A 70,382-nucleotide genomic window follows, 5' to 3' on the forward strand; every position below is an offset into this window, starting at 1 on the left:
TTTATTTGTCAATTGCCCAACTGTAATTTGTTCACCCAACATGCTGTTTATCTTATGGGAGAGACACCTCTAGTGAACTGTGGACCCCGGTCCAATTCTCTTTACTGAAATACAATCTACTGCAATACTTGTTCTACTGTTTTCTGCAAACAATCATCTTCCACACAATACGGTTAATCCTTTGTTACAGCAAGCCGGTGAGATTGACAACCTCACTGTTTCGTTGGGGCAAAGTACTTTGGTTGTGTTGTGCAGGTTCCACGTTGGCGCCGGAATCCCTGGTGTTGCGCCGCACTACATCCCGCCGCCATCAACCTTCAACGTGCTTCTTGGCTCCTACTGGTTCGATAACCTTGGTTTCATACTGAGGGAAACTTGCCGCTGTACGCATCACACCTTCCTCTTGGGGTTCCCAACGGACGCGTGTTGAACGCGTATCAAGCAGCTTTTTCTGGCGCCGTTGTCGGGGAGATCAAGACACGCTGCAAGGGGAGTCTCCACTTCTCAATCTCTTTACTTTGTTTTTGTCTTGCTTAGTTTTATTTACTACTTTGTTTGCTACACTAAATCAAAATACAAAAAAATTAGTTGCTAGTTTTACTTTATTTGCTATCTTGTTTGCTATATCAAAAACATAAAAAAATTAGTTACTTGCATTTACTTTACTTGATTCATCATGTTTCCTTTTAATTTTACCACAAAAGACATACCGGTAGGACGTGGGTCTATAGTTGGGAGAAATAATATAGAAGAATTCTTCAATCATGTTAGTACCATTGAAAATTTTGAAGATAGACACTTGGTAGACCTTGCGCCTACTTATGAAATTGCTGCTGCGCATTTAGTTCGCCTGTTGGAAACTAAATTTGTTAATCTTAATCCTATAATCCAACACATGTTTCTCACACTTGGTGATATGGAAGAAGGGGAAAAGAAAGATTTTGTTTTAGAAACCCTTCTTAGAGAATTTGGTGGTCTAGCAAGAGAAGCTAGAAAGGTCTTTGCTAAATTTAATATGCTTGGTTCGCATACTAATTTTGTTAGTCTCCATGAAAAGATGGACATGGATAGAATAAGATACACTAATAATATTGATGATGGTGGGGAGATCAAAGCACCAATACCATGTAAGCTCCTAGCTATGAATGATGCACTAGAAAATAACTATGCTTGGCTTGTTCCTGAAAATCTATTTGATGAGAGTAGCACGCCTAAGACTAATGAAAAGGGAGATGCTAAAACTTATGTATCTAATATACTATGCCTGGTTGAGAAAGCTCCGCACCCCGCTGAGAATGCACCACCCTTCGATAATACTTGATATACACTTTCTGCGCCTAGCTGAAAGGCGTTAAAGAAAAGCGCTTATGGGAGACAACCCATGTTTTTACCTACAGTACTTTGTTTTTATTTTGTGTCTTGGAAGTTGTTTACTACTGTAGCAACCTCTCCTTATCTTAGTTTAGTGTTTTGTTGTGCCAAGTAAAGTCTTTGATAGTAAAGTAAGTACTAGATTTGGATTACTGCACAGTTCCAGATTTCTTTGCTGTCACGAATCTGGGTCAACCTCCCTGTAGGTAGCTCAGAAAATTAAGCCAATTTGCGTGCATGATCCTCAGATATGTACGCAACTTTAATTCCATTTGGGCATTTTTATTTGAGCAAGTCTGGTGCCATTTTAAAATTCGTCAATACAAACTGTTCTGTTTTGACAGATTCTGCCTTTTATTTCGCATTGCCTCTTTTGCTATGTTGGATGAATTTCTTTGATCCATTAATGTCCAGTAGCTTTATGCAATGTCCAGAAGTGTTAAGAATGATTGTGTCACCTCTGAATATGTTAATTTTTATTGTGCACTAACCCTCTAATGAGTTGTTTCGAGTTTGGTGTGGAGGAAGTTTTCAAGGATCAAGAGAGGAGTATGATGCAACATGATCAAGGAGAGTGAAAGCTCTAAGCTTGGGGATGCCCCGGTGGTTCACCCCTGCATATATCAAGAAGACTCAAGCGTCTAAGCTTGGGGATGCCCAAGGCATCCCCTTCTTCATCGACAAATTATCAGGTTCCTCCCCTGAAACTATATTTTTATTCCATCACATCTTATGTGCTTTGCTTGGAGCGTCGGTTTGTTTTTGTTTTTTGTTTTGTTTGAATAAAATGGATCCTAGCATTCACTTTATGGGAGAGAGACACGCTCCGCTGTAGCATATGGACAAGTATGTCCTTGGTTTCTACTCATAGTATTCATGGCGAAGTTTCTCCTTCGTTAAATTGTTATATGGTTGGAATTGGAAAATGATACATGTAGTAATTGCTATTAATGTCTTGGGTAATGTGATACTTGGCAATTGTTGTGCTCATGACTAAGCTCTTGCATCATATGCTTTGCACCCATTAATGAAGAAATACATAGAGCATGCTAAAATTTGGTTTGCATATTTGGTTTCTCTAAGGTCTAGATAATTTCTAGTATTGAGTTTGAACAACAAGGAAGACGGTGTAGAGTCTTATAATGTTTTCAATATGTCTTTTATGTGAGTTTTGCTGCACCGGTTCATCCTTGTGTTTGTTTCAAATAAGCCTTACTAGCCTAAACCTTGTATCGAGAGGGAATACTTCTCATGCATCCAAAATACTTGAGCCAACCACTATGCCATTTGTGTCCACCATACCTACCTACTACATGGTATTTTTCCGCCATTCCAAAGTAAATTGCTTGAGTGCTACCTTTAAAATTCCATCATCACCTTTGCAATATATAGCTCATGGGACAAATAGCTTAAAAACTATTGTGGTATTGAATATGTAATTATGCACTTTATCTCTTATTAAGTTGCTTGTTGTGCGATAACCATGTTCACTGGGGACGCCATCAACTACTCTTTGTTGAATTTCATGTGAGTTGCTATGCATGTTCGTCTTGTCTGAAGTAAGAGAGATCTACCACCTTATGGTTAAGCATGCATATTGTTAGAGAAGAACATTGGGCCGCTAACTAAAGCCATGATCCATGGTGGAAGTTTCAGTTTTGGACATATATCCTCAATCTCAAATGAGAAAATTATTAATTGTTGTTACATGCTTATGCATAAAAGAGGAGTCCATTATCTGTTGTCTATGTTGTCCCGGTATGGATGTCTAAGTTGAGAATAATCAATAGCGAGAAATCCAATGCGAGCTTTCTCCTTAGACCTTTGTACAGGCGGCATAGAGGTACCCCTTTGTGACACTTGGTTAAAACATGTGCATTGTGATGATCCGGTAGTCCAAGCTAATTAGGACAAGGTGCGAGCACTATTAGTACACTATGCATGAGGCTTGCAACTTATAAGATATAATTTACATGGTACATATGCTTTATTACTACCGTTGACAAAATTGTTTCATGTTTTCAAAATCAAAGCTCTAGCACAAATATAGCAATCGATGCTTTTCCTCTATGGAGGACCATTCTTTTACTTTCAATGTTGAGTCAGTTCACCTATTTCTCTCCACCTCAAGAAGCAAACACTTGTGTGAACTGTGCATTGATTCCTACATACTTGCTTATTGCACTTATTATATTACTCTATGTTGACAATATCCATGAGATATACATGTTATGAGTTGAAAGCAACCGCTGAAACTTAATCTTCTTTTGTGTTGCTTCAATGCCTTTACTTTGAATTATTGCTTTATGAGTTAACTCTTATGCAAGACTTATTGATGCTTGTCTTGAAGTGCTATTCATGAAAAGTCTTTGCTTTATGATTCACTTGTTTACTCATGTCGTATACATTGTTTTGATCGCTGCATTCACTACATATGCTTTACAAATAGTATGATCAAGATTATGATGGCATGTCACTCCAGAAATTATCTGTGTTATCGTTTTACCTGCTCGGGACGAGCAGAACTAAGCTTGGGGATGCTGATACGTCTCCGACGTATCGATAATTTCTTATGTTCCATGCCACATTATTGATGTTATCTACATGTTTTATGCACACTTTATGTCATATTCGTGCATTTTCTGGAACTAACCTATTAACAAGATGCCGAAGTGCCAGTTGCTGTTTTCTGCTGTTTTTGGTTTCAGAAATCCTAGTAACGAAATATTCTCGGAATTGGACGAAATCAACGCCGAAGGGTCCTATTTTGCCACGAAGCTTCCAGAAGTCCGAAGAGGAGACGAAGAGGGGCCACGAGGGGGCCACACCCTAGGGCGGCGCCCCCCCCCCTTGGCCGCGCGGCCCTGTGGTGTGGGGCCCCTGTGCCGCCTCTTGACCTGCCCTTCCGCCTACAAATAGCCTCCGTCGCGAAACCCCCAGTACCGAGAGCCACGATACGGAAAACCTTCCAGAGACGCCGCCGCCGATCCCATCTCGGGGGATCCAGGAGATCGCCTCCGGCACCCTGCCGGAGAGGGGATTCATCTCCCGGAGGACTCTACGCCGCCATGGTCGCCTCCGGTGTGATGTGTGAGTAGTCTACCCCTGGACTATGGGTCCATAGCAGTAGCTAGATGGTTGTCTTCTCCCCATTGTGCTATCATTGTCGGATCTTGTGAGCTGCCTAACATGATCAAGATCATCTATCTGTAATTCTATATGTTGCGTTTGTTGGGATCCGATGAATAGAGAATACTTGTTATGTTGATTATCAAAGTTATATCTATGTGTTGTTTATGATCTTGCATGCTCTCCGTTACTAGTAGATGCTCTGGCCAAGTAGATGCTTGTAACTCCAAGAGGGAGTATTTATGCTCGATAGTGGGTTCATGCTCGCATTGACACAGGCGATGTGAGAAAGTTCTAATGTTGTGTTGTGTTGTTGCCACTATGGATAAAACATTGATGCTATGTCTAAGGATGTAGTTGTTGATTACATTACGCACCATACTTAATGCAATTGTCTGTTGCTTTGCAACTTAATACTGGAGGGGGTTCGGATGATAACCTGAAGGTGGACTTTTTAGGCATAGATGCAGTTGGATGGCGGTCTATGTACTTTGTCGTAATGCCCAATTAAATCTCACTATACTCATCATGATATGTATGTGCATGGTCATGCCCTCTTTATTTGTCAATTGCCCAACTGTAATTTGTTCACCCAACATGCTTTTTATCTTATGGGAGAGACACCTCTAGTGAACTGTGGACCCCGGTCCAATTCTCTTTACTGAAATACAATCTACTGCAATACTTGTTCTACTGTTTTCTGCAAACAATCATCTTCCACACAATACGGTTAATCCTTTGTTACAGCAAGCCGGTGAGATTGACAACCTCACTGTTTCGTTGGGGCAAAGTACTTTGGTTGTGTTGTGCAGGTTCCACGTTGGCGCCGGAATCCCTGGTGTTGCGCCGCACTACATCCCGCCGCCATCAACCTTCAACGTGCTTCTTGGCTCCTACTGGTTCGATAACCTTGGTTTCATACTGAGGGAAACTTGCCGCTGTACGCATCACACCTTCCTCTTGGGGTTCCCAACGGACGCGTGTTGAACGCGTATCAATGCCCTTGGCCCTTCTTCCGCTTGTGCGAGGTGGACTTGTTTTTGTTGTTGGAGTTGAATCCAAGTCCACTCTTGTCATTGGGGAGTTGCTTCCCCTCATGACCCTTTACCAAGTCCTTCTTTAAAGAAATGACTTGGGCCTCGAGCTCTTCGATTTCCCCTACATGGTTAGTAACAACACAAGTACTAGAGGAAGTGGAAGCTTTATTGTTAGAGCAACAAGGCAAGGTATGTAATTCACCACAAGATATAGCAATAGCATGGGTGGGTGAATTACTAGCACTAGCACATGGAATTGTAGAACAAGGCATAGAAGGTAGTTCACCACAAGATAAGTCAAAAGCATGAGTGGGTGAACTAAAAGCACTAGCACATGGCAAAATAGCATTTTGAGAGGTAGTGCTAGTACTCACATGAGGCTCACAAGATTTTACCTTTGACATGATAGCCTCATGGGCTAACTTTAGCAAATTATGAGAGACTAGAAGATCATCATGGGAGCTAGAAAGCTTTCCATAGTTTTCTTCCAATTTCTCATAATTGCTTGTTAGCAAAGCAAGTTGAGCCCTTAGCTCAACATTCTCCTTCAAGATGGAGGCTTCACAAGAGATAGAGTTAGTAGCACAAGCATTATCAATAATGGCACAAGGAGAAGGCAACTTAGCAAGCTCAATTAGGTCGAGAGCTTTAAATTGCTCATGTGACTCGGTGAGTTTGATGAGCTCACTCTCAATAGCCCTAGAGCTACCTTTGAGAAGCTCAAAATCCTCAAGGAGTTTATCACGAGCACTTTCTAGCTCACCATTTTTAGTTCGAAGTTCTTGTGCCACCTCTAAAGCACTATCACAAGATTCCCTTTCCATAAGTATCCTTATAGCAAAGTTCTCTTCAAGAGTTTCTTCGGTGGCTTTTTGTTTTTTAAGAGCTTTACTAAGAGTTGCAATCTCATTTTCATACTTGCGCTCATGCTCTTCCATTTTCTCAATACGTTTTGTGCTCGCAATGGCAAAATCAAAGATTTTCATGAATTTAGAGCATACAAAATTCTTCTTAGGAAGAGCATGAAAAACCAACTCTCCCAATTTGTTTAAGGAAGCAACATTAAGTCCTTCCATATCATCATCCTCATCATCACTAGATAGATAGGGTTCCAAGGAAGGAGATACCTTAGAAGCCTTAGCCATAAGGCAAATGTAGGGACCGTGCGATGATGAAGAAGATGAACTACTTGAAGCTCCATCCAAGATCTTGTCTTGGCCCATAGTATCTTTGGTTTCCTCTACATTGTTAGTCACACAAATACTAGAGGAAATCAAAGTATCTTCATTATGGCAACAAGACAAGAGAAGCAAATCATCATGGGATGAAGATATGCAAGGACTATCAACACTAGCATGTAAAACATTTATAGTGCTACAAGTGTTAAAGTCCAAAGATGAGTCATTGCAATGGGATAGAGATGAAGAATCATCAAGAGAGTTCTCACTATCAACAATGCAATGTTCATCACCACTCACCATACCATTACCTTGTGTCTTACCACACGTTGGTGAAGTGGAAGGTGCGTGATCATCCTCAATGGTCGTGGATCCACCATATGTATCTCGAAGCTTTGTCCAACCCTCATGAGCACTCCGGAAAGGCGCAATGGAGGAAATCACTACATGACTCACAACACGGCAAAGGACTTTAGTAGCTTGAGCATCTAGATAAGAGTTTTTCTTCTCCTCGAAAGTTGGATTTTGTGGATCCTTAGGAGGAGAAAAACCCATATCAAGAATTCGCTCCACATGTGGGTGCATGTCCCTAAACTAATCAAGCATGTAGAATTTCCAAGCATCATAATTAGTGCCATCAAATGTATAGGAAGATATGTGCACTAATCCTCTAGCCGACGTCATACTCTCTAGGCGGTGAAGCCCAACAAGATAAGAGAGCCCTAGCTCTGATACCAATTGAATGTTCGAGGACTTCGCCTAGAGGGGGGGTGAATAGGCGGTGTGGCAAGTTTTAGGCTTTTCCAATTTTAGCGCAACGGAAGGTAAAGGTGATAGCTTTAGCAATAGTGATGTTCCTACAATGATACTAGGACAAGTGCGACAAGTAAAGGAATCAACACGATAGTAAGAGTAAGGTGCGAGATAACCGGAGGACGCGGAGGCGAGGCGAGGTTTGTTTACCGCAGTTCCTTCCACAACAGGAAGTACGTCTGCATTGAGGAGGTGCTAGTCTCACACAAGAGACTAGACGGCCACACCACGAAGGAAGGCCTCACCTTCTTCCTCGAGAGAGCTCCACGGAGGTGCTCTCCCTCTTCCACTAAGGCACCGGTCAAGGCAGTGATTCCTTCACAAGGTTGGGGCGAGCTCCACACACAAGGATGCTCCCAACACCCTATGGAGCTAGTACATCACCAAGCTAGCTTCCATAGGAGCACATCTCCAATGTCCCACTATAGGAACTCATCCAATGCTCCACCAAAGGAACCATTCCAATGCTCCACCAAAGGAACCCTTCCAATGCCCCACCAAGGAACCCTTCCAATGCCCCACCAAGGAACCCTTCCAATGCCCCACTAAGGAACTCTTCCAATGCTCCACAAAAGGAACTCTACCACCAAGATCCACTAAGGAAGAACACACACACCCTACGAGATCGAAACCCCGGAGAGAGCACAAACTGATGCACCTAATGCAATGGCTAAGAACACCACTAGGATGCCCAAGTTCTTCTCTCCCAAATTCCAACAAAGCTAGAAGAAGCTATTGGGGGAATAAGGGAGGAAGAACAAAGTGAGGAGAAACACCAAGAAACTCCAAGATCTAGATCTAGCAAGATCCCCTCACTTAGAGAGGGATTCAATTGGTGAAGCACTAGATCTAGATCTCCTCTCTCCTTTCCCCCAAAAATATGCAACAAATGGTGGGGGGATCAAGAGGAGGAAGAAAGAACCCAAGGTCAACAATGGAGGTGAGAGAGTGGAGGTGCAGGGTTAGTTTGGTCGGAGGTGGAAGAGAGGTATATATAGGGGCCCAGAAATATAGCTGCTGGGGGCTGGAAAAATGGTCAGATTCGCACTAAGCGGTACTACCGCTGTGCAGAGCGGTACTACCGCTTTCCCCAAAAAAGTCAGATATGAAAATCGGGCCAAAACCGGTAGTACCGCTCCAAGCGGTACTACCGCTTGTGTTCAAAAACTGTGCAAATCTGAGACTGAGAGAGAGAGAAAACAGCAGTGTGGGGCCGGAGCAGCAGCATGCAGCGCATGCAGACGCAGCAGGGAGCAGAAGCAGCGCGGGGCCAGGCGGCAGCGCAGCGGCAGGCGGCAGGGTGAGCGAGCAGAGCAGCGCGCGCGGGCGGGAGCGGCACGGGCCACGAGGCGGTTGGATGCGTGGGTCAACGCGGAGTCCGTCTCCCGCGTCGAGTGAGCGAGGAGCGGCGCGGGATCGCGTGCGTGGCGTGGGCGAGGCGATCGAGGCAAGCGACAGCGGCGCGGCCTGGGCGAGCGAGGCGGCAGCGGTGCGGTGGAGCTGGGTCAAGAGAGCGGCGCGGCCCAGAAGAAGGAAAAAGAAAAAGAACATGGGCCGGTACTACCGGCTTTGGTACCGGGCCTGGTACCGTAAAATGTACGGTAGTACCGGCCTGGTACCGCTCTGGGTCCAGTAAGCCTGGACGGGCTGTGCGGTACTGGGCCGGAAGCCCAAGCGGTACTACCGCCCCCCTTTTTCTTTTTCTTTTTCTGTCAAACGGAAAATGCGATAACTCGGGCTAGAAAACTCGGAATGACATGAAACCAGTTTTGTTGGAAAGAGGGCGACAAGAGCTACATCTCTACAAGGTGAAATCATGCAAATGAGTGAGTGATGATTTGCTCATGGTCATAGAGGTGTAACCTCTCAATATGGTATATCGGGAAAATCATCACTCTCGCATATGCAACATGCGATGCAACCGAAATCCGTTTCATGCATAAGAACCAAGAAGAACCAAGAACGCGATGCAATGCATGCAAGGTTTGAGCTCTCTCCGATGATACGACCCACTATCCTATTGAGCACAAACCTTGTCCTTGCGCGTTCTTCTCGAGTCGGCAAGCTCCGCCTCCATACTCTTCATGATTGTACATGCCACCGTCTTCCTTCAACATACATGCCGCCATCTTCTTCCATCTTGTACGCACACCACCGTCTTCATTCATCTTCAACGCCGTCTTCTCTCTTCATCTTCTACGTCGTCTTCTCTCTTCATCTTCAACACCGTCTTCATCATTGTACTCCGTCTTCTCCATCTTACAACCTTGAGTCCAACATGACTATGGACTTGACCTAAGATTGATTCTCAATGCAACCGTTAGTCCATAGGGATTGTCATCAATTACCAAAACCACACATGGGGTAAAGGACATGTTCTTACAGTAGGTATTGTCATAAAAGAAGCATGGAACATAAGAAATTATCGATACGTTGGAGACGTATCAGCATCCCCAAGCTTAGTTCCTACTCGTCCTCGAGTTGGTAAACGATAACAAAGATAATTTCTGAAGTGACATGTTATCATAATCTTGATCAATACTATTGTAAAGCACATGTAATGAATGCAGCGATTCGAAGCAATGGTTAAACAACTGAATCATATAGCAAAGACTTTTCATGAATAGTACTTTCAAGACAAGCATCAATAAGTCTTGCATAAGAGTTAGCTCATAAAGCCGTAATTCATAGTAAAGGCATTGAAGCAACACAAAGGAAGATATAAGTTTCAGCGGTTGCTTTCAACTTTCAACATGCATATCTCATGGATAATTGTCAATGCAAAGTAATATGATGAATGCAAATATGCAAGTATGTAAGAATCAATGCATAGTTAACACAAGTGTTTGCTTCTAAGATAGAAAGAAGTAGGTAAACTGACTCAACATAAAAATAGAAGAAAGGCCCTTCGCAGAGGGAAGCATGGATTGCTATATTTGTGCTAGAGCTTTCATTTTGAAAACATAAAGAGAGCATAAAAGTAAAGTTTTGAGAGGTGTTTGTTGTTGTCAACGAATGGTAGTGGGCACTCTAACCCCCTTGCCAGACAGACTTTCAAAGAGCGGCTCCCATGAAAGATTTTTATTTTTGGGTGGCACTCCTTCCAACCTTTGCTTTCACAAACCATGGCTAACCGAATCCTCGGGTGCCTGCCAACAATCTCATACCATGAAGGAGTGCCTTTTTATTTAGTTTTATTTAGATGACACTCCTTGATACGTCCCCGACGTATCCATAATTTCTGTTGTTCCATGCTTGTTTTATGACAATACTTACATGTTTTGCTTGCACTTTATGATGATTTCATGCATTTTCCGGAACTAACCTATTAACGAGATGCCACAGTGCCAGTTCCTGTTTTCTGCTGTTTTTGGTTCCAGAAAGGCTGTTCGGGCAATATTCTCGAAATTGGACGAAATCAACGCCAAACCTCCTATTTTTCCCGGAAGGCTCCAGAATACCGAAGAAGAGTCGGAGAGGGGCCAGGGGGCCACCACACCACAAGGCGGCGCGGGCCAGACCCTGGCCGCGCCGGCCTAGGGTGAGGCGCCCCCAGGTGCCCCCCTGCGCTGCCTCTTCGCCTATAAAATCCCTTTCGACCTAAAAACACCGTACCGATTGACGAAACTCCAGAAAGACTCCAGGGGCGCCGCCACCGTCGTGAAACTCCAATTCGGGGGACAGAACTCTCTGTTCCGGCACCTTGCCGGGACGGGGAAGTGCCCCCGGAAGCCATCTCCATCAACGCCACCGCCTCCGCCATGCTCCGTGAGTAGTTCCCCCATGGACTACGGGTTCTAGCAGTAGCTATGTCGGTATACTCTCCCCCATGTACTTCAATACAATGGTCTCATGAGCTGCCTTACATGATTGAGATTCATCTGATGTAATCGGTGTTGTGTTTGTTGGGATCCGATGGATGATACATTATGATTAGTCTATCTATAAAGTTTGTGAAGTTATTGTTGCTGCAATCTTGTTATGCTTAATGCTTGTCACTAGGGCCCGAGTGGCATGATCTTAGATTTAAGCTCTATATGAATTGCTTAGATTGTATCTACAAGTTGTATGCACATGTCACTGTCCGGAACCAAAGGCCCCGAAGTGACAGAAATCGGGACAACCGGAGGGGATGGCGGTGATGTGAGGGACACATGTTTTCACGGAGTGTTAATGCTTTGCTCCGGTACTCTATTAAAAGGAGTACCTTAATATCCAGTAGTTTCCCTTGAGGCCCGGCTGCCACCGGCTGGTAGGACAAAAGATGTTGTGCAAGTTTCTCATTGCGAGCACGTACGACTATATACGGAAAACATGCCTACATAATTAATAATCTTGATGTTCTGTCTTAATGCTTTGATTCCTATCAATTGCCCAACTGTAATTTGTTCACCCAACACTTGTCACTTATTGGAGAGTTACCACTAGTGTAGATCGCTGGGAACCCCGGTCCATCTCTCATCATCATATACTCGTTCTACATGTCATTGGAAGTAGTATCAACTATTTTCTGGTGCCATTGCTCCTGTGTTACTATTACTGCTGCTGAGTTACTGTTACTACTGCTCTCATATTACTGCTACTTTCACATCACCCCTGTTGCTAGTGCTTTTCCAGGTGCAGGTGAATTGACAACTCAGTTGTTAAGGCTTATAAGTATTCTTTACCTCCCCTTGTGTCGAATCAATAAATTTGGGTTATACTACCCTCGAAGACTATCGCGATCCCCTATACTTGTGGGTCATCAAGACTGTTTTCTGGCGCCGTTGCCGGGGAGGCATAGCTCTACTCATAAGTTCACCTGGGGAGTACACTCTACCTCTCTCTCTCTGTTTTTATTTTGTTTTATTTTGTTTTGCTTAGTTTACTTTTATCTATTTTATTTGTGCTTAGTTTATTTCTGTCTAGTTTTATTTTGCCTAGTTTACTTTTGCTTAGTTTCTTTTTGTCTTGTTTTACTTTTCTCATATACCCAAAAATCCATAAAAATTTGAAAAATCTAAAAATTAAAAACTGCTGTTATGGGAGAACCTACAACCTACTTGGAGCTCATAGAATGTTATAATAATTATAGGAAATCAAGAGCGGGTGAAGTAATGAGTGCTATGATAGAAAAAGTGAATACAATTGCTAAAATCTTGCTTAAACGCCATGATATAAACTGTTGCTCTCAACAGGATACTAAACATCTTAAATTTCAATGTGGCTTTAGTGAGGAATTTTTTATTAAGAACTATAACCGGAATTGCTATATTCATTATGGGTTCGAAGAGGTAGAACAATTTGTCTTATTTATGGGAGCCTCCAAGATAGAATCCTTCATGGTTGAGAATTATGAAACTTGTGCTATTTGTAAGGACCTTAAAGATTATGTCTCTACTATCCTTATTTCTTGCATAGAATGCTACAGTAGGAATCCTTATATCCTTGATTATAAAGAGAGACACATTAATGCACAAGAATGCACTCACAATTTGCAGGAACCAGTGGAAGAATAAATTGATGAACCTGAAAGCTCATTGGATGAAAAAGAGGAGGAAATTGATGAACCTGAAAGCTCATTGGATGAAAAAGAAGAGGAGAGCGGCGAACAAAAGGGGGAAGAATGGATTAGCTACCCATGCCAACCTTCTAATGAGAGTAACTCTTTATCTCTTACACTATTTGATTGTCCTCCATGCTTACCGAAAGAGGTTGAATGTTATGTTCCTGTGGATTCTCTTGAAATATTCCCTATGAGTAAAACTTGTGAGAATAATTATGCTACTGTTATTTATGATAATCCATGCTACTTTGATAAATCCTATGATAATGCTTTGTTTGTGCCTGATGTCGAAATGCATGGTACTAAAGAATTTTGCTTAGCAAATGTTTATGATAAAGCTCTAGATGATGGTCCTATGTTACTTGATAATATTAATTGTACTACTAATGAAAATGGGATTGGAGAGTTCTTGACTTATTCTATGAGTCCCATATCTCTTGAGATTGAGCAACTACCTTGTTATATTATTAATAAAAGCAAGTTTGAAAGTTTTAATTCCACTATTCTTGAACTTGATAAAAATTATGTGTTTGGAAATCATGAAAAGTATGCTGCATGTGATAGTTATATTGTTGAGTTTATTCATGAAGCTACTGAAAATTATTATGAGAGAGGAAAATATGGTTGTAGAAATTTGCATGGTACTAATACATCTCTCTATATGCTGAAATTGTTGAAGTTACACTTGTTCTATCTTCTTATGCTTGTCACTTTGTTCTTCATGAATTTATTTGTGTACAAGATTCCTTTGCATAGGAAGCATGTTAGACTTAAATGTGTTTTGGATTTGCCTCTTGATGCTCTCTTTTGCTTCAAATACTATTTCTTGCGAGCGCATCATTAAAACTGCTGAGCCCATCTTAATGGCTATAAAGAAAGCAACTTCTTGGGAGATAACCCATGTGTTATTTTGCTACAGTACTTTATTTTATATTTGTGTCTTGGAAGTTGTTTACTACTGTAGCAACCTCTCCTTATCTTAGTTTTGTGTTTTGTTGTGCCAAGTGAAGCCTCTAATCGAAGGTTGATACTAGATTTGGATTTCTGCGCAGAAACAGATTTCTATCTGTCACGAATCTGGGCTGTTTTCTCTGTAGGAAAATCAGAAAAATATGCCAATTTACGTGCGTGTTCCTCAGATATGTACGCAACTTTCATTAGTTTTGATTTTTCTGATTTGAGCAACGGAAGTATTTTATTAAAATTCGTCTTTACTGGCTGTTCTGTTTTGGCAGATTCTGTCTCTGTTTTTTGCATTGTCTCTTGTGGACTTTAAGCGAGCTTTTCTAGACATAGAGAGCTGTAGCTAATGTTTTATTGAGTTCTTGCAATGTGCCACTACAGGACCAAGGTGGATTCAAATTTTTTGAGTACTAACCCCTCTAATGAAGTTTATGAGAAGTTTGGTGTGAAGGAAGTTTTCAAGGGTCAAGAGAGGAGGATGATATATGATCAAGAAGAGTGAAAAGTCTAAGCTTGGGGATGCCCCCGTGGTTCATCCCTGCATATTTCAAGAAGACTCAAGCGTCTAAGCTTGGGGATGCCCAAGGCATCCCCTTCTTCATCAACTTATCAGGTTTCTTCTATTGAAACTATATTTTTATTCGGTCACATCTTATGTGCTTTACTTGGAGCGTCTGTGTGTTTTTATTTTTGTTTGTGTTTGAATAAATTCGGATCCTAGCAATCCTTGTTTGGGAGAGAGACACGCTCCGCTTTTTCATATGAACACTTGTTCTTCGTTTTACTTTTAATGTTCAATGATAAAAGTTGGAAGCTACAATACTTATGGTTATTTGGTCGGGAAAAGAAAATGCCTCATATGTCTTGGATAATTTGACACTTGGCAATTGTTTTGAGCTCTCAAGTAGATCATGATTAAGTTTTTGCATGTAGTTTAAACCTATTAGTGGAGAACTACTGTAGAGCTTGTTAAAATTGGTTTGCATAATTGATCTCTCTTAAGGTCTAGATATTTTCTGGTAAAGTGTTTGAGCAACAAGGAAGACAGTGTAGAGTATTATAATGCTTGCAATATGTTCTTATGTAAGTTTTGCTGTACCGGTTCATACTTGTGTTTGCTTCAAACAACCTTGCTAGCCAAAGCCTTGTACTGAGAGGGAATACTTCTCGTGCATCCAAAAACCTTGAGCCAAAACCTATGCCATTTGTGTCCACCATACCTACCTACTATGTGGTATTTCCTGCCATTCCAAAGTAAATTGCTTGAGTGCTACCTTTAAACAATTCAAAATTTATCACCTCTGATTTGTGTCAATGTTTTATAGCTCATGAGGAAGTACGTGGTGTTTTATCTTTCAATCTTGTTGGGCAACTTTCACCAATGGACTAGTGGCTTCATCCGCTTATCCAATAATTTTGCAAAAAGAGCTGGCAATGGGATTCCCAGTCCCAAATTAATTAACAAAAATAGACACTCCTCCATGGTATGTGATTGTTGGACGGCACCCGAAGGATTCGGTTAGCCATGGCTTGTGTAAGCAAAGGATGGGAGGAGTGTCATCATAATAAAACTAAAATAAAAAGGTACTCCTTCATGGTATGAGATTGTTGGCAGGCACCCGAGGATTCGGTTAGCCATGGTTTGTGAAAGAAAGGTTGGAAGGAGTGCCACCCAAAAATAAAATAAAATGGGAGCCGCTCTTTGAAGGTTTGTCTGGCAAGGGGGTTAGAGTGCCCACTACCATTCGTTGACAACAACAAACACCTCTCAAAATTTTACTTTTTTATGCTCTCTATATGTTTTCAAAACCAAAGCTCTAGCACAAATATAGCAATCAATGCTTCCCTCTGCGAAGGGCCATTCTTTTACTTTTATGTTGAGTCAGTTACCTAATTCCTCCCACCTTAGAAGCAAACACTTGTGTCAACTGTGCATTGATTCTTACATACTTGCATATTTGCATTCATCATATTACTCTATGTTGACAATATCTGTGAGATATACATGTTGAAAGTTGAAAGCAACCGCTGAAACTTAAATCTTCCTTTGTGTTGCTTCGATGCCTTTACTTTGAATTTATTGCTTTATGAGTTAACTCTTGTGCAAGACTTTTGATGCTTGTCTTGAAAGTATTATTCATGAAAAGTTTTGCTATATGTTATCTATTTGTTAGCAACTATAGATCATTGCCTTGAGTCACTTCATTCATTTCATATGCTTTGTAATAGTATGATCAAGGTTATGTAAGTGGCATGTCACTACAGAAATTATTCTTTTTATCGTTTACCTGCTCGGGACGAGCAGGAACTAAGCTTGGGGATGCTGATACGTCCCCGACGTATCCATAATTTCTGTTGTTCCATGCTTGTTTTATGATAATACTTACATATTTTGCTTGCACTTTATGATGATTTCATGCATTTTCCGGAACTAACCTATTAACGAGAAGCCACAGTGCCAGTTCCTGTTTTCTGCTGTTTTTGGTTCCAGAAAGGCTGTTCGGGCAATATTATTGGAATTGGACGAAATCAACGCCAAACCTCCTATTTTTCCCGGAAGGCTCCAGAACACCGAAGAAGAGTCGGAGAGGGGCCAGGGGGCCACCACACCACAAGGCGGCGCGGGCCAGACCCTGGCCGCGCCGGCCTAGGGTGAGGCGCCCCCAGGTGCCCCCCTGCGCCGCCTCTTCGCCTATAAAATCCCTTTCGACCTAAAAACACCGTACCGATTGACGAAACTCCAGAAAGACTCCAGGGGCGCCGCCACCGTCGCGAAACTCCAATTCGGGGGACAGAACTCTCTGTTCCGGCACCCTGCCGGGACGGGGAAGTGCCCCCGGAAGCCATCTCCATCAACGCCACCGCCTCCGCCATGCTCCGTGAGTAGTTCCCCCATGGACTACGGGTTCTAGCAGTAGCTATGTCGGTATACTCTCCCCCATGTACTTCAATACAATGGTCTCATGAGCTGCCTTACATGATTGAGATTCATCTGATGTAATCGGTGTTGTGTTTGTTGGGATCCGATGGATGATACATTATGATTAGTCTATCTATAAAGTTTGTGAAGTTATTGTTGCTGCAATCTTGTTATGCTTAATGCTTGTCACTAGGGTCCGAGTGGCATGATCTTAGATTTAAGCTCTATATGAATTGCTTAGATTGTATCTACAAGTTGTATGCACATGTCACTGTCCGGAACCAAAGGCCCCGAAGTGATAGAAATCGGGACAACCGGAGGGGATGGCGGTGATGTGAGGGACACATGTTTTCACGGAGTGTTAATGCTTTGCTCCGGTACTCTATTAAAAGGAGTACCTTAATATCCAGTAGTTTTCCTTGAGGCCCGGCTGCCACCGGCTGGTAGGACAAAAGATGTTGTGCAAGTTTCTCATTGCGAGCACGTACGACTATATACGGAAAACATGCCTACATAATTAATAATCTTGATGTTCTGTCTTAATGCTTTGATTCCTATCAATTGCCCAACTGTAATTTGTTCACCCAACACTTGTCACTTATTGGAGAGTTACCACTAGTGTAGATCGCTGGGAACCCCGGTCCATCTCTCATCATCATATACTCATTTTACATGTCATTGGAAGTAGTATCAACTATTTTCTGGTGCCATTGCTCCTGTGTTACTATTACTGCTGCTGAGTTACTGTTACTACTGCTCTCATATTACTGCTACTTTCACATCACCCCTGTTGCTAGTGCTTTTCCAGGTGCAGCTGAATTGACAACTCAGTTGTTAAGGCTTATAAGTATTCTTTACCTCCCCTTGTGTCGAATCAATAAATTTGGGTTATACTACCCTCGAAGACTATCGCGATCCCCTATACTTGTGGGTCATCACTCCTCCCCACCTTTGCTTTCTCAAGCCATGGCTAACTGAATCCTCGGGTGCCGTCCAACAATCACATACCATGGAGGAGTGTCTTTTTTTGTAAAATTATGAAGGTTAATTAATTGGGGCTGGGAACCCCATTGCCAGCTCTTTTTGCAAAATTATTGGATAAGCGGATGAAGCCACTAGTCCATTGGTGAAAGTTTCCCAACAAGATTGAAAGATAAACACCACATACTTCCTCATGAGCTATAAAACATTGAAACAAATAAGAGGTAATAACTTTTGAAGTGTTTAAAGGTAGCACTCAAGCAATTTACTTGGAATGGCAGAGAAATACCATGTAGTAGGTAGGTATGGTGGACACAAATGGCATAGTTTTTGGCTCAAGGATTTTGGATGCATGAGAAGTAATCCCTCTCAATACAAGGCTTAGGCTAGCAAGGTTGTTTGAAGCAAACACAAGTATGAACCGGTACAGCAAAACTTACATAAAAACATATTGCAAGCATTATAAGACTCTACACTGTCTTCCTTGTTGTTCAAACCCTTACTAGAAAATATCTAGACCTTAGAGAGACCAATCATGCAAACCAAATTTTAGCAAGCTCTATGTATTTCTTCACTAATAGGTGCAAAGTATATGATGCAAGAGCTTAAACATGATCTATATGAGCACAACAATTGCCAAGTATCAAACTATTCAAGACATTATACCAATTACTACATGTAGCATTTTCTGTTTCCAACCATATAACAATTAACGAAGCAGTTTCAACCTTCGCCATGAACATCAAGAATAAAGCTAAGAACATATATGTTCATATGCAACAACGGAGCGTGTCTCTCTCCCACACAATGAATGCTAGGATCCAATTTTATTCAAACAAAACAAAAACAAGAACATACAGACGCTCCAAGTAAAGCACATAAGATGTGATGGAATAAAAATATAGTTTCACTAGAGGAACCTGATAATGTTGTCGATGAAGAAGGGGATGCCTTGGGCATCCCCAAGCTTAAATGCTTGAGTCTTCTTGAAATATGCAGGGATGAACCACGGGGGCATCCCCAAGCTTAGAGCTTTCAGTCTCCTTGATCATATTGTATCATCCTCCTCTCTTGATCCTTGAAAATTTCCTCCACACCAAACTCAAAACAACTCATTAGAGGGTTAGTGCATAATCAAAAATTCACATGTTCAGAGGTGACATAATCATTCTTAACACTTCTGGACATTGCACATAGCTACTGAAAGTTAATGGAATAAAGAAATCCATCAAACATAGCAAAACAGGCAATGCGAAATAAAAGGCAGAATCTGTCAAAACAGAACAGTCCGTAAAGACGAATTTTTTAGGTGCACCAGACTTGCTAAAATGAAAATTCTCAAATTGAATGAAAGTTGCGTACATATCTGAGGATTACTCACGTAAATTGGCAGATTTTTCTGAGTTACCTACAGAGAACACTGCCCAAATTTGTGACAGCAAGAAATCTGTTTCTGCGCAGTAATCCAAATCTAGTATGAACCTTACTATCAAAGACTTTGCTTGGTACAACAATGCAATAAAATAAAGATAAGGAGAGGTTGCTATAGTAGTAACAACTTCCAAGACTCAAGTATAAAACAAAAGTGCAGAAGTAAAATCATGGGTTGTCTCCCATAAGCGCTTTTCTTTAACGCCTTTCAGCTAGGCGCAGAAAGTGTGTATCAAGTGTTATCAAGAGATGAAGCATCAACATTATAATTTTCACAACTTGTCACAATAGGTATCTTAGATGCTCCATTATCTATAGTGGTATTAAGAGCTTTATCAATTTTAGGCCTATAATGGTTTTTTGGTTTAGGCACCTTAGAGACATACATGAACTTTTGCTCCTTACCCACATAAGCTTTCTCCTTAAACTTAATAGAAGAAAAAGTTGAACCCAAGGTTCCCATAGCTTCTTCAAGTTCACTAATCATTTGGGTTTGATTATCATGAATAGCACAAGCTTCTAAGATAGCAATTCTCACATTAATTCCACCTAGAGATTTGTCAAGTTTATCAGTGCTATTAAGTAATTCTCCCAATTTAGTCTCAATACTTGGAAGATTTTGCTCTATGGTTTCCAACTTTTTGATGACATCTTCAAGAGAGATTTCAATTTTAACTTCATTAACAGGTGGTATTCTAAATAGACTCTCAATAATGCAACTAGCTTCTAAAGCAGGAGTGCCTAGGAAATTACCTCCCGCGAGACAATCAAGAACATACCTATTCCAGCTAGAGATACCAACATAAAAATTCCTGAGCAGGATAGTGGTGGAGTGTTTCTTAGTGCACCTGTTATGGGCATCACTAATTCTATACCAAGCATCTTTTAAACATTCTCCCCCTTGTTGCTTAAACGAACGAACTTCAACTTCAGGATTACTCATTTTAGCAGAAGTAAATAATGCAAACTAGATAAAGTAAATGCAAGTAACTAATTTTTGTGTGTTTTTAATATGGAGAACGCAAACAAGATAGTAAATAAAGTAAAGCTAGCAACTAATTTTTTTTGTATTTTGATATAATGCAGCAAACAAAGTAGTAAATAAAATAAAGCAAGACAAAAACAAAGTAAAGAGATTGGAAGTGGATACTCCCCTTGCAGCGTGTCTTGATCTCCCCGGCAACGGCGCCAGAAAAAGATCTTGATACGCGTACAACACGCGTCCGTTGGGAACCCCAAGAGGAAGGTGTGATGCGTACAGCAGTAAGTTTTCCCTCAGTAAGAAACCAAGGTTTATCGAACCAGTAGGAGCCAAGAAGCACGTTGAAGGTTGATGGTGGCGGAGTGTAGTGCGGCGCAACACCAGGGATTCCGGCGCCAACGTGGAACCTGCACAACACAACCAAATTACTTTGCCCCAACGTGACAGTGAGGTTGTCAATCTCACTGGCTTGCTGTAACAAAGGATTAGATGTATAGTGTGGATGATGATGTTTGCAGAGAACAGTAAGAACGAGTATTGCAGTAGATTGTATTCAATATAAGAAATAGCATGTTGGGTGAACAAATTACAGTTGGGCAATTGATATATAAAGATGGCATGACAATGCACATACATATTATGATGAGTAGTGTGAAATTCAATTGGGCATTACGACAAAGTACATAGACTGCTATCCAGCATGCATCTATGCCTAAAAAGTCCACCTTCAGGTTATCATCCGAACCCCTTCCAGTATTAAGTTGCAAACAACAGACAATTGCATTAAGTATGGTGCGTAATGTAATCAACACAAATATCCTTAGACATAGCATTGATGTTTTATCCCTAGTGGCAACATCACATCCACAACCTTAGAACTTTCTGTCACTGTCCCAGATTTAATGGAGGCATGAACCCACTATCGAGCATAAATACTCCCTCTTGGAGTTACAAGTAACGACTTGGCCAGAGCCTCTACTAATAACGGAGAGCATGCAAGATCATAAACAACACATAGATGATAGATTGATAATCAACATGACATAGCATTTCATATTCATCGGATCCCAACAAATGCAACATGTAGCATTACAAATAGATGATCTTAATCATGTTAAGCAGCTCACAAGATCCGACAATGATAGCACAATGAGGAGAAGACAACCATCTAGCTACTGCTATGGACCCATAGTCCAGGGGTGAACTACTCACACATCACTCCGGAGGCGACCATGGCGGTGAAGAGTCCTCCGGGAGATGATTCCCCTCTCCGGCAGGGTGCCGGAGGCGATCTCCTGAATCCCCCGAGATGGGATTGGCGGCGGCGGCGTCTCTGGAAGGTTTTCCGTATCGTGGCTCTCGGTACTAGAGTTATTTTCGACGAAGGCTATATGTAGGCAGAAGGGTAGGTCAGGGGGCGCCACGAGGGTCCCACATAACAGGGCGGCGCGGCCCCAGGCCTGGCCGCGCGGCCCTGGCGTGTCGCCGCCTCGTTGCCCCACTTCGTTTCCCTTTCGGACTTATGGAAGCTTCATGGAAAAATAAGATCCTGGGCGTTGATTTCGTCCAATTCCGAGAATATTTCCTTACTAGGATTTCTGAAACCAAAAACATCAGAAAACAGCAACTGGCTCTTCGACATCTTGTTAATAGGTTAGTGCCGGAAAATGCATAAATATGACATAAAGTATGTATAAAACATGTAGGTATTGTCATAAAACAAGCATGGAACATAAGAAATTATCGATACGTTGGAGACGTATCACATATCACTTCAGAAATTATCCTTGTTATCGTTTACCTACTCGAGGGTGAGTAGGAACTAAGCTTGGGGATGCTTGATACGTCTCCAACGTATCTATAATTTCTGATGTTCCATGCTAGTTTTATGACAATACCTACATGTTTTTCTCACACTTTATAATGATTTCATGCATTTTCCGGAACTAACCTATTAAGAAGATGCCACAGTGTCAGTTCCTATTTTCTGCTGTTTTTGGTTCCAGAAAGGCTGTTCGGGCAATATTCTCGGAATTCGACGAAACAAAAGCCAAACATCTTAGTTCACCGAGACGGACCAGAACACCGAAGGGGAGCCGGAGAGGAGGCCCAGGGCCTCCAAACCATAGGCTCGCGCGGCCTAGAGGGGGGGGGGGGGCGCCGCCCAATGGGGTGGGCCCCCCAGGCACCTCCTTGCGCCGCCTCTTCGCCTATAAAATCCGTCGAGACCTAAAAACCCTACACCAATTGACGAAACTCCAGAAAGACTCCAGGGACGCCGCCGCCATCGCGAAACTCCGTTTCGGGGGACAGAAGTCTCTATTCCGGCACGCCGCCGGGACGGGGAATTGCCCCCGAAGTCATCTCCATCGACACCACCGCCATCTTCATCGCCATTGCTGTCTCCCATGATGAGGAGGGAGTAGTTCTCCCCCGAGGCTGAGGGCTCTACCGGTAGCTATGTGGTTCAGCTCTCTCTCCCATGTGATCTTTATGTGATCATGAGCTTTGTATCACTATTAATCTATGAGCTACTCTAGTGATGTTATTAAAGTAGTCTATTCCTCCTCCATGATGTAATGTTGACAGTGTGTGCATCATGTAGTACTTGGCGTAGGTTATGATTGTAATCTCTTGTAGATTATGAAGTTAACTATTACTATGATAGTATTGATGTGATCTATTCCCCCTTTCATAGCTATTGTTGACAGTGTGTATGCTATGTTAGTACTCGGTCTAAATTGCAACGGTTTATTATGCACTCTAGAGGTTACTTTAATATGAACTGCGGATGTTGTGGAGCTTGTTTATTCCGGCTTGAGGTGTGCTTTTGTAGCCCTACACAATGAATGGTGTTTGTTATCCAACAAGAGAGTGTAGAAAGTAGTATTTATTTATTTAGTTATGTGATCAGTGTTGAGAGTGTCCACTAGTGAAAGTACGATCCCTAGGCCTTATTTCTAAGCATTGAAACATCGTTTCCAACAAGTTCTGCTCCATGTTTGCTTGCTGCCATTTTTATTTCAGATTGTAATTACTACTTACAATCATCCATATTACTTGTATTTCACTATCTCTTCACCGAACTAGTGCACCTATACATCTGACAAGTGTATTAGGTGTGTTGGGGACACAAGAGACTTCTTGTATCTTAATTGCAGGGTTGCTTGAGAGGGATATCTTTAACCTCTACCGTCCTGAGTTCGATAAACCTTGGGTGATTCACTTAAGGGAAACTTGCTGCTGTTCTACAAACCTCTGCTCTTGGAGGCCCAACACTGTCTACAGGAATAGAAGCGTGCGTAGACATCAAGGCACTGTTACGGCATCCGCCAGACAATGTCCCAGGTGCGGTCACTGCACACTCCACCGCCACAACCTTAGAGCATCTCCAGTCGCGTCCCCCAAAGCGTCCCCCAAACCGCGCCGGATTGAGCGTTTGGGGGACGTGTTTCGTTCGTGCCGCGTTTGGGGGACGTCACTCCCCAGTCGTGTCCCCCAAACCAAATTTCGCAAATTTTAAACTTAAGCGAGATTCATCCAAACTTGCCATATATTACATAGATTCGAACGAAATTTGACTAAATTTAAACTAAACCTAATCTAGAACCACTTGCGGCGGCCGGAGGCGTCGTAGTACTGCTGGAAGTTGTACATGTCATCGGTGATGACCTCCTGCTTGACGCGCTCGTCGACGGGTTCGTCGATGGGCTCGTCCTTCACCAAGCCGCTTGGTCCTGCCTCGCCGTCATCGGAGAGGACCATCAGCGGCTTGCCGGAGTCGCGGATGGACATGGCGATCGCCGCGTCGAGGCCGCCCCTCCAGGCGTCCTTGTCATTCATGGACGCCAAGAACGCCGCCCGCAGACCTGGGAAGTCCTCGGGGTCGTCGCTGCTGGCGATGAGCCGCTGCTGCCTCTCGTACTCCGCCAGCAGCGCCGCCTGCGACGCTTCCTCCGGCTGCTCCTTCACCTCCGGCTACAGGATGAGGAGGGCGCCGCCGCGCCTCCCTTGCTGCCGCCGGCTGCCGCTGCCGCCACGCCTCGTGTTGACGGGCGTCGCCGGCTCCTCCTTCACCTCCCGTTTGGGGATGGTGTAGGGCCCCGACCGGTGAGACGAGGACGACGTCGATCGCGCCGGTCCTGAGGAAGAAGAGTGTGAGGAGGACGAGTACGTCGTCCTCCTCGGCTGCCATTGAGGAGACAGCGGCGGTGACGATGGCATCTCCAACCTTGGAGCGCCGTTGCGGATGCCGCGAATGACGTTCTCGAGGGTGCGCCCCGGAACGCCCCAGAACAGGGCGCGGCCGTCCTTGTTCCAGCTATTGGGGCTACCGACGAGCCCGTCGGTGCTGTGCATCTCGACGTCGTACTTCGCCTTGAAGTACGTCGTCCACCAGGCGTCGTTGTTGTTGGCCGCCCACGTCGGATCCAACCGCTCCTCGGCGGTGAGTTGAGCCCGACGGGCCTTGATGGCGTCCCTCCATTGGTCCGTGCGCGGCTTCGGCGGCGGCGGAACGCCAATGTCGTTCACGGCCATCTTCCAGCCGCCGCTGCTTGGCAGCCGCATGTCCGACGGGACTGGATACCGGGCGTTGTACAGCGCCCACGCCTCCGCCACGGTGAGGCTGCCGCGGCCGAAGCCGTTCGCCGTGGCGATCTTGCGGGAGGACGAGCTCGACATTTTTGGAGCGGCGAGGAGAAGATCTGGGAGGGGGGAGGCGGCGGCGACGAGATGGTTTGTGAGCGGTGAGAACTGCAGGGTGTCTTTAAACAGCGGCGGCAGCGGGTGGTTGCACGCAATAACGCCGGCGCAGACGGCCACGCGGCCATGCACGACGAGACGCGTCCCTGCGTCGCCTGGGAAAACAGGGACGCCATTAACGTCGCTTGACCAAAGGTAGGCGACAGGGTTTTAGCCTTCCGAGCCGCTGACGGGTCGGGCCCGCGTCGGTTCGCCTCGCTTTTCGTTGTGTCCGGCGTGCCCGGTGCGTCCCCTGTGGGATGGGGACGGGCTCGGGGCGCCGGACACCGTATCGGAGCGCGCCGGACAAAAATGGGCTTTGGGGGACGCGGCTGGAACGCATTTTTTGTCCGGCGCGCCCCAAATCCCTTTGGGGGACGCTTTGGGGGACGCGCTTCTCTTATTGAGCAACTTGCCCGTTGGTATGTTGAGTACATTACTGGTAGATTACGGCTGCAGAATGAACCTTGACAAAAAAAAAATGCAAGAACATTGCAGTTTTAAGAATACTCGAATTGCCAAATGGATAACACTACCAAGTTTTTGCCATACTAAAAATCAAGTCTTATATTCCCCAACTCCACCGTGGTGATTGCCAAGCAACAAAGTGTATTAGAATAAAAGTAAAAAATCCAATTGTAAATGCAAGTAGTGTAGATGTTTTTTGTATTTTTGAATAAATAAATGTAGAAATTGTAAATGCAAGTAACGTAAAGTTAGCGTATCATAAAAATAGTGGACTGGGTTCATGTATTCACTTGGACTCTCTGTCATAAACATAGTGTCACGGTCCCAAGAGACTTGGAATATTAGATCAATTAGGTCTGAATTGATAAATGGTTGATATTCCCCATGAAGAAAATCAACGGCTGATACTTGCTTGTACGTCATTGTGATGGATTATCAAGAAAACTGGTGTACTATTTAATGGTATACATATCTTGAGGTGACCCCCAAACTTCACAAAATCCTTTACACAATCCACAAGCTTGGATACTCATAAGTCAATTTTAAAAGTCTAGGGTTCCCCACAAGCCCAAGAGTAAGGAGAACAAATCAAATTCGGAGAGAGCGGGGAGCGGGGGGGGGGGGGGGGGGGGGGCGTAATGAAAGTGCGAGATGCCGCCCAGAGGGGGTGAAATTGAATATGTGTTTTTAAAACAATTAAGATTTTGGCTTGAAATAATGCGGAATTAAATTAACGTTCATTTTCAAGCATAAAACCTAAATAAGCTAGTCTCAACTAAATGCACCAAAACACAAGTGATAAGCAAGATATAAGTACTTCAAGCACGATAGCTATCACAAGAAAAGTAAACTTGGGTGTAGAGATTTTTTTGAAAGGAATACGGTAGGGGAAGCCCCTACAGTGGTTTTTTTTAAATAATAAGAACCCAATTCTGCGTCCGTGGGGACTTGAACCTGGGTGGCTCGGGTGTAGAGATTACCGAGGTACGCGAAAACGAAGATGTATTCCCCGTGTTCCCTCACACGAAGTGAGGTATGTCACGCTGGGGAGATGCGGTCCACCACGAAGGTCTCCGACCGCCACGAAGGCTCACCTTCTTCTTTAACCAATTTCCACAAAGGACAAAAGTCTTTCCCTTGTGGTTGGCTTTTCCTCCACTCCGGAGACGGCAAGATCCACAACCACTTCACAAGCTCCACGAAGAGGTAACTAGAGCATGAACCACGAAGCCAACTAGGATGTCACCTTCCAAAATAACAAGTTCGTTGTCTCTCACTCGAACTAATCGTACTATGCAAGGATGCAAAGCAAGAACACCAAAGGTGTTCAAATTCTTCACACTCAAATCCCACCAAAACAAGTGCTAGGGAGAAATTAGAGAGGAAGAACGATGGTGGAGGTCAACCAAAGATTTCAAGATATAGATCTCAAGGGTTTCCCTCGATCTTGATCTCCTCCTTCAAAACCCTCAAAAAGATGCAAAAAAATCAAAGGAGAGGTGAGTGAGAGGAAGCAAACTCAAGGGGTTCGACAATGGTGATAAAAACATGTTCAAAAACCCTAGCTAGACAACAAGGAAGAATCCCCTTTATAGGAAAAAAACAAATATGACCATTTGGGAAAAAACGAGCAGTATAGTCTTGGCGAAAATTCCGTCACGCCGGTTTCCATGCCGGAATCAACTAGCGAAACTCGCGAGGAGCTTGACACCGCCGGTTTACCCGCCAGAACCTACAAACTTCCATACAAACCGGCGTGCCGGTTTCCACGCTGGAATGTCTTGCGAGCCGTCGAAACGACGCACAGTATATTGGCATATACGGATTTTCCGGTGGCTGCCTTTTTTCGGCGGTGAGCCCGACGGCGCTGGTATGCACGTCGGTTTCGTTGAGGCTAACAAAAACTGTGATAACATTTTCATCTGGACTCGGATTTTAGCAAACTTGGGCTTTCTTAAAAGATATGAACAAGCTATATCTAATAGAGGCTCTAAGACCCAAGAAAGAGAAGATGTTAAATACTAAATAAGGAGAGGTATGAAGCATCCCTAAAAGAATAACATGTAAAACCTCCAAACTCGAAAATGCAAATTAAAGAAGATGCATATGAATTCCTTTTTGATGAACTTGGGCATGTTGAAGAGCTAACAACAAGCTCAAGAACCTCACACAGAGAAACACCAAGAAGCAACAAGAATAAGGGGATGCAAATATTTCAATAATTGAGCTCCCTAAGATAATGTGATCAAGTTACCCAACCGAAATCCCCTCTTGGTAGTGCGGCTATATATCATATAACCCAGTCTCCCAACAACCACCTTGATAGCGGTTAAAGGAAAACCTAGCAAGGTCAAAGTTTTTCCTTGTGCATCCTGCTTGATCTCGATGACAATGTTTCAAGCTCCATTCAAGCTAGAATGCTTCACATGATCATTGTTGCTTCGTGAAGACACATAGCTTGCTCCCCCACGCACCAAAGTGCGATAGCTTCATTAAGGCATGTATTCACAAGTCCATTATCACCAAATGGACGACAAACTTCAAGCATGTTATTCTTGATATGCTCATCTTGAACTTGGCCTTCTCAACCTTGTTGAGGATCACCACTTGATGGCATCCTCTCATGGGCTATATATATGAGATCTTTCTTTTGATGCATGCCCATGGAAAGATACCTAACCCACATAGACAACACAAATCCACATATATGATGGGTTAGTTCACAAATCATAACTGACAAGGCTTACCATACCACAAGATCACATGATCCCATGTGATACATTCTTTATGCTTCATGCGTTGAGTAACTTGTTGAATCCAAACTTCACTCTTAGTCTTGGTCAACCTTGTATCTTATCATGCTCTATCATAATCCCTTGATCATCCATTTCTCAACACATAGTCTATAACATGGCTAAATTGAGTTCCACACAAGAACTCCATCTCCGGTTATTCTTATTGAATCATATTCTTCCCTTAAAATCGATGATCTTGATGCAAATACTCATGGTATATATTTATCCTCATGGCATCTACACTTGAATCCAACACATGGACTACAAGAATTATCCATGGAATATTCCTTCATATAAAACTTAATGAAAACATCAGTCCATGTGGATTGTCATTAATTATCAAAACCGCACATATGGGCAATATACCCTTCCAACTAACTTGTGGCTTGGTGAATTGTTGAAAAATCTAGGTCTTTTTTTCTTCTTTTACCTCACTTTGATTGGAAGGATCGAAAGGAATCGAGAGTTTTCAAGGTCAATGATGATGGCACAACTCAAATCTCAAAGTCGGTCTACTTGGAGAAGACGCTCACTATATGTAGGGGGGCTCCATTTCCGAATCCAACCTTCATCTCGTAGGAAGTCCGGGCCTACGACCTTCATGGAATTCTACAGTCTCCCATAAATATATGGGCCTAGACTAGCTTAATTTCAGGCTTAATAGAAGGGGTCCAAAATATAGTCCGAAGCAAGACTGAGAGCCACTAGGCCTAGGACCCGTTAAATGTTTAAAATGAATATCCACTAACCATCAAATTTCATCCATGTTCGGGACTATTTTAAGTTAATTCACTCGTAAAACCAATAGTCATCTATCATTACAAAAAAACACATAGGGTTGAAATGTCCTTTCACAACCAATTTCTATGGGAAAAAATGATTGAGATCCTACAAAGCTCATATGAAATTAGAGCATGTACAATGGTAGACAAGCCACGTCTCCTCTTAGCCCGCCACATCATTTTGAGGAGACAATAATTATAACATGTACAATGTATTATCTCTATTTGTCACCCTTTATATCAATGAGAACTAAATAAATTTTAATAGAAAATTATATTGCTAGGGGATGATATATGGTACAATGGAGAAATTTGTCTTTTCTATTTTTCTAAGTGATCATCCCTTACCCAAGGAAGACGACCTTCTCTTTCTCTGTTTTCTCTCGTCTAACCCATCATATATCCTACTTGGCAATACTAAGGTAAAAGAGAGTACATGGAAGCTATAGTAGTCTTAAAAAAAGCTCCTTAGGCTTTGTGTGTTACTCTTTCTTTGTCGCTGTCGTAGCTAGCTCAAAATCTTTTGCTTCCCCTGCTTGAGGTGGTTGCTGTGTAAGGCTGGTACATTGTAATCCTAACTAAGATTTCTCTAAATGAAAATCGGGGGAAACCCTTAATTCAAAACAAAAAACTTTTTTTTTTGACATGCAAAACAAAAAACTTGGCAACACTAAGAGAAGGATGATGTCACATTGTCACCCCATTGTACATGCCCTTAGCCCTTATAGGCCTAGAAATCCTACCGGGCCTAGCAAAAGCCCAAACCAAACCCTTGACGGGCCAGGAAATCAAAACAGAATCGTGAATGGAAAGGGAGCCTGAAAGGAAAGCGAGATCGAATCGCATCGTAGGGCAACCTCTCTCTCCTCTCTCCCGGCCGTCACAATAAGAGACGAGTCCACCACCAATCCATCTCTCCTCTCCACTCCATCCCAGCAACAGCGCAACGCGAATACGCACGAGCAATCAGCGCCGACCCATCCTCTCGCGGCGGCGCGGCGGCGGTGGCTGCTGCAGCGGCGGCGGATTCCAGTCCAGATCTTGCCCAGCAGATCTAGGGTTTCCTCTCCCTCCACTCACCAATGGCTTCGGCGGCGGCGGCGGCGGCGAATCAAGTAAGTCCGGACCTCCCTCCCCGCTGCCTCACCTGACGTCTCTCCTCTCTTTTCTTCCACTGGTACTGGGTGCACTGCAAAACCCTAGCCCAAACCTCTGCACCATCCCCTCGCGCGCGTGGATCGGCGACTGATGTTCCAGATTGGATTTGGCAGGTGGGGACGTACTTCCTCCGCAACTACTACAACCTGCTGCAGCAGAACCCCGATGTCGTCCACCAGTTCTACAACGAGGCCAGCACCATGATCCGCGTCGACGACGTCACCGGAATCAGCACCACCGCCAACTCTATGATGGTATGCGTCTCTCGATCAATCTACCTATCATGTTCAGTTGTTCACTGCTATGTCTGCCCTATGTAAGTCATATTCCTGTAAGCACGCTGTTCCTGCGACTGATGTGGAACAAAAAAAAAGTCTGCTTTGACTAATAGTAGCAGCTCAATGTGGGCATGCCTGTAGCTCTTGGCTTAAATTCAATCAAGATTGCATCTTGCCATATCTTCTCATTGGTTTGTCCTGTACGCGTAGCTGAAGTTACGTATTTGTCGCTTTGTTCGGCCGTCGACTGAGCCGAGCCTACTATTAGCATCACTTTTTGGTCCGTCTGCCCAGTAGGAGCTTAATGTGGGCATACACATGTAGCTCTTAGCTTAAAATTCAGTCAAGATTGTATCTTGCCATATCTTGCCATTGGTCTGTCCTGTACGCGTAGCTGAATCTCCGTATTTGTCGCTTTGTTTGTCTGTCGCCTGACTTGAGCCTACTATTAGCATCGCCTTTTGGCCCCTCCACCGAGCTGAGTTTACGTATTGCTGCTGTTTTGTTGCCTGACTATGCTAATTGAATTTACCCGCTGATGCTGTTTTGTTGCACGCTCTGCTTGTCCAGATACACATGTTGCCCTTACGTCAACTATATGCCGCTTTGCGTCTACTTATGTCTCATGTGTCTTTCCTCTGCAACTTACTTGGCTACTTGTTTACCCGCAGGACATTCACTCCCTCATTATGTCCCTCAATTTCACCCAAATCGAGATCAAAACTGCCAACTTTACCAACTCATGGGGAGATGGGGTGATTGTTATGGTATCTGGTCTTGTACAGACCAAAGAGTACATCAACCAAAGGAAATTTATCCAGACGTTTTTCCTTGCACCTCAGGAGAAAGGTTACTTTGTTCTCAATGATTATTTCCACTTTGTTGACCAAGAACAAGTGCAACCTGCACAGGGGATTCCTCAGGAAAACTTTGAGACCAACTTGGCGTCGACCGTCCAGACCAGTAAGATTTATTGTCCAAATTAAGCATCTAAAAATCCCACCTTTACAATTTAATAATTGCTATTACTCTCCAACCATTTCTTGCTTGTTCCTTACATTTTAATTAATCTTTGTTGTTTCATGCTACTATTATGTTCCCAAATATGCTATATCTGCTCAGTGTTGCCTCTGTATATGTTACTTTATCTGTTCCTGTTTCTCTGTTATTTTGTTTCATTAACTTCAGAGAAGATTTTGGTAACTTTTTCCAGTGGCACCCACAAATAAGCTGCACTACTTTGTTCTCATTCAGGCAATTTATCATGTTCAATATATATGGACAATAATGAAATTTTATTGTTTCAATAGTATGTCAGATGATTACTGATGGTTTCAAATTCTAATGCTTCCATGGAGAAACATTAGTGTATCCCATGAATCATGTTCCTGGTCTTGTTTTGTTACTTGCCGCTTCAGACAATTTATCATGCTAAATCTCTATGGACAATAATCGAAATGATGATTTCAATAGTATACAAGATGATCACTGATGGTTCCACATTCTAATGCTTTCATGGAGAAACATCAGTGTCTTCCATGAATCATGTTAATGGAAGTGTTCACGGTTTGTGTGCAGGTCCAGAGTACATTCATGAAGAAGAAAGTCAAACAGCACAATATGCTGTTCCAATGCCATCTGAAGAAAATGATGCTGTTGACAACTATGCTTACCCTGAGCCACCACAACAAGTCGTTTCTCATTCGGACAACTGGGGAGATGAACCTCTTCCAGAGGAACCCGTTTCTTCCTTTTCAAATGGAATGGCGGTGGCACCAGAAGAGCCAGTGCAACAACTACCTGTGCAGGCTCCTCACGTCGAGGAACCTGTTGGGGAGCCCGTAAAGAAGACCTATGCTTCCATTGTATGTGTGACTTTCCTTATTTTGCTATGCATTGTGTATGGGCATCTAGTTGACACATATTTAAAACAATGGCTATGACTCATGCAGCTAAGAAGCGCGAAAGCCCCACCTCCGGTCCCTGTGGCCCAGGCTGTACCTGTGAACAAACCTCGCCCTGCAACTGAGTCAAACCAGGCAGCACCGGTTATGACTTCATCGATGGCAGCAGATAAGCCCAAATCTGATTACTATGGGGAAGCCCATGAGGAAGAAGGTTGGACTTTTACTTTTAAGCCTACATAATTTCCTTCTCTGAATTGTGTCATACATTTCCTGATTCCCATCTTCATTGTTATAAAAAACAGAGAGCAGATCTGTTTATGTTGGGAATGTACCATCAAATGTACTGGAGGCTGATCTTGAGAATGAGTTTAAGAAGTTTGGCCAGCTCATTCCTGAAGGCGTTGCTATTAGAAGCCGCAAGGTTTGCTATTATGCATTTGTGGAATAGATTTGTTATAAAAAACATCGCAGATATGTTTATTTCCGTAAGATGAATATATATCTTTCATATGATTCATATTGTGTGGAATTTGCAGGAAACTGGTGGCTACTATGCTTTTGTGGAATTCGAGGAACTCAGTGGTGTCCACAATGCATTACGGGTAATTGTTAATAGAAAATTCACATCAGATTGTTGCATACACTTCAATTTTGTGTGGTAAAAAAATCATGTTCTTTTTTCTTGTACACTAAGTTTGTTGCAGCTGTCATACTGCTAGAGTTTGTCAACTGGTTTGTTGACTTTAGTTGTGTCGTGGCAGTATTTAGCTTCCATTCAATCAATAGTAGTGCTGATTGTTGTTATCATTAGTGCCACTGGTCATTCTAATATCGTGTTGGTTTGTTTCAGGCTTCACCACTTGAAATAAATGGGCGGCAGATATATGTGGAGGAGCGGAAGCCTAACAGTGGAATAAGAGGAGGAAGTAAGTTGATTTCTTTTTTCAGTAGTCAGTTTGTGCTTCGATGGCATCTTCTCTTTCTTATTGCTTTGACCAGTAATGTTAATAAAATGGTGTTACTGGCTATAAGTGGAAATCCTTAAAGCTGCCTGTTCTGTTGTTGACGTTGAGCATGTTTACACTTGGCAGGAAGGGGTGGCAGAGGAGGTCGCTTTGGTGGCAGCAGTGGTGGCGGTGGAGGTGCCCGAGGATACGCCAGAGGCGACGAGTACAACAACAACAGTAGCCGCGGGAGGTCGAACGGCTACCAGCGTGCCCCTCACGGCGAGAGGGGCATACTAGGGGCGAGGAACTGATGTTCCTTTCCTCTTTAGAAGAGGAAAATCATAAGAGGTTTTGATCTGTGGGAGGGAGCAGGAGAGGTCCAAAACTTGACTATTGGAGCGCTCCATTCCGTTAGGTTGCGTTTGCGGTTTTGGGGTTTTGGCTTCGAGTTTGTCACAGCAAGTGAACGTCATGCTGTCTGTTCGTACCAATATCGATAGATGCTTAATGTTGCTATCTGCCTTCTCGTTTATGTTCGAAAGCTGTTTTTTTTTTTTGGTGGTTCCTCATCTATCTGCGTGTGATGTTGCTTGTGGTCCTTCATCCTTGCCCAAGCATTTCTGGCGTCTCAACAGAAGACTGTATCTCACCAGAAGCTGCTATGACCGACTTGCTGCCATCTACGAAGATTGTTTTTCGGTTTGATACTTGAGCAGGAGAGGTCCAAAACTTGACTATTGGAGCGCTCCATTCCGTTAGGTTGCGGTTTTGGGGTTTTGGCTTCGAGTTTGTCACAGCAAGTGAACGTCATGCTGTCTGTTCGTACCAATATCGATAGATGCTTAATGTTGCTATCTGCCTTCTTGTTTATGTTCGAAACCTGTTTTTTTTTTGGCGGTTCCTCATCTATCTGCGCGTGGTGGTCGTTCATCCTTGCCCAAGCACTTCTGACGTCTCAACAGAAGACTGCAACGCACCAGAAGCTGCTATGACCGACTTGCTGCCATCTATGAAGATTGTTTTTGGGTTGGATACTTGATGTCCCTGATGTATCATTTGATCAGCTTTGTTTGCCTGGCGTGGTATCTCGATGCTGCCCTTGGCCAGGTACAGAGGTACTACATCCTGCGATGTCGTTTTAGGTTGTTTTTTTTTGTACCAGCTATGCTGTATTTTCTGTGGTTCCTCATCTATCTTAGCATCGTATTGCTTGTGCCTCAGTCCTCGTAATTATGCAGATGCAGCCTCATCGTACCCATTTGAACTTCTTACCAGAATCTACCCGGTTTCAAAGCCAAGCATTCTCTCCCCGTTTCAAAATAAGACAGTAGAGGTTGTTTATCACTCCGTCAGATTCCCTGGATGATCACAAAGGCATCATTGCATTTTTTGCGACCACAGCCTGGAAGTGATTGAAAACTGGCACCTCAAACTTCTCATTAAGATTTGATGAACACGGATGATTGGAAATGGAGTCAAGCACCGATGCTATCCACTGCCTATAACAGTACAACTTTTGGATTGGAAATGGCAAGATATAATGAAGCATATGGCACACAAATTCAAACAATACCGATATGTATATCAAGAGAAACGAAATTACAAATTTCATTGATAAGTGTTTTCTGATTTTTCTTTTATTCCGGATTCCTTCTTGAACAGATTTGTATTTTTTGGACCTTGATTTGGAGATCACATTTTGATGTGAAACTATATCTAACATGATAGTTCAATATTGTAAAGATGTAGAAGCATTTTCTCAAGAATTTTTACGGACATCTGCATCGCCATTCTAACGTTACTATCGCCGTGTTATCAGAAGAATGCTATCCACTACCTCTTTCCCGGCCTAACATTCTCTTCATGCTGTTTGCCTTATTAAACCTAGTTAACTGTCTTTCATCTGGAGTGCTTTGTTTACGAGGATCAGTTTCAAGGATGATCCCAAGCTTCATAACCTGGCAATCCTGGTGGATATCATACAGATAACAGAGTACCAAGCATCTGATCGGCCTTGAATCAGATGGCACCACGTCTTGTGATGTCGTTTTAGGTGTCTCTGTTTGTGTGTGTGTCTGTTTGTAGTAGTATTTTCTGAGGTTCCTCATCTATCCTAGCATTGTATTGCTTGTGCCTCACAGCCTCAGTGGGTGCTGATAATTGTGCAGCCTCACCGTACCCATTTTGAACAGCTTACCAGAAGCTACCCGGTTCCAAATCCAAGCATTCTCTCGCCGTCTCCGAACTGTGGTCATCACTCCGTCCCAAAAGCCAAAGCATTTTCACCGTATCAACAAAAGACAACACCCTCCCCCCCCCCCCCCCCTCTCGAAACCTCCTCTTCTGGTTCCTTCCACAGCCCCGCCGGGCCGGACCCGAGCCTCTCCCGCCGGCGTTGCCGTGCGGCGAAGGCAAAGGGATGGTGCCGGATTTAGTTTTAGGCTTTGTTTTAGTCTAGTTGTTACCTATATGGAGTTTGAGAGTAGGTCGATAGATCTAGGCGGCCAGATCCATCGCGCCGTGGCCTTCTTTCTCCTCGCTGCGGATCGCTGGTGGCATGCGGTGTTGCAAGGGTGGAGGAGGGGCTCATGCATCTCTCCCAATAAGGTGCGCTTCAGAGGCTTGAAGTTGGAGTCTGCAGGCCAGACTCTGCTTCGTGCGGTGATTTCTCTTGCCACGATGGTGCTTCAGTGGTGGGAGACGGAGGTGGTGATGGTGAGATCTTCCGCAGCCTCTCTAAATAAGGTCTGGCTTCATAGCTTCAGCGACTGCAATTCCTCTCTTTATCTGCCTACTCTGGCTCGTGGCGGGAGCAGGGAGTTTGATGGCAGATTGTTCTCCTTGCGGTGGTGGCTGAAAGCTATTTGTGGCGGCAAGTTGCATTCGACGGCGAGCCAAGTTCCGCCTTTCGCCTCTACTTGCAGCGGATGCTTTGGGAGGAGAAGGAGGATGGTTGGATTTTTACATGAAGCTGATTTGCCAAGGAGTAGAGATACCAAGATCTGCTATACACACTCGGTGGCCATTGATTGCCAACCGACCATGAAGGCCAACTGGTGGCCATTGTCATCGGATAGGAATCCTGATGCTTCTTCAACCTCCAGTAGGAGGCCATGTCTTGAGCTCGCTATGGCGCTCTCCGTCAACTTGGAGCCAAGTGGTGAAGTCCCCGGCGCTGAAGATGACGGCCATGGTCAGAGCTCTGTGTATCACATCCATGGCGGAGGACCTGATTGCTTTCCCGTTTTACTTCTTGGGGTGTACTTTGTAAAAGTTAGGGACTCTCTTGTTATTTTTATGTTGTCTTGTGTCCCTACTGTAAACTGTAACCGCCGCTTTGAGATATAAAGGTATCCAGGCCCTTTGGGGCCTCTCCACGTTCAAAAAAAAAAAAAAAACAAAAGACAACAGAGTGCTAGCCTGGTATGACCGGTGGATTCACCTGCCGGTGCTGAGTATGAAACAGTTTATGGTCCGATGATCCCTGAGATATCATTTTATCAGATTCCCTGGATGACCACAGAGGCATCATTGCATTTTTTGTGACCATGATCCCTAAGCACAGAACATAGAATTGATGGAAAACCGGTACCTCAAACTTCTCATTAAGATTCAATGAACACAGATGATGGAAAATGGTGTCACGCAACAATGCTATCCACTGCCCACAACAATACAACCTTCAGGTAGACATGACAATATATAATGAAGCATACCACACAAATTCAAACAACACCGATATGTGTATATCAAGAGAAACGAAAATGACAAATTTCATTGGAAAGTGTCTTTTTTTTTTAACTTTCTTTTTCTTTTATTCCAGATTCCAGATTCCTTCTTGAACAGATTATGTATTTTTTGGAACTTGACGTGGGGATCACTTTCTGATAAGAAATTATATACAGTACAACATATAGTTTAATATTGTTGCAATGTAAACACTATCTCGATAATTTTTACAGACATCTGCGCCGCCATTCTAACTTCACTAACGCCGTGCTATCTAAAGAATAAGACCAACTGCCTCCTTCCCAGCCTAACATTCTCTTCATCTGCTCGCATTTGCCGCTCTGTTCCCATCTCACCATTCTAATCCAGACCAATGCTACCAGCTTTCCACCATTCCTCCGCAACAGATTTGCTCTCTGCCATCTGGAGTGTTTGCCTACGAGGATCAGTTTCAAGGATGATCCCTAGCTTTCTAACCCGGCAATCCTGGTGAATATCACACAGATAACATAGTAGCAAGCATCTGACCGGCCTTGAATCAGATGGCACATTCCATAGCTAATAACAAGCATCTGATCGGCCTTGAATCAGATATAAAGGAATGAATGAAATGCATCCCTAAATCTCTAATAGACACCACAAAAACGCTGCAGTATAGTTCAAGACAAGACAAGACAACCTCGAGATATTCAGATAGTACCAAGCAGAAGCAGTTTAGCATAGCACACATCATACCACAAACTCTTTCTTCTCAATAACACAGGCTAGTGATAAAATTCTCGACAACTTTATGATGATAATAACACGAAAAGAACCGCAGCATCGGCGGCGGCGGCTTCGACGGAGACGGAGACGGAAGAAACCATTCGGAGCCGACGGAGGAGAAGCGGGCGGAGTTTATTTGGCGAGGGAAGGCGTGGGCGGCGCGCCGAGGAGCGCCTGCTGCTGGAGGTCGAGGTCGACCATCTGCTGCTCGCGGTCCATCTCGATGATGAGCGGCACCACCAGCACGAGGAAGGTGGTCCCGGCGATCCACGCCGCCTTGCCCGTGCTCCGCAGCAGCTTGCCCGCCACCGCCGCCGCGTCGCGCCCGTGCTGCGCCACCGCCGACCGCGAGATCGCGGCCAGCACGCCGCCCGAGTCGCCGCCGCGCTTGCTCACAGCAGAGGAGGAGGACGCCATGGCTTTGATCTGGAGTGGTGGTGACCGAGCTAGGGTTTGTTTCCCGTCCATTTCCCTTCCAGAACGGCCTTTTATCGGACCGGCGAGGTTACTGGGCCGTCTATCGGCCCACGGAGGCCCAGTTCGATGGCCCGGCCCATGTCGTGGCAGTACTAGTGTCAGTCGGTCAGCAGCCAGTCACGGCATTCGCACCGCACCGCCGACGCGTCGCCTTCGTCTTCCTCCGGACTCCACCTCGAAAACCCCGGCCACCCCGACCTCGCGCCAGTCGACAATGGCCCGTACCATTCGCTGACACCCTCCCCTTCCTCCGCGCGTGCAGGTACGCGGCGACGATCCTCTCTCCAGGAATCAAAGTTTCTACTTTCCCTCTTTATTATCTTTAGGCGCATTCCCCTCCCCCCTTCCCTCTTTTTTTGGTACAATCTGATGCCGAGTGGGATCACTTCCCTTCAAAGATTAGGGTTTACAGTGCTGTTCTCATTCACCCCCCGAGCCGATGCAAAATCGGGCATTTTTCCCTCTTTGTCTAGGGTTTCCCGAACGGAACCTACAGTTAATGCGCAGATTATCATCTGTCGCTGCGCTGGGATGTTTCGGTTCGGAGGAAACTCCGCAGAGCTTAGCTAGTTTCTTGGTTTGCGGACGGACCCTCTAGCGGAGCTAGATTTGTGTTTTGTGCAAACCTGCTGTATTTTGAACCTGTTCGAGCTGCTGGTTTTATTCGAGTAGTGGAACCAGGCCACCCCGTGAATCTTCTATAAATAATAATAGTGTGTGGCTTACTCACAAATACATCTACTTTTGTATTAGGATGGTTTGCTCCTGTGTCCTCAACTTATTGTTTCTTCTTCCTGCCCTGCCCTTTGCAGCATCAGCAGTGAGACTGACTAGGAGTGACCCCTGAATCTCTTCACTGAAGGCCATGAGTTCCAACAAGGAGAGGGGCCTTAAGGCCTGGAATGCCATGAAGGCTCTCGGCTTCACCAAGACGAAGGTCGGCAAGGTTGTCAAGCGCCTCTTCAAGCTCTTTGACGACAACTGGGAACCAATTGAGGAGGACAACTACCGCATCCTCATCGATGCCATGCTCGAGGACGGAAGCAACGAACCGATGCCCGCAACAACCTCTCAGGTACGTACAAATGCCTCCTTTCAGTTTTGCGTACCACCCACCTTAACTACTGCTTGATTCTGAGACTTCACAATTTCTTGATTGCATCAGGGGGTGGATGAGGATCCGGTTGCTCTCTCGCATCGGGGGACGAATGAGGATTCTGGGCCTCACAGCTCAACATGGGCCAGGCAAGAGTACCAACACCCTCACTCTTCTGCTTCTGCTAGTCGCTATGACGTAGATGTCAGTGACAATGAAAGCTCCCTGATCAAGAGACCCAGAATGAGCTCAGCTGATCGTATGCATGGACGGGCGCTGCAACCCGCCAGTCAAGCAATTATGGCTTTGCCAGCAGTGCACCAATCTGGTGGCCATGGAGAACCTTCTGCTCTTGTCACCCGCAGTAAGGATAAAGATGTGCTGCTTGAAAGTCCCCAGGGTGTTCTCCTCTTAGAAGAGTCCAAGCCTGAATCTGAATTTGATGTTCGAGCTGCTTCTGTTGACAAGCGTCTCAACATCGGAGGTATACATTTTCTTCTTGCCTCGTCTCACCATTATAGCCAACAATACTCCCAATTCTAGAAGTGTTCGCTTTTTAAAGAACATGCTGGAGGTACTTATGATTTTGTGTAAGTTTTGCTTTAGTTATAGTTGAAATTATATTTCACACATCAAATGTCTGTATGTTCTGGAAATCAAACCGACTTTCCTTGCTACTACCAAATTGCTTGCCTTTGCTTGCTTGCTCGCTTTCTTCCCTTTTTTGGACTAGTAATCATGTACATACAGTGCACGTGTTGACTAATACTCTATTACAATAGTACATTTTAGGAAAGCAATGCACGCAGTGAGTATAACTAAAACTGAAAAGTTTGAAATCATTGAGAAAATAGAACACGAAAACGGTTCCATGGATTGAGCGAAGCAATTAATTATTTTCAAAGGAGTTTGAGTGTCTTTTTTTAGGGAGAGGCCCAGGGACTGTTTAATTTAGCTGGATATAATAGCACCTCTATTTTTACATATTAAAACTGGATCCAGTTTTAGCAACCTTTTTAACAACAATGTCGCAGCACCCCCATTAATGTCGCTTGTTAATAAATTGTCGAACCCAACTGTGCCAAGCAAGCGGAAATAAAGAGGAAGTACATAGTCATCAAATCACAAGTTTGTACATTTTAGCAAAGCAATGCACGCAGTGAGTAACTAAAACTGAAAAGTTTGAAATCATTAAATAAATAGAACACGAAAACGGTTCCATGGATTCAGCGAAGCAATTAATTATTTTCAAAGGAGTTTGAGTGTCTTTTTTTAGGGAGAGACCCAGTGACTGTTTAATTTAGCTGGATATAATAGTTGCTCTATTTTTACATATTAAAACTGGATCCAGTTTTAGCAACTTTTTTTAACAACAATGTCGCAGTACCCCCATTAATGTCGCCGGTTAATAAAGTGTCGAGCTCAACTGTGGCAAGCAAGTGGAAATAGAAGAGGAAGTACATAGCCATCAAATCACAAGTTTGTAGCTGATATGTGGAAATCATATATTCAGTTGATCTGAGAACCAAGAATAAAACGAGCACAACATCCATATCTCTTGTTTCCTCTTTCGTTTGCCAGTCTCACAATTTCTTCTTGCCTTGTCTCACCATTATAGCCAATACTCCCAATTCTAGAAGTGTTTGCTTTTTAAAGAACATGCTAGAGGTACTCATGCTTTTGTGTAAGTTTTGCTTTAGTTATAGATGAAACTGTATTTCACACATCAAATGTTTGTATGTTCTGGAAATCAAACCGACTTTCCTTGATACTACCAAATTGCTTCCCTTTGCCTACTCGGTTTCTTCCCTTTTTTGGATTAGTAATCATGTACATGCAGTGCACGTGTTGACTAATACTCTATTGCAGTATATTTTAGCGAAGCAATGCATGTAGTGAGTATATAGCTAAAACTAAATTTTTTGAAATCATTGAAGAAATAGAATACTAAAACGGTTCCGTGGATTCAACGAAGCAATTCATTATTTATCTAAGAAGTTTGAGTGTCTTTTTTAGGGAGAGACCCAGGGACTGTTAATATTAATTTAGCTGGATATAATAGTAGCTCTATTTTTACATATTAAAACTGGATCCAGTTTTAACTACCTTTTTTAACAACAATGTAGCAGTACCCCCATTAATATCACCAGTTGATAAAGTGTCGAACTCAACTGTGGCAAGCAAGCGGAAATAAAGAGGAAGTACATAGTCATCAAATCACAAGTTTTTTTTTTTTGAAACGGAAAATCACAAGTTTGTAGCTGATATGTGGAAATCATATATTCAGTTGATCTGAGAGCCAAGAATAAAACGATCACAACATCCATATATCTTGTTTCCTCTTTCGCTTGCCAGTCAGATTGACCTCAATAAACACAAACTTGTTAGTTCCTAGCATCATAGACTTATTCACCATTTATGCCACATGCTTCCTAGCTTCCATCCTTTATACATGTATGTTATCCATATATACGTCATAGACTATCCATGAATCAGAATGCTAACTAAAGCTCACAATGCTCCTAAGCCAAATTAACAAATGATCAACAACACCTTCTGTCTCCGACAAACTCTGTACAAATGAAGAGCACGTAAATAAGAATCAGAGCAGTTGTACTGAAATACTCTTATCCAAATGATGTTATATGGTTTTGAAAATTCTTTCTTATAAACTGAAGCACTGGAAAGTGTTGCTCGTCTCATAGTCACCTCTACCGACATGCAAATTGAGCCGTGTCACTGCTGCAAAATACCAAGCTGTCGCTGCAGGTTCTTCCCCTCCGACCGCAGCTTATGTATGCATAACACAAACAGCGTCGACTGAGGTTGCGGTCGGTCGTCTGGGGCCTTATCAGGGCAGCAACACGGGGACCTGGGAGCGAGAGAGGAGTGGGCACCGCAGCGGCACACACACTCAGAGAGAGGGGGATAAGGCGTGGCTGCATCGGCACTAGTGGGAGGGAGTGGGCGGTTCGGCTGGTACCTCGGTGCAGCAGCGACGCTGGGATGGGAGGAAGGGAGGGAGGGGAAACTGTGGCACTGGGATGGCGTGAGAGTGGGTGGTTGCATCTAGCATAGGAACGTGCGAGGGGTCATATGAGGGGATTTGTTGTGATTAGAGGCGTCGTGCTCTGTTAAGGATGTAATTAATGCAGATCATTGAATCCGGGTGGTTTGACAATCAGGATATTCTGGGTTAACCTCAACTCGTGCTTTTAATAGTAGTTGTGAGGATATGCAATTCTGATGATCAATCTCAATTTGCTATGAATTTCTGTTGGCAATGTTCTCGTTCTGATTTGACCTACTGTATTTGCTTAATAAAAACTTCAATAGGTGGGAAGAACATGCTAATTAAACATGGTAAAACAAGGGGCATGTTGACTTCTGGCGCTGATGCTAGAGTTAGCATAGTTAACCACAATCAAAATCTGGACAGCAGCCAACATGCCGTCAAGAATGGGGTGGGATCTACTGTTCAAAATAATAATCAGCAGGAACCTTCTGTCGAATTTGATGTAGCTTCATCCACTATGGGTGAGGTGAAGATGTCATTGAAATGCAAGTTTGACCCTTCAGAGGTCTGCATTAATTTGGACGAGGTCTTCAAAATGATCGAGGATAGATGTCTCCGCTCATATAAGACCCTTCCTCCTGATTTTTCAATTGGCAAAATGATGAATGAGGTATGCCAACATGTTGCAGAGTATGGTGCTGCGCTTTCTAAAGTTCAAAGCAATGGTGGCAGCTCGCAAGAAGAGGCTGTGGCTCCTTTTGTGAAGCCGCTTGCGTGTCAGCGTGCTGCTAATGGTATTGTTTTCCCAGGATCATCAGCACCTGAATCCTCAGGACCCAGCTTTCAGAATTGGGTTGTTCCTTATGAGTCCGAGTTACCTTCTGAACAAAGGCCACTCCATGACGTTGCTGACATTTCAAAGGGAGAAGAACGGGTTAGAATACCCATTAAAAATGACTTCACTGATGAGAGCTGCCCGCCATTGTTTTACTACATCAGAAAGAATCTCGTCTTCCAAAGTGCTTATGTCAACACCTCACTTGCACGGATTGGTGGTGATAATTGCTGTGCAGGTTGTTCAGGCAACTGCTTATTAGCACCACTTCCATGTGCCTGTGCAAGATCAACTGCAGATGACTTTGCATATACACCGGAGGGCCTGCTTAGGACATCATTCATTGACGAGTGTATTGCTGTTAATCAGTTCCCAGAAAAACATAACAAGTTCTACTGTGAAGCTTGCCCTATTGAAAGATACAAGACTGAGGCCTTACCAGATCCATGCAAAGGTCATCTTGCCAGAAGATTCATTAAAGAGTGCTGGAGTAAATGTGGCTGTGATATGCAATGCGGAAACCGTGTGGTTCAGCGGGGGATAACATGCAATCTGCAGGTAATATTATACATCTGTAGTTTGTTTACCGTCATTGTACACTTGGAGAAGTGGTCACTAGCATACCTTCATTTATTTACATGTTAATACGTTTCTAGTGAATACTAGCAAGTAGATCTTTCATTTTCTTCCCTTCACTTAGGTTTCTTCCTTGTAGCATGGAGATGAGCTTATCCTTATTCCATGATTCAGGTGTTTTTCACAAGTGAAGGAAAGGGCTGGGGGCTACGCACACAGGATGGGCTGCCGAAAGGGGCTTTCATCTGCGAGTATGTTGGAGAGATACTAACAAGTTCTGAACTACATGGAAGAATCGTTGAGAACGCCAAAAATGGCAAGCATTTGCATCAACTGCTCCTTGACGCAAGTTGGGGTTCTGAAGAGGCACCAAGAGATGAGGAAGCTCTATGCATCGACCCGACATTTTATGGAAATGTTGGGCGATTTGTCAACCACAGGTAGCTGATTGTTTTCTCATTTACGGAGTATTTGTTTATTAACCTGGCAACCTTGTGTATTCATATAGATCTGTACCTAATTTGCATCCGATACTAATGCTCTGCCATATAGATGCCATGATGCAAATTTAGTTCTCATCCCGGTTGAAGTTGAGACTCCTGATCATCGCTATTATCATGTAAGTGTTTTTTTTTTTGGCAATAGACACTGATTTCTTTGTCAAGGGAGATTTGTTTGTAGCTAGGTTCATTGACTAAACTGATGTTCCCCTCCCTATTAACGCAGCTTGCATTGTTCACCACCAAGAAAGTCGAGGCTTCTGAGGAGTTAACATGGGTAAGTGTTTGTGTCATTTTTTTCAACACTAGTGCATTAAAACTAGCTGTCACCATTTGGTGATACCCTTAATGATGATACACTGCTGAAGTTTTCATCCTGGTACAGTGTAAGTAGCTTGTTTCACGAGGAAACATGAGTAGCTGACCCCATCATTAGAGGTGGTCACCAAATTCGACGGTTTAACCAATGAGTTTCGCTTAAATCTTTGTTCACGTAAAGTAGTTGATGTTTCAGGGGCCTTATTTCACATGCCTTACTAGATAAAAAGTAATGTTACTGGTAGCCTGTTGACCAGCACTCGAAACATCAAATTCTCCAAGTATATAGCTGAAAGGAAATAAGAAGATTCGCCTTCTCAGAGATTTATATATTTTTGTTGCGAGTAACCACTCTGAATTCTGATTCCAGGACTATGGCATCGACTTTGATGCTACTGATAGCACCAATCAGGCATTCCGTTGCATGTGTGGAAGTCAGTACTGCCGCGATCGTAAGAATTCAAGTATGTCGCCCTTCATTTACTGCTTAACACTCGGAATATATTTGGTGGCTGGGTGGTCACTTAATTTTCAGGCGCTTGGAATCACGTGATACATATGGACGATGTTGTTTTTGCAGGGAAGAGGGCCAGAGCAGCTGCAAGTCGAAACTAGGGAGTGGTTGGGTCAAGAGGAGGTGAAGAAGAGGACTTTTGCTGGCAGAAGCAGCAGGAGGTAGTTTGGTTGTCTCATGGTTGTGTAGATACTGTGGCCGGTACCGTTTACTGCAGCAGCAGCAGCAGCAGCTAAGATTGCTGGTCATATTTTGGGGCTGGGGGTGAAGTGATGATCTGCAGAGCAAGTGCGTGCTACTGTTGTCAGTCAGGCAAGACCATGTTAGGAAAGTGTTAAAACTTGTGTGCAACCTTTGTTACCTACCTACTACTATTGCAAACTTATGTGCAAACTTCTTCTCTAGCTGAACTGAGCTGATTCTGCATATTGTCCCAGTTCTAGTTTTCTCGAGCTGTCATCCGTGGTGTTCGCAGTTGGTTTTGCTTTCGGTGGAGAGCCTCTGGTTCCTGGACCAATTGGCAATGCCTCAGTCACTATCTGGGCTTGGTTGAATCGACTTAAGGATGACGTGGCAGAGAAATGGGGGAAAAGGCCAATGGATGAGGACGTGGCGGCACGGCATAGGCCCTCCGTTCCTGCCCAGGAACTCCTCATCTCCTTACAACTGGAGCCAGCCAGTAGAGACTAGAGTCTAGAGAGAGAGGCTGCCTTGCTTGGCTTTGGCTGGCCACCAGCGGTCCGTCATCGTCTTGGCTTGGCTCCGTCTCCACCACATCCCTCCTCTCTTCCTCGTCTCCTCTCGTTCTTGCTCATTCCCTTCCACTCTCTGCACAGCACAGAGCAGCACAGCACAGAAGGGGAAGGATGGCTGCCTCCGTGTCATCCGGGCTGCGAGCTCTTCCGACATGGTCGAGCTCTGTCTCCGGTGACGACCACCTGGCCATGTCGTCGGTGTCGATGCGGCCCCGGTCGGCACGGCCTCTTCGGACACCCACGAGGATGGGCAACGTAAACGAGGGCAAGGGCATCTTCGCGCCCCTGGTGGTGGTGACGCGCAACATCGTCGGACGCAAGCGCTTCAACCAGCTCAGGGGGAAGGCCATCGCGCTGCACTCCCAGGTACATCTTCCTTCTTGAGTCTCACTGCTACCCAGCTTAATAGCAAGCATTGTTGACCTGACATGGAAGCTTAATACCAAAATCAAACAGGTGATCACCGAGTTCTGCAAGACCATCGGCGCCGACCCGAAGCAGAGGCAGGGATTGATTCGGCTCGCCAAGAAGAACGGAGAGAAGCTCGGATTCCTTGCCTGACTCCCCCTTCCCCTCTTATCTTCTTCTCTACTAGCACAAGGGAATTATCGACTACTCTTCTATCCTTCCTTGGAGATGGAGATGCATATTCATGTATACTAGTTTTCTGTTCTGGAGACGGAGCAACTACTTGAAGCAACACTGAGTTCAGTTAACTTTTCAGTTCAAACTGGATGGATGGATAGATGATGTATCCTCTACGGAGTAGCATCATACATATATATCATGTTTATCTGCGTCCACGTATTTATGAAATGCAATGGTACTAGATAATGGGTATTTTCCCGATAAATCATCTGTGTATATGTTCTGAACAAGTTCTGAATGCAAATGGGGGCTTCCTTCACTGCCAACTCGTTTTTGTCTTGAAACTCCTTCACTGCCGCCATCTTGGCCTGCTGTTTCTGCTCAGGCCTTCCCTCCTTTTCCTGATACCGCCATCTCCCTTGGCCGCAGCAGGTGCACCTGCACGACGCCTCCAGCCATGGCCGCCGCTGCTGATGCTTCCTGGATCAGAGTGTTGATCACCGCTTTCCATTTCCGCGGAGCTCACGCTCGTCGTGTCCGTACCACTTTGGTCACTGATCACAGGGATAGGGTTCATCTTGTCCTGCAAAAATTCCGGCAAGGCACTTTCATCATCATCTTCATCTTCATCTTCTTGTGGATCACATGGAGTTGCTTCCATGGCAGCGCCTGAACCTCCTAACCCGTTCAGGCTATCACCATGGACGTCTATGGGTATGTTGTCCACCAGCAACTTATGCTTCTCTGATTCAAGGACGATTGTCCCTATTGGACTCCCTGGCGACACGACATCTTCGGTGCCGCCCTCAGCTGCACCACCATCATCCTCAATGCTCACAAACTCATCTGAGGACTTCCCATCACCGCCAGAGTCACCCAGGGCACGAGAACCGGCATGTTCACCGCTCCATGTTTCAGGCACGTCGCTCTGACCTGAACCCGCGACACTGTCATCGATTCTGTTATCGATCTCCTCATCGCTTTCTTGAGCACTCGTCGTCATCCTAACTCCTCCAGCTTTCAACACATCTTCTTCACTGTAAGCAACATCTTCTTGTGAAGTGGAACTATTTACTCCATCCCCTGTTAGTACTTGGACCGCTCGTTTGGCAGCATCACTAGCCGATGCCTCCTCATGGATGTCACCACTACTGCATACATAGTAGAAACAGTTAAACATAAAAAGAAATCATGTATCAAGTTCTCTAGATTGGCAGCATAGAATTAGGAAATCAGGCTCTGATTTAGTCTTACCTGCTCATACTCTGTTCCAAAGATGACACCTTCTCTTCTGCCTTGCTAAGCAAGTCCAGTGCAGAGGTTCTGATACTGTCGGAGGAAAAACCACAAAACTGTGCAACTTGTAGTAGGAAATTAACATCTAACTGGATCTGCATATATACAATACAGTAAGAGCATATTATCCCTGAGATAGAATTGCAAATGTCTAAATGGATACCAAACCAAAGCAGCGCCCAGTTGGCTTAACTGACCTGGTGAAGAAGTGTGTCCTTGGGAAGATTATTCTGCGCGTGATGGAAGATCCATATATCTAGGTTGTTGTGGAGCCAGATAATGATGGCCTCCATCAGCTGCTGCAGCAGTTTTCTCATGGTTCCGTCCTTGCCGGCTAAGATGACACCATACAGATCGCTCAGCCGCCTCAACCGTAGGAACACCACCTGGAATGCAGAGCAAGGCATTGTGCCGCCTTGTACATCATGTGTCCTTGATCTGTCCTGCAGACTTGACATGGTGTCTCGTATGAACTGCTGGCAGAACTGTGCCCATACTTGGCCAGACGCTTCCTTGATGAACAAGGTCAGACCGTCGAGTTCGGTCTGCGCGGCCTGATTCGACGATGCTTGGTTGTTGTTGCTCATGAAGATGCCATGGGCGATGATGGGGAACAGGGAGACCAGCGTGGTGCAGTTGATGAGGAAGGAGAGCTGCCACATGTACTGCTGCTGCTGGTCGACTACATCCACGGCTAGGACGGAGTGCGTGTACTCTCTGAACAACCCGGACAGGAGCTGCAGAACTGAACTCTTCATCCCAAGACGCAGCAATGGGGATACGTCCTCCACGACCTCCTGCATCAATGTGGTGAATTTCCTTCCGCTGGCCGTGAGCAGGCAGTGCTCGGGTTCTCCACCGTTTGCTGGTAGAGGAGAAGGTGTTTTTCTCCGTAGGATTCCTGACATGAGGAACTTCCCCAGCACCCACGCGTCGGAGGAAACCAGCAGCCTGACGACCTTCTTCAGATGCTTGGTGTACGTCGCGAGCACCTTATCCATGCAAGGCCGGATCAACGCCAAGATGTCTTCCTCCGGGACGACGGTCCTGAGCATGGAAGAGTAGGAGACGGCGCAGTTGGCGGCCTCGGTCGCCAGTGCCAGCCCGTCGCCCGACCCGGCTTCTGATATGGACCCGACGTACTCGCGGAACGCCGCGATGAAGTCCTCGATCTCTTCCCTCGCCCACCGGCTCAGCTCGGGAGACGGTTGCTGCCGCCCGTGAAGGGCCACGAAGCTCCTCGACGCCTCGAGCACGGAGGAGAACACCGTGCACGCCAGCTCCTTGATGTAGTTCCTGTGTGACGACGACGAGCACCTCAGCTCGTCGACGCGCCGGAGGGCGTCCGAGCGGTAGAACTTGAAGAGGAGGTGGTTGGCCCGTTGAGAGTCGCCGAGCTTGCAGAGGCCGGAGAGCGCCCGGAGGAGCTCGCGTCGCGGTGGCGTCCGCGGGCTGTCGGCGAGGGAGGCGAAGCGGTCGGCGACTCTGGCTCGCCGGGCCGACAGCGCGGACATGCTCGACGCGATCACCCGGGCGTCGTCGCTGTGCAGTTTCTCTAGCGCCTGCCCTTCCGCTTCAAGGAGCTCCAGGGCTTCCTCCATCCTGTGCTCCGACAGGAGAACGTCCAGTGGATCGACGGTGGTAGGTGAGCAGCCATCGAATTCGAATGGATCGATTGGTGAAATGTCCGGTACCATTGAAGAGGAATAGATGTTGTCTGTGAGTTGCTGGATGAGGCTCCTCTGTGCCATGGCTTGGCGTTTGAGATGGTCGACATCTTTCTCCAGATCGCCAGCTTCTTGGAACAATCTGGCCGCCATGCATGACCAAGCACTACATATTATTCTTGATCCAAAGAATAAATTGATAAGTTAACTGGTGATTGATGAATGATGCTGCAGTATACCTGAGGAAAGAGAGGTATGTTAGATGGACATTCCTTTGGAAGTCTTCCTGCGATGCCTCGTTTATTTCCAGGAGCTCTGAGCACAAATGCTTGATGCCCTGCACAAGGAGGTACCAAATTAGTTCATGGATCCTGATCGAGCTGAACGGAACAGGGTTGAAGAGATGTAACCTTTGCGGTCATGGAGTGAAGCTCCATGTTGTAGGGCGCCGGAGAGTTCTCCCCAGTGGTACCTTCCTCTGTTCCTTCCTCGTCGTCCTCCTGCTCCTCATAGTCGTCATCCTCGTCGTCCTCTTCTTCCTCCTCCTCATAGTCTTCTTCCTCGTCGTCATCATAGTTGTCCTCGCGACGGGGCTGCCTCCAAGAGGAAGCCATGGTGCAGGTGTGGTCGTCGTCACGAATGGAATCGCAATGGAATGCAGGCGTCTTGTCCAGCTAGTACCTGTTGCAGATCTTCAAAGTAAAACAAGATGAAATACCCATATGCTATGCAGCTAGTCTGGCGCCAAGTGCCGGCCATCAGCATCAAAGACGCCGGCCGGCCTTGTTGCCTCCGCCAGGTAGGCTGGGCACACTGGCAAGAGCAAGTCAGGGGCTGACTGAGCAATCTTGGATGCCATCCAGACAATATCCTAAGGTTGCTGTTATTTTAAATTTTAAGAAGGTTGCTTTTATTTTCAAATCTCTCAACACAACAGACACGGCCCATGCCACAGAAAAATGGCCGAAATTAGAGAAGTGCTTAGATTGTACTTTAGAGGCACATTAAAAAGTGATAAGAAAATACTTGTGTTACCCTGAAAAGGTGGCTCTAAATGTGTTGAACTGGCGCACTTCAAAAATGACCTAAAATTGAATTTGACGCCTTTTCCAAATCTGTCCCAAATTCAGTTCCGCTTCGCTTCTGTAAAATGTCCCAATTACAATTTTTAGCACTTCCATAAATTTTCCAAAATTCAAACTTGCAGCACTTTCATAATGCCTCTAGACATTGCACAACATACTTTAAAATTTGAAACTCAACATAATTGTCACATAGTATGGCTAGTACCAGATTCACAACAAATTCAATTCAACACCGTTTTACCCAATATTCAGATGCACAACATATTCAGTTCAACACACTATCATGAATCCTACACAAGCACACTGTGTTCTTTCACACCATTCGTATTTAACACAGCATTAAGAATCGACACACCATTGCTTGAGATTTCTCCATGCCACTAGCTTGCGAATCCTCTGCTTTCAGCAGCTTCTCTCATGGCACTAGCCTTGAGTACATCGGACATCTTGAACTTGGCGAGTTGAGTCAACAAGATAATAAGCTTCGAGTCCTTGACCAAAGAGCTGCTCTCATGAATCTCTTGAAGTATATCCCAAGTGAGCTTGTGGGTGTGGAAACGGATGATCTGGTTAAAATCATTGTCACACAAGTCATTGCGTAGGACGTGACAATATTGAGCATTGAGGGCATCTCCAGCGGGCGCGACACATTTTATTATCCGCGAGCGTCTGTTTGCGAAATAACCGGTTTTATCTACGCGTCCGTTTGCGTCTGGGGTGGCCCCAGCGGAGCGACGCATTTTTTTGACTTGTTTTTATTTCCTCTTCTCCATTTAAACATAGTTCCAAATATTACATAGGAATATGATTTTACACAAACAAGCACATAGTTTGGAACATGGTTTACACAAACTAATACATAGTTTGAACCATGGTTGACACAAATAAAAACATTTTAAAAAAGAAACCAATTGTGTTGATTCCAGATTGTTCGCTGCCAAGAAAGAACATTCGAGGGCACACCTAGTCACCCAAACTGGAAAATCCAGCTTGGGACGGTGCCCCTGTTGGTTCTTTCGAGGAAAAACAACCAGAAACCTTCACTACTGGCTTCCTGGCCCGTAGCCATATTCGCTGCAAAGAAAGAACACTCTAAGTTCTAACTATCGGTGTCCGAGCCGGATTCACCGGTGTGGTAGTGCATGCGGCAAGCTGTGTCGTTGAACACCTTGACGATCATCTCGTTGTCCCCCTCGTAGAGGAAGGTGAGCTGGCAGCTGGGCTCGAGCGCGAGGTCGCGAGCGAACTTATCCCACCCCGTGTGCAGATACATCCTGCCCTGCCCGTCGAACAAGACCTCCACAGTCCACCGGCAGAAGTTGCAGTTGGCCTCCCGTAGCTGCAAGTGCGCCGGCTCGACGCCATCGACGAACTCGGCAAACTTTTCCGGGAGCCGCTTGATGCCGAGTGGGTCGTCGTCGATGCGGAGGAGGAACTCGAAGCAGCGGTCGTCCTGCGAAGACGAGGAGGGCGCAGGCGACAGTGAGCGTGGGGCCGTAGTTGCTCCACCACGATGGCCCCTGCCCCGGCCCTGGGGGCGCCCAGGGCCGCGGCCTCGACCGCCTCTCCGGCCACCAGGACCCGCCATGGAGTTCCTCTCAGGCATGGCTGCGTCACAGGAAGAGCTAGGCGGCGCTACGGCGGCGGCTAGGGTTTGTTTGGAGGAGTGGATGAGGAAGAAGAGCGCGCACCATCTTTATATAGGCTAGAGGCAGGCGATGGCCGCGGGACGCGTGGCGTCGCCATTAACGTGGTTGGCGGAGGTAGGCGGCGGCCGCTCGGCAGCCGAGGCATCGCCATTAACGTGGCGCAGACTGCTGAAGCGACGCAGCGGCGCCAGTCGCTGGCGCGCTTGAGAAGATGCATCGACGCAGGGTCGCTGCCAGGCGGGCCCGACAAAACGTCCGCCAGACGCGAGCAGACACTTTGCCCGTCCGCGCACCGTCCACAGAGACGCATCCGAGGCGCATATTTGGGCCAGTTTTGCGTCGCCACGGACGGCCCGGTCACTTTGCGTCGCCCCGCTGGAGGTGGTACCAGACGCATTTTTTTGGCCCGACGGACGCAAACGGTCGGCGTCCGTTTGCGTCGCTCCGCTGAAGATGGGCTGAGGTGAATGTCCTTGATCTCCGCAGGAGTGGATTGGATCAATGTCTAGGTAGCCCATTGCAACCACATTCCAAACAAGAGAATAAAACGCTAACTAATAAACATGTTCTCATCTTATGTTTTCTATAGTGAATCTAGGATCCCTATAGGTTTTTGGATAATCAATGACAACACAATCAATTGTTAAGTGTTTTGGGATTTTAGCATTTCTGTTCCGGTGCTCCTCCCCGGAAAAAATTTAGACGCGTCAAACATAACAACGGTGAAGATCTTTTCATACCGTCCGTACAGTCCTGTACAGGTCCGTATGGTCCGCGTTGTGTTGTACCTCTTTTTTTTACGTATCTACAGTCATGTGCGTGTACGACGTGGGGCGGTACTTAGGAGGATGCTATTGTTAACTAGTCGCGTGCAACGTACACATACATATCAATATATACGAGTATACATGGGCTCGATATGAGTTTCGGTGGACCCAACACAGGAAAAAACCAACTGTGACCCTTCAACTTTATTTAGGGGGAGCATCGGAGCAGCCCTCGGATTTTAGTTCAAATTGCTAGGTGGATATGTCAAACTTGAACCCCAAAAGTTGAAGAAATGTGGCTATCTATGATTTCTAATTTTATACTTTGCTGAGTCATATGTATGCCATATTATAAATAGGGGAACCTGGCAAAGTTGAGGTGATTAACCCATTGAACTATGAGACACCACATTTGCTTCGGTGTCCCCCTCCCCCCCCTCCCCCCCGGGTTCAAACTGTGGTGAACTAAAATACATAAATGACCAAGATCTCTAAAGTAGCCCTTACGGTCCGTTTAAGTCTATATTGTTCAGTAGTTAGACATGCAGATAACGGTGTACGTTGAAAACTAAGACGTCCGTGGGTAAAATATTTCATCAGCCACATTGACTAGTAGGAACATTGAGTACACCTAGTATATCTATACGAAGGTATATAGAACTTGATATGGATTTTTGCGGGCTTAAAAATAAGGCACAGGGAAAAATTACCGCTTCAAGTTTTGGTGAGGGGGACACCGAAGCAAGCCTCATGAGACACCTTTGTCCCAGAACCTCCGAACTAGTTGACAAGGATTTAACTTGTCAATGCCTACAGATTGTAGACTTAGGGTTTTGCGGAAAATAGAGGGCAAGTAGATCTCGAAGGTTTAGCTGAAAAGATGCTCGACTATGAAAAAGTAGGGTGTATGTTGACCGTAGATTCGATCCTTTCTTTCTCCCTCGGCTCCCCTTTATATAGGAGGTGGAGCCGAGGCTTTCGTGTCGTACAAGTTACAAACTCCGGGAGACTATTCGAGTTCTTCCCATTCAATTACATGACTCTTATTTCCTAATCCAACTCTTTCTTTGATATCCATGTTTATTGGGCTTACGGGCCTTAAAAGCTTCAGGCCGTGGGCCTTCATATATCCTCGGGTACCTTATTCGGCAGACCCATTCGGGATGCCTATACCAGTATCCCCCGAAATTTTGCTTGAATCGTAGAGTCGAGTTAAATCTCCATCGTAAAATTAATCCATAGATTCATAAATTCTTCGGATTACCATAACATTTTGCTCAAGGTATTTATATTTTGTACATGGATAATGGTAGATGGGGCTGGTTCATATGAGGAATCGGGTACCAGTTAACTGCTCTTGTGGCAAACCCGCAAAAACCTACGTCAAGGTCGAGTCCCTGGACTCGACCTCAGACTTACCATGAACAGAATTCCAATTAAAGTTTATCGAGTACCTAACACGTCCGCTAGGATTTTTCTTCGTGTCTGTTGACACGGATAAAGTAGTATACCGCATTCAGGTGTGATACCACGCCACACAGGACGGATCCTGGGAACTTACCTTCGTAAAATATTACGGCATCCAGAGTTTTTACTGCGGCAAACGCGCTCTGGGAATATATTGTCGAGTGCCTTTGTCAACTGTTGGAATGACTAATTTCTCCGAGTTGTTAAATGATAATATCTTGATCTCCCGATGGGAGTATATGACGAGTTATATGTAACTCGAAGATGCACAACGATAATTCATCGTCTGCATTTCTATTTTTTTGTCTTGTCATCCTCTTGTTTTTTCCTTCTCATATTTCATCGGGTGCGCGACCAGCGCTCCCGATGGGAGTAGCCCCCGAGGCTACAGTCGAGTGTTTGCACTTGGCTGTAGGCTCAACTTTTTCTATTTTGACCAACCCTGTATTTTTGTCTTTTCGATATGTCCTCTTATCAGAAGTATAAAAAGTATAAACAATACTTCTGATAAGAGTAGCCCCCAAGCATATGAACAGATGCCTGCATTTGATCATAGGCTCCCGATTTTTGTTTTGTTTTAGGAGTCGAAATTTTTTGTCACTATATTTAATTGAACCATTCGAAGCTTTCTTGAATGACGTCGCTGCTGACGATAGCCACGATTCCCACCTTGGAAAGCCACGACTTCTGTCACCTCACTTGGTTGTGGGCCCAAAATTCTGCACCGTCGACACGTCGCGCAAGGGGGGGACACACGAGCTCCGTAATTTCCAGCACGCGCGCAGTAACTTTCGTCCAGTAATTTCAGAATGATAAGACCTTTTACCCTTTGGACACACGTAGGGATGGGAACACTCCCCCTTTTCATCCAACGGCTTGGCGAATCATCTTCTCTCTGTAAATTCACCGTGTCATCCTCATTCGTCCCCTTCGTCGTGCCGCACATATGCTCTCTCTCTCTCTCTCCTCCATTGCCATCCTTCGAGCTCCTCGCACATCTGCCCTCTTTCCTCCTGTTTTTCCACCAACATACCCCCCATGGCTCCGCGCACGAAGCTATGCAAGAACAAGGCTCCGGGCACCGACGAGCTTGCAGAGAAGGCCAGGGTTTCGGGATGGGAGCGCTCAAAGATCTCCGCCCAAGACCAGAAGGCACTGAAGAAGCTGGGGCTGCTAAAGAAGAAAGAGGCCCTGCAGATGCCCGGAGATGAAAGCGTCCCTCATCCGCCTATCGGATTCCGGGTAACCTTTATCGACTTCCTTGTTCGCGGCCTTGCCGTCCCTATCCATGAGTTTCTTCGTGGCCTTCTTTTCATCTATGGGATCCAGCTGCATCAGCTGACCCCGAATTCTCTTCTCCACATTTCTATTTTTATCACTCTTTGTGAGTGTTTCCACGGCATCCATCCTCATTGGGGTCTGTGGAAACACATCTTCTATCTCTGGCGCAACAACTCTAGGAATGTCATCTACAACGTAGGTGACGATTGTATATGTGTCCATCCCGATGTTGATTACTTCGACGTGAAATTCCCCGACTCTGTCCAAGGTTGGCGCAAAAAATGGCTATACATCCAAGACGAGTCTTCCCTCTCCCAGGAGTATGGCATTGCGCCGTTTGACCCTACCGAGGAAATTCAAAGGCGCAAATCCTGGGACACAGAGGCTACTGCCGAAGAAAAAGCGTCCACTGAAGCCCTGATGACCCGCATCCATCAACTCCAAAACACCGACGGAGAAGAACTCTCGGGTGTGCACATAATCGCCTACTTCCTTAGGTTTCGGGTGAAACCGCTGCAGGCTCGCAAAAACCCTCTTTGGATGTACTCAGGAGCGAAGGATGTCGACCGTTTGTCCAAGGATCTTTCTGTGAATGACTTGGAGAAGCTCGTCCGACATTTTACCTCCTTGAGCAAAAAACACGAAGTCCCTTCATCCTATCGCGTGGAGCCATACAGTGCTAGCCACGCTCTTCCCGAAGTAAGTGTCTTCTTTCGGGTCAAGTCCTTTATTTTTTCGACTACAGTTGTTTTTTTCCTTGTGTACTCATTGTCTTTTCTTTGTTTTGCGCCTTGCAGGATCACCAAGTCCTTTCTTCGCTCCCCCACTACCTGAAGGTGGAGAGGTATATGGTCGAATCGTTGTTACTAACGATTCGCAAGAATCTTCTCTTCCTGAGAGTGAAGCCGCGGAATCGCAAAAATCCGCGGGTTCCTCCGAAAAAGAAACGGGGTCAGAGCAACACTCTGATTCTGCCCACTCTATCTCTCCTCCTCCTGCCACCTCTCCGGATGGGCGCAAGAGGAAAAGGGAAAAAGTCGAAGATTCCGACGCATCCAAGCTTGCCGAAACAGCTGCCAAAGGATCTTCCCCGGAGGAAGAAGGCACTTTCGACTCCTTCGCCAATGCTGGCGCTGTTAGCTCGTAAGTTACTTTTTTTTGTATCCATCTATCTTTTATTTCTTTCGGTACTCTTATATTTTGCTTTTGTTGCTATATTGACAGGTCTACTGAAGGGGCAGAGGAAGCAGAACCCATAGCTCATGGAGTAGATCCTACGAGCACTTCCAATACCCTGGTTCTTTCTGAAGAAAACCGTACTGATGTGGAAACTTCGCCTCCCCCAGAACATCGCCCAAAAGCGGCGTCTCCCGTGCCTAGCCCCCGAGCGCCTCCAACGAAGAAAGCTAGAACCGGGGCTAGTGGCACTCAAGAAATTGCTGTAGGGAGCTCGTCGACTCCCTTCCTGGAAGATGTAAGTTCCCCTTTTCCCTACTCACCACCTATTTTTCCTGTCGAGTTTTTTCCCTTCTGACGATATTTTTCTATCTTGTCGATTTTTTTGTGCAGCCCTTAATTAAGGATCTGATCCACCTAGGCTCCCAATTTCTTGGGTTCGTGATGAAGCTGCTACTTTGAGAGGTAAAAACTGAATTGTTTTTAGTATATTTCATATCTGCTAAATGATTCTTGACCTTCTAACAAGGGATATTTTCCTTCTAATTTCTTATTTTTAGAGGCCCTCCGCCGTGCCGAAGAACGTGCCGATGCGCTGGGGGCCAAACTTAAAGACAACGAAACTGCTCGCAAGAAAGTCGAGAAAGAAGCTGCTACTGTCGAAAGTCTCCGCCAGAGCCTCCATACCTCTGAGGATGCTTTAAGCGACAAGGAGGCCCAACAAATTGAGCCTGAGAACGCATAGTAATGCATTTCGAGATGCAGAACATCATATTTACAAGTAAGCCGTTATTTCATTTGCCCTTTTCTTCTGCCTTTGTTTGTTTATCTCTGATGTTGACGAACTCGTGGTTTTCTCCAGAAGGGCGGATGGGTGAGGAGTATACCTTGCACGAAGAGTCCGACGATCGTCTTCTTGACGCTCTTGCGATTCTTGAACTAAACTGCGACTTGGCGCGCACCAACATCTCTTCTGCATGGGCTACGCTGAAGCGCTTCTTCCCCCACTTCTTCCCAAGGACACGCAACCAGAGATCTTCTCCGAGCTCACCCAACGTTTCCTGGCGAAGGAAGATCCTGTTCTAGCCTATCGTCAGGCTAGCCTGAAGATTGGAGTCGAAGGGACCATCGCCTTGGTTGCTGCCAGCGGCCAGGAAGTCGACTGAGCGAAAGCTGGAAATCCCAAGAGCATCAACAAGGATAAGTGGAAGGCTCTAGTGAAGGATACCAAGCCTCATTCGAAGAAGCTTATTGCTTTTCTTGACCCGACGTCCACTGCTTCTGCTAGCACTGCGCGGACGGAGGTCAAGTAGACCAACCCGTGTTTCTTTTTTATTTTCTCTTTTGTAGCTAGCGCCACCTTTTGTTGTTTCCGAAGATTTGTAGGGGCTCGCTAGGGGCCGTCTTTTGCAAGAATCCTCTTTATGTAAATGTAATGAATATCAATGAAATATGTTCTTTTGCCAAATGATTGATGTCGATCTTTTCTTCTAGTTGGTTTTTGATAACTATACCGATGGTGTCGGACATTCCAACGCTGCACCCGCCGCTTATCATCCTGCAAGAGCTCCTGGCGGTGTTATCCTGGATGATTCCTCGTGTGCTGATTCATTACACCAAGAACTAGCCGATCTTCGACAACAGCTGCAAGCGATGAAGAAACAAGCCGTGATAGTTATGGACCAGTCTCGTAAGTCTTTGGATCGTGAACGAACTGCACTTCGATAAGCGCAGGAGGCTCTTGAACTGAAGGAATCTGCGACTGCCAATGCCTCTCAAGCTACTCAGCGCGAAAGTTACATGCTTGATTTGATGACTGATGCAAGTCAACATATGGCGGGTATGCGAATTTTATCTTGTTGCTCTTTTTATGTTCTTCGGGTCCTTTGTCACGTTGTATTGCTTGTGTTGCTTGTAGGTTCGTTTCTGGATGCTGCCGCCGAAGAACAACGGGTGAATTCGCGAGTTGAAGTCCTTCAACTTGCTAGAAAGAATAACATTGATTTCTAGGCAGATGAAGGGCGCACTCGCCGTATCGTTCAATTCCAGGATCGAGCCGCCCAAATTCGGGAATTCTGTGACTTCTTTGGTAGTACTCTTGCCATGGTATACAATGCTATATTTCCTCGGAACCCTCAACCAGAAAATCTTACTGAGCTTATGAGTAAATTCAAAGACTCACAGAGCATCCATGACTTTACGAAGGCTCAGATGATGGCTGACGCTAAGTTCGCCCTGATTTGGTTGAAGGTCTACCACTCGAAATTGGACTTTAGCAATATTATCGACACTTTTTACCGCAAGACGTCGAAGAGGAGGATAAATGTTGATAAACATAGCCGTTGTGTCTCCCGTGAGCCGAAAAAATGATCGATGAGCTTCTTCGAGTGGACGTCAATTTCTTCAAGGAATTTCGGTATGATTATTCAACACAAATTGTCCATGCCAAGGGAGAATATAACCATAGATAGACTTGGGTAGAAATTATTTTTCTTTCCTCAGACGCGTTTAGTTTAAACTAAACCGCAAAATTGCATATATTTGTAAGTTGTGTATATTGTAACTTGTCATTGCGAGACTTGTGTAAAGCCAAGGCAAATTTTTATGTTATTTTTTCCCTTGAGCCCCCGAGTATCTCGGTTGGCATAATTATCTTTATTGTTCGCAAGGTTTATGTGTAACCAAAGCGTGTATATTGACAAATGCGCTGGAGTCGAATATATTGTAATTTTGTCGGGTTCAAGCCCCCGAGCGTTGCTCAAGAAAAAGGGAGAGGTATTTTTCATCACTATTTTTTATGTCAACCAAGCTATTTTGCAGCATTGCAAACCCGCCTCATTAAAACCCTTTCAGCCCCACTCGGTGCCCTGAAAGGAAAAGAGTGCGTCTGAAATTAAAATTGCGAGCTTTTCAGATACAATGTATGTTTACATGGATTGTACTATATGGACTTCCTTCTAGGCGTAGAAACGTCGTAGCTGCGCCACGTTCCACGTGTTTGGCTCGTCTTTGCCTGTCTTCTTGTCCTTCAGCCTGTATGCTCCTCTTGGAATTACTTCAGTATCTATGTATGGCCCCACCCATGGAGACTCAAATTTTTCATGGCTATCTTGCTTGAGTCGAAGTACTAGATCACCAACTTCGAACGACCTGGGCTGCAGACGTCTACTGGGGAGTTTTTGAGATTTTGCTGATACGTGGTTACTCTCGATAGTACCTCATCTCTAGCTTCGTCGAGTGCGTCCACATCATCTTCGAGTACCTTTCTTGAGGTTTCTTCATTGTATTATGCGACTCTGGGAGAATTATGCTCTATTTCTATCGGGAGCACCACAGCTCCGTGAACCAGAAAAAACAGAGTTTCTTGGATCGCTGTGTTGGGTGTTGTTCGTATGCTCCATAACACGTTGGGTAACTCATCAACCCAAGTGTGATGTGCTTTCTCTAGTGGTGTCAGCAATCGCTTCTTGATGCCGTTGCAAATGATGTCGTTTGCTTTTTCGACTTGGCCATTGGTTTGCGGGTGCGCCACCGATGCAAACTGTAGTTTGATGCCCACGCCTTCGCAATACTCTTTGAATTCTCGGGAAGTAAAATTGCTTCCATTGTCCGGAACTATGCTGTTAGGGACGCCAAATCGAAAAACTATTCCCTTGATGAAGTTCACTGCTGATGCTGCGTCTGCCGACGTTATTGGTATTGCTTCAATCCACTTTGTAAATTTGTCGATAGCTACCAGCAAATATACGTGTCCTCCAGACCAGGACTTGTGCAATTTCCTGACAATGTCTAGGCCCCATTGCGTGAAAGGCCACGACAATGGTATAGGCATTAATTCTGCTGCTGGCGAGTGGGGCTTGGATGCGAACATCTAACAGGCTTCACAGGTGCGCACGATTTCCTTTGCATCCTCTATTGCTGATAGCCAATAAAATCCTGCCCGAAAAGCTTTGACTGCTATTGCTCGACTGGTTGCGTGGTGGCCAAATATTCCCTCGTGTATATTCCTTAGTATGATTCGTCCTTCTTCGGGTGTAACACACCTCTGCAATACTCCTGAGATGCTTCGTTTGTATAATTTACCTTTGACCACGGTGAAGGCTTTGGATCGTCGAATAACCCGCCTTGCTTCGACCAGATCTTGAGGTATTTGACGTGGGCATTACCCTTTGGGTAACCGATATTTCCCTATCCTGTATTGACTAATTGGAGGCCCATGAAGACACTTGAAGGCAAGATGGGCCACCTGGACGGTACATCAGAGGAATCCTTGACGGGCAAGACAAGGAAACAGCCGAACAAGGAAAGATTAGATTCGAAACTGCTGTAAACCTAGTCGTACTCGGTTAGACCTCTTGAGACCTGGCCTCCTATATAAAGGCCAGGAGAGGTGCTGCCGAGGGACACAATCAATCTGAGCAGCCTTAGCCATCAAAAAGTCTAGAGCTAGGTCACCATAACACTTAGCCTCTCGACGAGATCTTAGCCGAACTATTCGGCACCCCATTGTAACCCATTATCATCATAATCAAGAACAGATAGGCACGACGTAAGGGTTTTACCTCATCGAGGGCCCCGAACCTGGGTAAATCGCTCTCCCCGCTTGTCTGTGAACCGATGTCTCGTGTCAGCTTGCAGGATTCCGTCAACCCTAAGCCCCAAACAGAGGGCATTGCCGAGGAGTACCCTCGACAATTGGCGCCGTCTGTGGGAACCCTGTCGGCATAAGATCGGACATCGGCGGAGCCCGTCATGTCATCAACAGCTTCATCAACACCATCATCGCCTCATCTGGGAAGCCCGATTCGTTTCGGCTCCTATGAATTCACCCTGCACAGTGACTCGTCTCGCTTGACCTTCTCCGATCTGCAAGGCAACATGGAGATGACCTTCAGGAGCGTCCACTACAACGTCAACTCGGAAGGAATCCTTCGGCTGCTGGAATCGCCCATCTCCAGATCGACGAGCCCAATCGCATCGTCATCACTCGACCTTTCGGCTGGCCTGACAAGCCTGCCGAGTTCGCCCGCGCCCTCGACTCCCCGTGCGACATCTTCCATGTCGGTTGGATCCGGCAATCCCGCGTCTTCGGAGCTAACCTCGTACTACTGCTTGAACTGTGACACCAGCACGGGCTGGGATCGAGTGACACACCGTTCATCTGCAATGCCCAGTATTCATCGGGAGAGGACAGCGTAGACAACAGCGCCCGAGGAGTCACCCGAAGAGCGGCGCCCCACCAAGTTTATGTTGCTAACAGGGGAGACGGAGATCGCACCCCCCGTTCCAGCAGGCGAGCTAGTTTTGAGAACAGCGCCAGCAACAACAACAGCGACCACACCATCGCAGAGGAGGAGTGGGCAGCAGCCAAGGCAGCCGTGCTTAACAACACGCCACTCCCGGCAGGAACCACCGTTGGCACTCTCAATGCTTACCGCTCCATATTGGAGAAAAATCGGGAGCGACTATCCAAGGAACAAGCCACCCTCGAGAGACGCTTATCTGCGGCAAACCGATCCAGCGAGCGACGAAGGGGCTCGCAAGGAAGCGCCTCTCGAAGTACTCACGGGGCAGGCAAACATCGATCAAGAATGTCCAGGCTCTCGGAAGACGATGCTAGAGAAATAACATCGAATCTGACCAAGTCCTTCATGACCACAGACACCGCGGGCATGCCACGGCCAAAAACCGTCACGGGAGCGACCGCCAACCTCGCTGCATACCTCATCAATCAGCGCCCTGAAGGTTCCATGGCTCAAGCCCACCGAGGTGCCCTAGAAAGTCTCGCGATATTGGGAGACAATCTGGTCCCGAGAAAGGAAAAGGCCACGTTGCAAGCTAGTGGCTCAAAGCATCATGCGAGAGATGCTCGGGATGAGATCACTCAGAGCAGGATCGACAAAGCAAGATGACGACGCGCCGCCAGGGAGGAATACGACAGCGACTCTTCGGATGAGAGTCAGGAGAACGACGGCGAGCTTAGGTGAGCTGACTGTTTGAGCTACAAAATCCGTGAGGCAATGCCTCCCAGAAAGTTCAAACCCACCCCTACTGACGCTGCCAAATACGATGGGCAGCAGGAGCCCAGGTCCTGGATAGACGACTATCTGCAGACTGTGATTCTGCAAAAGGGGAACCAGATAGCAGCAATGCAGTGCTTGCAGCTTTACCTAAAGGACTCAGCGCTAGCCTGGTTAAGAGGTCTGCCGAAGGGTTCCATAAAATCAATGGACGACCTAGTAGAGGCCTTCGTTGCCAACTTCCAAGCAACGTACAAAAGGCCCGTCGGGATCGAAGAGTTACGGCATTGCCAGCAAAAGCAGAATCGATGCGCTCATACATCGGGAGATTCACCAAACTCCTGAACGCTGCAGAGGACGTATCTGTCGACAGAGCAATCGACGCCTTCAGCGACGGCATCCGACGTGAAAGCTACATAGAAGAACTCGGACGCAAAAAGCCAAAAACCATAACCAAGTTAATGGAAATCACCAACAGCTGGGCTGATGGCGAGGACAACGTTCGAAAGCCGCGACAGCGCAGTGATGACGATGACGATGACCAACCGAAGCATGACTCGGGTGGTCGAAGGGATCGCAACAAGAGAAGGAAGAATCGCAGCTATGACGACAACAATCTGGTAGCTGCAGGGTATTCTGATCGGCAGGACGATCGGTATGATGACAGACGAGATGATCGACAGGACGGCAATCAGAATAACTCTGGGAACCGTGGCAACTATAAACCACGACAGCAGAGGACTCCCGAGCTACCCTACGCTGAGCAGATCAACGCCCCCTGCTACTTGCACTCGTATACTGATTCCAAGGACGGCAAAATGAAGTCAAGCCACCTGCTCAGGGACTGTCGGCAGTTCATTGATATGCACAAACTCATCCAGCAGGTAGGCCAGCAACAGCTACCGCCACCACTACCACCACCTCCACCGCAACATCAGGTCTAGCAGGCTCAACCTCATCAACCCAACGAGGAATTTCCACCACCACGCGGGCAGATGAGTATGATCCACAGGACAGGTGTCTCAAGAAGAGAAATGAAGAAGCTCACTCAAGAAATCAACCTGGCAGAAAGCATCATGGCGAACATCCCTGAGTATGTCGAGTGGTCGTCTCAGAACATCACGTTCAGCCGAGCGGATCACCCGATGACTATACCAAAACCAGGACACGCTGCCCTAGTAGTGGAGGCGCAGGTCGGAGGATTCAAGATGAGCAAAGTCTTCATAGATGGTGGAAGTGGACTCAATCTGATATTCCTCGACACAATTAAGAGTATGGGGATCACCATGAGAATGCTAGAAGAATCAGACACCCGCTTTCATGGGATCCTCCCCACTTCACCGGTGTACTCTCTTGAGCTTACCTGAACGTCGTCTTTGGCAAACCCGACAATTTCAGGAAGGAAAAGATCGAGTTCGAAGTCGTGAACTGGGAATCACAGTATCACGCTATACTCGGGAGACCAGCTTATGCCAAGTTCATGGCTGTACCGCACTACGCATACCTCAAGCTGAAAATGCCTGGGAACAACGGGACAAACATTACAGTCTATGGAAGTTTCTCACGCTCGGACAATTGTGATCGGGACTTTCAGAGGATTGCTGCTAAGTTTGGTCTGAGGCAGGAAATTACTGACCTTCCGCCGAAGACATTGTCACGTAGCAGCAAGGAAGAAGAACGCGTCAGAGGAGCAAAGAAGAAGTCAGCCGACCTCGCCCTTGAAGCTTTGGCAGCACAAACTTCGGCAGCCCAAGCTTCGGCAGCGAAAGCTTTGGCAGTCGATGGTGCAGAAGACATAGGAGGCAGCAAGACATTGACAATCGCTGCCCAGGCCTCTGGCGAAATCAACGACGCTTCGAAAAACACCAACACGGTGACCAAGCCAGAAGATGAGAAGAATCCCTTCCATACTTAAGCAATCTACTAGTGTTTAGTTTCCCTTTCCTTTTCAAGCAGGGCTCTCCCTTTTTTCGCCCTTTAGTCCAGCGTTTTTTATTATTAATAAGAACTTAAGTTTTGATTCCTTGAAAAGCATTGCAGTTGATCGGAGCACTTAAACCGCATCTTTGTAAACCTTGCCCATGCCCCGTGGTGAACGATGGTACGACACAGTACGCGGCAAAGGATCGTGCTCCGAAAAAAGCCTCTATGAGTGCTACAGGGTGCAAAGTAAACAAGGACATCAACTCTTCCCTCTGCTATAGATGCCTCTACGAGCGCCGTAAATAGCAAAAGTCCGGAAGTACACATGACCACAACCCACGTTCGATATTTTACTTATGGAAATATCAAAGAACAACGGGCTCATCGGCAGATCCATTGCACCCGAAATATTCGGGAGTGACTGCCGAAGCATACACCGGTTGAAAGCAAAGTTGCGCATACAACGGGATTAGCAAAACCCGTAACACGAGCTGATCACTCAAAAGATTTGCTGACCAACGAATACACATACGAGAAATTAAGATTTGCTCCTTCAAAATTTGCCAACGGCATCAATACGGTAAAAATACATATACATGTATCTACCAAATAAAAAGCCTCGGTTAAACAATCCTAACACTTGGATCAAGAAGCCAAAATATCTATTTACAAAAACAATCTTAATTCCTGAAATCACCCTTGCGGAGTGTCTTTTTCTTCAGGTACCTTTGAATCCTTCTCAAGCTTGTCGACAATCATATTGGCGGGCAGCAATACCTTCGGATACAGCGTCTCCAAATCACCAGTCGCGTTGGCGATAGACAGCAAACTCGCTGAAGGATAACGCGCAAGGACGAGGGCAAGTGTAAACCTGGCCCCTGCAAAGACCTGGGCTCGCACCAAGTCCCGAATCTTCTTGGTATTTCCAAACTCCGACATCAGAGTTAGCAGCGTAGGAGGAACCCTATTCAAGGGAAACATCATCCTCCAAACTACCCTCAGGGCTTTGTAGCACTTGTCGAAGAAATGGTGGACCTGTTGGACCCGATCCTAAAATTGGGCGACAGCTGAAGCCTTCGACTGCTCCCGCCAGAAAATTTCTTCGGCTGATGATAGCTGGGTTAATGCGTGTACACGCTCATGGACCCGCTTGTTCTCTTCCGCACGATTCAAAGATATAACTGGCAGAGCAATTAACGGAAGATCGGGCAATACGTTTTTGGCGGAAGAGCAATGAACGCAAGGATAAGGGAACTTACAGTTTAAACTTTCAGTGGCTTTATGAAGTTCAGTAAGGGCATAGCGCTCTACGTCAGCCGCAATCTCGCCCTTCTTCTTGATGATAACAGCCAATGCATAGGTGCTGCATAGATCCTTCTCCAACTGCGTGATCCGATCCTTCATACGTTGGATCCGATCATCTTCAGAAAGAGCACCCGCAGAATCTTCGACAGATGCAGGCACGGGGAACACCTGCAAGAAACAGCGTCAAAAGCATGACAGAACCATTCACACCAACATCGGAAGGTACTCCCATCGGGAGAATGCAAGTGACAATATTATAACGAAGAGTGTGCTAGCAACATTGCTAGCACAAAGTTTATTACAACCAAAGGTTATCCAGCGAGACAGTGTTTCACATCCAATCAAAAGAAAAGTTTGCTACAAAGATCAGAGGGCTTGGGTCTGAGTCGATAAACTAGGGCCTGCCGATGTCTTCCTTGATGAAACCAACTCGAGGAGCTGGTGTGCACATTTAACAGCTGACGCCTTGAAGGTGCTTAAATCAACAAACCGCCCATCCTCCTCTTTCGGCAGCTCCTTGGACATTTCTTCAATATCGGCCTTAAAGCCGTGACCCATCATAAGTTGGAAGGCAAGGACGACACCATAGGTACGCGAAGTACGTTTGAATACCCCGATAACCTCCTTGGTGTCAACCGCGAAGGCGTCGATCAACTGCCCCAGAGTCTTGTCTTGACTGATCTTGGGGAAGATCATCGAATGTATCCGCGCCATGGCACCTTTTCCCTTTTCAAGAAGCTCCTGCGTGAGCTGGTGGGAGGTGAGAGTCATCGACAGGCCGTTGGCCGGAGAATTGTTTGGAATTTTGTCCAAGGCATCGGCAGAGATGTTGGCAGCTTCTGCAAGAGAGTAAAATGGGAAAGGTCATTGACAAAAGGCCGAACCCACAAAGTGCAATAATCAACAGAGGTATACAAAGGAGATTACCAAGTAAAGCCAAGGAAGACTGACGAAGGAGTTCATCCTTTTCAGCCGCTCGAGCTTCGGCAGCCAGCCTGATTGCCTCCTCTTCTCTCAGCTTCTCCCTCAGCTTGCCCAGTTCCTCCTTCAGGGAGTCGACTTCCTGGCGGGCCTCGGCAGCTATCTTGACTGCACCGTCCAACTTCGAGGAGGAAGATTTAACTTCCTTCTGCAGCCGAACATTCTCTGCCTCCAGAGAAGTGTATTGGGAAGCGAAGGCCTCCAAAGAGGAGATAACTCCTCGCAGGTCCTAAAGGAAAAGGATATTCAATGAAGAATCATTAAGCAAGATACGCATCAGAAAAGTTCATGTTGTAATCGAAAAAGACTTACAGAAGGAGGAGTCCTGGCGGCGGCAGTTGAAGGAGCATCTTTCCGTTTAGAAAGGGAGGAAGCTGTCGATACCTGAGCTGCGGGGGCTGCTTTAGGAACCGACGCTTCGGAAGCAGCAACGTCCGGCGGAGCAGCTCCGGATTTGGCCTTCTTAGCCGGCGGCTCGACAAAACCTTCGTCACTGTGAAAGGAGATGATTGACAAAAAAATATGAAAGGAATGCAAGAAATAAAAAGGCAAAATATGACTTCAGGGAAGAAGGTGCTTACATATCGAAGAGATCGTCTTCATCGGCAAAGCCGCCAGTCGATCTCTTCACGGGCGAAGCCCTGGTCTCCTCCACAGCTGCATTAACAAAGGTATCACGATCAGCGTCATCATCACGCATTGATCCCTCTGTGTCGCAAGCGTCGTTGGCTGAGGAAGGAAGATCGGTGTGGGCAGCTTCTGAATTTATCGGGTCATTATGTTCACTCTCTGGGCTTGTGGGCCCGACAGTGTGAAAGTCAACAGGGATTGAGGAGCCTCTTCCCTCAGAAGTATCATTTGGCGAATCACGCAAGTCGCCCGAAACTATGGGGATCTGCCGAAGAAAGGAGCAAATGAGAACATCGGAAATTATGTCGACTGAGAGGAAGCAGCGTAATAAAAGTATAAGGAGAAAAATTACCTCTGACAGTGGATGATCAGCATCGAGAGGAGTGTAGGAAGATATCAATGGAATTGAGTCTTCTTGACTAAAGAGAGTAAGGCGACGGACTTCATCAAGCAGCTCCTTTTCCGGCAGTTCAGCAACATTGATCCTGGTTTCATCTTTTGGACCCGTATACAACCACATTGGACGAACTCTTGCCATGACTGGTTGGACCCGACGTTTCAGGAACACCGCTGCTACCTCTGTGCCGATCATGGTTTAACCATCGGCCTCTTTGATTCGAAGGAATTTGGCGAATAATTCGTCGGCTGCTGCCCTTTCGTCGGGAGAAAGAATGTTCTTCTAGGAATCTTTCGGCTTAGCCTCAAGGACGTCGGCAAAGCAAGGAAGCTGGGACTCGGTTGTCAAAGAATCTTTGACATAAAACCATTTCAGTCTCCATCCTTGCACAGATTCTCTCATTGGGAAACTGAAATAGTTAACCTCCGAGCGAGCCACAAACCCCACGCCTCCAATGACGAAGGATCCGTTGATACTGTTGTACCTCTTAACATAGAAGATCTTCTTCCACAACCCGAAATGAGGCTCGATGCCCAAAAATGCCTCGCAGAGGGTGATAAACACAGCAACGTGAAGGATCGAGTTGGGAGTGAGTTGCCACAGTTGGATTTCATAAGTCCGTAGAAGGCGAAGAAGGAACTCATGGGCAGGAAGCGAAAGACCCCGATATAGGAATGATAGGAACACCACGGTAAAACCAGCAGGGGGATTGGGCCGATAAATCGCACCTGGAAGTATCATGTTCCCCTCGTCGGGGGTGACTAATCCAAGGCTTTGGGCCCTCTTCTCATCACGTTTCATGATGGAGGACGCTAGCCAATCTCCTGGCTTGGCTATTGAGCCTGGCGGCGCTGGCGGCGCCGGAGCTGGAGGAGGAGCATCTGAAGAACTCTTCTTTGGAAGAGTGGAGGAAGATTTGGCGGCGGAGCCACCGGTCGTGGAGCTGCTGGCGGCAGTAAGGCTCTTCTTCTTCACCATTGTGAGATCTGGGGAAGATTGGAGAAGCGGTGATGGCGGCGCAGCAGTTACGGAAGGAAGAAGAAGAAGAAAGGCAAAGGCAGATGTGGGAGAAGATTAGGGATTTTTTGTCCTTTGGAGATCTTAAGAGGAGGAGAACTGCGTGAGCACGTGTCGTTGATGCCAGTTTATCAAGTGGACCTTTTTCCGATTGATGGTTGCGGGAATCGAGGAGACGCCTTGGTAACTATGCGAGAAGGGCGGAAATTGCTTGAAAATAGGACCAGACAGAGAGAGAATGGGCCCAGCGGGTCGCGTCTTGTCAGTCAAAATCAAGACGTCGGTAAAACGTCATCAATGACTACATAAAGAATGCTTGAAGCACCCGAAGGAATAAAAATCGGATGGTGAACTGGGTGTGAAGCATCTGCGCTTAGACTCGGGGGCTACTCCCATCGGGAGCGCTGACGCGCACCCGACAGATTGAGGACTCGAAGGAAAAAGAAGATGAAGGAAAAGGTGTTTGTTCAGCTCGAGTCTGCACCCGGTTGCAAGCACCAGTGCCCAGACTCGGGGGCTACTCCCATCGGGAGCGTTGGACGCGCACCCAACAGAACTTTTTTGTACTCCAGGATCATGCCCGGGGACTTGATTCTGTGTAGGGTAACGTTGTTTTGCCATCGGTAGTTAACCAACAAAAGTTGGGCACGTTACTCATCATCCCTTGCAAGCAAAAAATATATTGGATGACTTATGAAGACCTGCAGAAAACATCGGCAGAGAAGAATGTTCGAGTGGTACAACTTGAGTCTACGCACGGATTGCAAGCATCCGTACCTAGACTCGGGGGCTACTCCCATCGGGAGCGCTGACGCGCACCCGACAAAAGAGGACGATGCTGATTCAAGATGAACAAGGACAATCAAGGAGAAGAACATCAAAAGAAGACATGCTTCAGTCTCTACCCGAACAATGTTCGGCTAGACACTCGGGGGCTACTGACGTGGGCATTACCCTTCGGGTAACCGACATTGCCCTATCCTGTATTGACTAATTGGAGGCCCATGAAGACACTTGAAGGCAAGATGGGCCACCTGGACGGTACATCAGAGGAATCCTTGACGGGCAAGACAAGGAAACAGCCGAACAAGGAAAGATTAGATTCGAAACTGCTGTAAACCTAG

The 70,382-nt window shown here is 45.7% G+C and overlaps 5 protein-coding genes and 1 long non-coding RNA gene across 7 annotated transcripts; 4 read left to right on the forward strand and 2 right to left on the reverse strand.

Annotated features, from left to right (window-relative positions):
* The first annotated feature begins 29,986 nt into the window (after positions 1 to 29,986).
* LOC127323926 (nuclear transport factor 2) lies at positions 29,987 to 33,960 on the forward strand. The gene is made up of 9 exons (XM_051352030.1): positions 29,987 to 30,253; positions 30,410 to 30,550; positions 31,246 to 31,537; positions 32,153 to 32,439; positions 32,527 to 32,692; positions 32,784 to 32,902; positions 33,018 to 33,083; positions 33,332 to 33,407; positions 33,573 to 33,960. The coding sequence occupies exons 1-9, from the start codon at positions 30,221 to 30,223 to the stop codon at positions 33,737 to 33,739; spliced, it is 1,347 nt and encodes a 448-aa protein (XP_051207990.1). The 5' UTR covers positions 29,987 to 30,220; the 3' UTR covers positions 33,740 to 33,960.
* Positions 33,961 to 35,436: 1,476 nt separating this feature from the next.
* LOC139833211 (uncharacterized) lies at positions 35,437 to 36,805 on the forward strand. The gene is made up of 2 exons (XR_011748565.1): positions 35,437 to 36,143; positions 36,245 to 36,805. It is a non-coding gene; the product is annotated as an uncharacterized lncRNA (long non-coding RNA).
* Positions 36,806 to 37,812: 1,007 nt separating this feature from the next.
* LOC127323762 (mitochondrial import receptor subunit TOM9-2) lies at positions 37,813 to 38,384 on the reverse strand. Its single transcript, XM_051351884.2, has one exon. The coding sequence runs from the start codon at positions 38,337 to 38,339 to the stop codon at positions 38,055 to 38,057; it is 285 nt and encodes a 94-aa protein (XP_051207844.1). The 5' UTR covers positions 38,340 to 38,384; the 3' UTR covers positions 37,813 to 38,054.
* Positions 38,385 to 38,509: 125 nt separating this feature from the next.
* LOC127323852 (histone-lysine N-methyltransferase SUVR4) lies at positions 38,510 to 45,658 on the forward strand. Of its 2 annotated transcripts, none has more exons than XM_051351961.2 (9): positions 38,510 to 38,661; positions 39,212 to 39,474; positions 39,565 to 39,979; positions 42,832 to 43,904; positions 44,097 to 44,362; positions 44,475 to 44,541; positions 44,649 to 44,699; positions 45,111 to 45,204; positions 45,321 to 45,658. In XM_051351961.2, the coding sequence occupies exons 2-9, from the start codon at positions 39,265 to 39,267 to the stop codon at positions 45,353 to 45,355; spliced, it is 2,211 nt and encodes a 736-aa protein (XP_051207921.1). In that variant the 5' UTR covers positions 38,510 to 38,661; positions 39,212 to 39,264; the 3' UTR covers positions 45,356 to 45,658. The 2 variants fall into 2 exon arrangements, with proteins under 2 accessions (XP_051207921.1, XP_051207922.1); XM_051351962.2 differs by having other exon boundaries at positions 43,201 to 43,904.
* Positions 45,659 to 45,957: 299 nt separating this feature from the next.
* LOC127323853 (protein PROTON GRADIENT REGULATION 5, chloroplastic) lies at positions 45,958 to 46,862 on the forward strand. The gene is made up of 2 exons (XM_051351963.2): positions 45,958 to 46,375; positions 46,466 to 46,862. Exons 1-2 carry the CDS (start codon positions 46,121 to 46,123, stop codon positions 46,568 to 46,570), a joined length of 360 nt encoding a protein of 119 aa, XP_051207923.1. The 5' UTR covers positions 45,958 to 46,120; the 3' UTR covers positions 46,571 to 46,862.
* Positions 46,863 to 46,946: 84 nt separating this feature from the next.
* Positions 46,947 to 50,419, reverse strand: LOC127323923 (exocyst complex component EXO84B-like). Its single transcript, XM_051352027.2, has 5 exons — positions 50,313 to 50,419; positions 49,800 to 49,970; positions 48,091 to 49,702; positions 47,852 to 47,988; positions 46,947 to 47,748 (listed from the first exon to the last, which is right to left on the reverse strand). The coding sequence occupies exons 1-5, from the start codon at positions 50,417 to 50,419 to the stop codon at positions 46,947 to 46,949; spliced, it is 2,829 nt and encodes a 942-aa protein (XP_051207987.2).
* Positions 50,420 to 70,382: the final 19,963 nt, after the last annotated feature.

This window comes from Lolium perenne, chromosome 7 (genome assembly GCF_019359855.2).
Source record: "Lolium perenne isolate Kyuss_39 chromosome 7, Kyuss_2.0, whole genome shotgun sequence".
NCBI lineage: Eukaryota > Viridiplantae > Streptophyta > Magnoliopsida > Poales > Poaceae > Lolium > Lolium perenne.

What these genes read in the sequence shown, in the direction of transcription:
- LOC127323926 (XM_051352030.1), top strand. Translation starts at nt 30,221, where the DNA reads ATGGCTTCGGCGGCGGCGGCGGCGGCGAATCAA. An exon ending in CCACCGCCAACTCTATGATG is followed by an intron (nt 30,551 to 31,245) that starts GTATGCGTCTCT and finishes GTTTACCCGCAG; the next exon opens with GACATTCACTCCCTCATTAT. An exon ending in CAGTGGAATAAGAGGAGGAA is followed by an intron (nt 33,408 to 33,572) that starts GTAAGTTGATTT and finishes TACACTTGGCAG; the next exon opens with GAAGGGGTGGCAGAGGAGGT.
- LOC127323762 (XM_051351884.2), bottom strand. Translation starts at nt 38,339, where the DNA reads ATGGCGTCCTCCTCCTCTGCTGTGAGCAAGCGCGGCGGCGACTCGGGC.
- LOC127323852 (XM_051351961.2), top strand. Translation starts at nt 39,265, where the DNA reads ATGAGTTCCAACAAGGAGAGGGGCCTTAAGGCCTGGAATGCCATGAAG. An exon ending in CTGATCATCGCTATTATCAT is followed by an intron (nt 44,542 to 44,648) that starts GTAAGTGTTTTT and finishes CTATTAACGCAG; the next exon opens with CTTGCATTGTTCACCACCAA. An exon ending in CTTCTGAGGAGTTAACATGG is followed by an intron (nt 44,700 to 45,110) that starts GTAAGTGTTTGT and finishes TTCTGATTCCAG; the next exon opens with GACTATGGCATCGACTTTGA.
- LOC127323853 (XM_051351963.2), top strand. Translation starts at nt 46,121, where the DNA reads ATGGCTGCCTCCGTGTCATCCGGGCTGCGAGCTCTTCCGACATGGTCG. An exon ending in CCATCGCGCTGCACTCCCAG is followed by an intron (nt 46,376 to 46,465) that starts GTACATCTTCCT and finishes AAAATCAAACAG; the next exon opens with GTGATCACCGAGTTCTGCAA.
- LOC127323923 (XM_051352027.2), bottom strand. Translation starts at nt 50,419, where the DNA reads ATGGCATCCAAGATTGCTCAGTCAGCCCCTGACTTGCTCTTGCCAGTG. An exon ending in GTCTTTGATGCTGATGGCCG is followed by an intron (nt 49,971 to 50,312) that starts GCACTTGGCGCC and finishes ATGACCGCAAAG; the next exon opens with GTTACATCTCTTCAACCCTG. An exon ending in TTGGAACAGAGTATGAGCAG is followed by an intron (nt 47,749 to 47,851) that starts GTAAGACTAAAT and finishes CTATGTATGCAG; the next exon opens with TAGTGGTGACATCCATGAGG.